The following is a 72,089-nucleotide window of genomic DNA, read 5'->3' on the forward strand; positions in this document are numbered from 1 at the left end:
TGGCTCGCTGTTTGTTTGGTTCATAAAACATCCTTTTTTTCGGCCATTTCCTCTTTCCTTCCTCTGATCTTGTTTTGTTTGGGATACAGCTTGCTATTTCCATGTGCCAAATAACTAATGTAGTAAAAGCCAGGATATTTAGCTTGGCAAAGATTTGAATATTAAAATTAAAAGGCTGTACTTATTTCTTGTACCAAAAAAGAAAAAATAAACTGAAAAGGCTATCAACTACCATATGAATCTTAGTAAACACCGAAACTGCACTTTTGCTAGTTTTCCTTGCACATTGATGGGATAATATTAGTCTTTTATTGGATTGAATAGTCCAACTAGTCAATTTGGATCCAAAAAAAGACTATACTGCACGTAAGAGCAAATCCAACGGAACGGAGGAGTCAAATCTCCATAGATTGACCACCAGTGATCATATATGGCATCAGGGCGCTTCTTTAATCTTGCTGTTAGACATAAAGCCAAATCCTACGTGAAATTGTCAGGGATCAATTGTCTTCACATCTCATGATAAACGCCAAATACAAAAGTAACTCAAAAATTAGTTTTTTTTTTTTAGTTTATATCTAGATCCTGAGAGGTCCATTTACTTCAAATTTCTCGCCATGGTTGGAGAGAAAGGATTTTGTTGCCAAAATGCCACATTAGTTTTTTAATTAAAAAATTTAGCATCTCTAAATTTGAAGTCAATCTGGAAGAGAATTTACCAAAGTTGATTACGATTGCACAGAAAATGATAGGCACAAATTCATCGACCACACATTTCTCACATATGTGTGGAGGCCTCTATCCTGTGTGGGTCTCACAATCACATACATGGGGCTCACACATATTTTCGAGATGTGCGGTTGAATGTACACATATTCGAGAGAGGTGTGGTTGATCAATTGAGAGATGGTGTTATGCAGTGGTATGTGCAGCACCGTGTTACGCACCTCCGAGCCGTCGATCGTGCATTTGACGGCTCGGATCTCATCTCGGCAATGAACGCTTCTCGATCGTTGGTTGCCAAGATAAGATCCGAGCCGTCAAATGTACGATTCGATAGCTCGGAGGTGTGCAACAAGGATCTCACTACACAACATCAACGCAAAGTCCGTGGTTGACGGGTGTATACGTAGCATTCCTGCACGTGGAATTAGTTGTAATGCATCAATCAACCTACATACATAAGACCCCCAAAGGCAAAACCGCGTTCATAAACAGGAAACAACACCCACCACCAACCTTAATTTGGTCTGCTAGGTGCTCCATATTCAAAGTGCAACACTTGTTCGCGGTCATGATTTGAAAACGTGGGACCAAATACCAACTATGAATTTTTAATTCAAAGAAAATGTACAGATGATGAACTCTCATTGGTCCGCTGCTGCAGTACTACTGGAAGCTGTAACGCACACAAGCCCCTCCACCGCCTAAAAAGATCATCTCGTCTATCCAAATTCCAAACATGGATTGTTTGGCCCCACCAGCTCACATTGAAACTACTTAGAACCTCCCTCCATCCATACCTCGTCACTTTCATGTTTGTCAATGACTTTTACGACTCCTGCCCAGCGACTTTTACAAGTCCTCTCTGATGAATAAAAGATTGTCCGGTATACAAAATAAGAAAATTAAAAGTAATAAATTTTTTCGAGAAACTTCAAATTCTTTCTCGAATTAAAAAAAAAAAACATTGATATCTAGTACTCCTAATTTGTGAATTATTTTTTTTTGAAAGAAGATACATGTATATATTTTTTTATGAACGCAAGTTGTTCTAATAGTAGAGAGAGAACTCAAGTTAAGTCACTCTTGTTTTGGTGAAATTACACAATTGTTCTGAAGTATCGCCACGTGATACTCCGGACCGCTTTACAATCACGCATTTCTGTGGAGTTACTAAGTGTATAGACCCTATAGAAACGTGTGGTTGTAAAGTGATCCAGAGTATCACATGACGATATTCCCAGACTATTGAATAATTACAATTTGTTTTGAAGCTATATGGACTTGTTCCACACCCAAGAGAGCTCCTGAAAAAGTAAACAAACAGAAGAAAACCAGACACTATGGCTCCGTTTGTTTCGAAGTAAAATATTTTACAACAAAAAATATTTTCATGAAAAATCTTTTACTTGTAAAATAATTTTTGAACTTCTATTTGTTAGTGTTTGGTACATTCTTAAAAACAGTGCTTTGAACTTTTGTAAACAAACATTCCCATATATACTGGTGATCGGTTTTGGAAGAATGAAATGTGAAATGTTAGAAATTGGGTTTTGCTGGATGTGGAGATCATGTCTCCGCAATAAATTTGGATACGAATCTTTTATACTGACAGATACATGTAAACATATACAATACATAGGAGAGAGAGAGAGAGAGAGGTGTGCCTGGGATAGCTAATAGGTGTATCTAGAGAGAGAATGAAACTAAAAGTTCCAATTCTTGGCAAGTGACTGTTGATTTAGTGGAAGAGAGGGTCATGAGTAGCAATGGTAAAATAACTTACGGAGATTTCAGTGGTAAGTTAATTTACGCTGATTTGGTGTAAAATATTTTGCTTGTAAAAAGTTTCCCCAACTTTTGTGCTACCAAACACCAAAAATTAGGAAAATATTTTTGCGGAAAACATTTTCACCCCAAACAAACAGAGCCTATATGCGTTTGCTCCTCCTCACTATTTGCGTTTGGTGTCCCCACACGTAGTGTGAACGCCATCCTTCTACTATTTATGATAGAGATGGTAACAATATTATACTGTATCAGACACTATATATAGTCATGCACAGGTGATGAAACTTTGATCACCTCCTTGACTAGTCTTTGCCTCGATCACTTTTCAAAAACCTGCATACATATTATATACCTATCACCTACATTCATATATGGAAGAGACAAGTAACAATGGTACTGGGGATGCAAGTTTGAATGACAATGGTACTGGGGATGCAAGTTTGAATTACAGGGGAGTCCGTAGGCGAAAATGGGGGAAATGGGTGTCGGAGATACGGGAGCCCGGGAAGAAAACTCGGATTTGGCTAGGAAGTTTTGAGACTCCTGAAATGGCAGCGGCGGCGTACGACGTAGCCACATTGCACCTAAGGGGTCAAGGGGCCCGACTAAACTTCCCTGAGCTGGCTCACAATCTTCCTCGTCCGGTAAGCTCCACTGGTGAGGACATACGCTCGGCTGCTCAGGAGGCTGCTCTACTCTTCAAAAAGCTACCCGGAGGAGAGCCCGAGCCAGGCAGCTCGAGCTCTAATCCGGCTCCTGTAACTATTGGACTCTCCCCGAGCCAAATCCAGGCCATTAACGACGCCCCGTTGGATTCACCGAAGACGTGGATAGAGTTGAATGGCACGCTAATGCTGGAAGAGCGTGCTATTTTTTCGAATGATGTTGAGTTGGGTGAAATACCTGAGTATTCTCTTTGGGACACAAAATTTTGATCAAAAAACCACATTTTTTGTTACTGATGCACGGAATCGACACCATATGACCAGTTCTTACTTTTGTATTCTTAAAACTCATACGGCGTCCAAAACATAGTCACGAAATGATCTGTTAGAGCATCTCCAGCAAGCAGCAATTCATAGCCATTTTTGGCTAGGAAATATGCCAGATTTTAGTTTAGCTAGCTACCAATTGTTTAAGTCTCCCAACAGACTAGACATTAGGCTATGCAAAGGGAAGAATAGTAACGGCTAGCTTGATGGAGGAAAAAAAAAAAAGGATTTCCCACTTCCAACAATATCTCACTTTTCTATCAACTAATTTTTTTTCCCTTCATCTATAAATAAGTTCATATTTTACATTTCCACAACCATCTCAATTTAATTTTTTCCTTTATCCTTGATTCTTTTCCATATTTCCTCTCATTTTTCACCAGTAAAGATATTGGTACCGACCACCAACATCCCGAAATCGTACCGACGGCCTCGCCGGGCCCACTCCGGCCACTGGACGTAAATATATATGCGAAAATGGGATGTTTCGATCGAGCACCCTACACGCATCGGATGCCGTTGATTCCCGCGGGTTTTTTTTTTACAATTTTTGGACTGCTCGGATTGGCCGTCCAGTGGCCGGAGTGGGCCCGGTGAGGTCGTCGGTACGATTTCGGGATGGTGGTGGTCAGTACGTATAGCACTACTCCATTTTCACAGCCATCTCAATGTTAATTTTGTCGATAAGTCATTCCTTCGGCCTATGGCTGGGGCCTGGTGTTTGTTTTTGGTTTCTTTGGCTTGCCAAAAACAAGACTCCCAAAAAACAGAACGCCCCATTATAAAAGTAGCAGCAGCAGTTTTATTATGAAAAGCCCACAACAATACAGGAGTTAATACTAATGTTGACATTATCCCCCTGTGAAGAAACTAATGTAGCAGCAGAAAATTCTTGGTTATTGGTCTTTTATTCTTGGGTTGGGCTGGGAAGCACGCTGGGTGGTTGTTCTGGGGTTGGTTTTTGAGCTTGGGGTGATTATCAGATGGCTTTTTGGGGTCTGTTGTCTCCCTCTTTTTTGGGGTCTGGCTGGGTTTGGGATTCAGTCTGTACCTGCACCTTGTTGGGTGGTCTGCTGCATTTCGGTATTGTTGCTGTCATGATGCCTATACTCTGGGTTCATTTCAGCTTTTTGAGCTGTTTCTTTCATGGTTGAGGCTCATTTCTGGGCCTTTCAGATATTCCAGCTCCACTTATGAGGGAATTCACCTTGGTCTTGAAATGCATTTGGGATCTGATGCTGCCTTTTCTTGGAGGAAACACAGTCATTTGGCCTCCTTTTCCTGGAATTCTGCTGCTTCCAGTTTTTGCTGCTTCATTTGAAGGAATACCAGCCACCTTCTTTTCCTGGTTCACATCTTCTCAGAGGAATTGGATGCTGATGGTTGATAAATGCAGAGCTTTCAGTTTTGGAGCCACAAATCACCTATGTAATCACAGTTATGCACCTGTGCAATTATTCTGTTGTTGTCTTGTATTGGTGTTTTGATCTGTAATGGTGTAACTAATTTCCCTTGTAATCTGTTGTGATGTATGATCTATACGGTTGGAACCTTGCCAACCGTATATGGGTGTATATTCTTTTGGGTGTTGGGTTGGCATATGATTGTCAATCGTATGGGGTGCCAACATAGTTGGGATGTCACTCGCTCGTTGTGAAGACGCTTTCCCTCTCCCATTTTTGTACTGTTCTTTGGGTATTAATAAAATTTGCTTTTTGCAGTTTAAAAAAAAAAAAAAAGGCCAAGGCACAAAATTGGCCATGGACAAAAGTAGCCTACTTTTGATATTGAAACACCTCCGTTGCAGCATTAAAAGGTAGAAATTCACTCCTATAAATGCACATCCATAATAGCAACAGCAGTAGAAATTCTATTCTCTTCCAAGTTGAGAAGAGAAATCCCCATCCCCATCATCTGCTGCAAATGCATACCATAGAAACAAGGTGTGCAACTTGAAAGAAGGAAAACTCCCCATCATTTACAGCACAAACCAATAGAAACAACCCATAGTTATTTTAAAAAAAAACAGAAGAAGAAGGTTCTCAGTAATAAACCAAATATTACAAGAACACCAAGCCACGAACTAATATTTACCATTTCACACCCAATCCTTTGAAAGATGATCTTCAAGGATCGCACCATCCTGTAAAAGATTTGTGAAATAGGCATTTTGTCTCGCATCCATCCCCACAAGAACAAGAAGGTATCAAAGAAGAACCATAAAGAAGGGCAGAGCAGGTCACTTACAGTGAGGGACACCAATAAAAGCATCTCTCAAGCAAAAATAGCACACATCAACAAAAAAGAATGTCGAGTGGGGGGTTTACTTCTATGTCTTAACCTGTGTACCACAAGAGCTGAAACATTCTCAAGATGAATTTTTTTGCTATTAATCTCATGTGATGCACCCCTTACCTGCAGGAGGGATAATGAACTGAAACAAGAATCTAACACTCGCCTCTACAACTCTACCTTATTTCCACTTTCTTATTTCTATATGCATCCAAAATGTGACTCTGTACGGTTATACTTGTTTTTTTGGCCTTGCTACAATCTATTGGAACTAACAACATAGGCAGTACGAATACATAACCTACCAATGCTAATGGATCATGGTTAATTTGGAGCTCACACCTTGTGAGGTCCCAACTAACAGTATTGTTTCCGTTTTTTTCCTTGAAGCACTTCTGATATCATGCTTATAACTGATTTTTAGGAATGCAGATCAATAAAGAGAAGTGGATAAATACAAATAGGAAAAAATATGGGACCTTGAATATACCTCAGAATCCACCTCTCTTTCTGTTTCCAATTCAGACTTGTTTGCCACCAAAGCCAATATCAAATTTGGATTTCCTAGAATGAATTACAAGATAATACTTGAATGCGTCATGCAATCTCAGAGTCATTGACCAGCACCTCTAGTAACAGAGTCGTGATAATGCTAATACCATTCACACTCTTATTTAGATAGCTAATTGATATGGAAACATGAGAGCATGAAGGCGAAGAATTTGTTTTAGTGGATAATGCATAGAGCTCTGAAATGGGGAAAGAAATAGAATGCATATTGTAAGGAAGACTCTGCAATTAAAAGTTTGATCACTAATTGCACTAATAGGAAATGAGTCCAGCAATGTATATCGAACACTCCCCTCAATGTGATGAAGAGATGTAAGTGAATACCAAATCATTTCAATATCTATTCGATAAAGCAATTTTTATCGGAACATAAGCATAGCCACAAAAAGAAATGCATTGACCATTCCTTTCCTAGCTTAGTAGACCGTTTTGTTTTTTTCTAACTTATTGTGGACCGTAATGGATCGTATTTTCATCAAAGAAAGGGACCCAAAAAAAATTCAATTTTTTCTAACTGATTGTGGACACTTGGTTTCAACATATCTTCTAGTTGGCTGCATGATTCGTATCGTATCTAACTGAGTTAATGATAGTTTCATACAACATTTCTCAGAAAATTTTCAGAATCATCCTAGTATTTTCTACAAAGAGAAGATCCTTCACAGAAAAAGGACTTATGGCTTAGATTGTCCCTATACATCACCAGAGCAATGACCGATTGCTCAAGTTCTCAAGTTCAATGCACAATGACCAGAATACCTTCTTTTCACGATGACATTGATGATCTCAACTGAGCATATCTTTGAGCTTCCTCAATGCGACCCACACGGTTGAGCAGTCCGATGATGCTTGAGTAATGATCTTCAGATGGTTTAACATCATATCTTCGAGTCATTAACTTGAAGATGTGGCAAGCTTCATCTGCAAATCCAGCTCTCTCACAAATGCATAGAAGTGCTTTGAAAGTATGATGATTCGGAGAGAAACCACCGGACCTCATCGCTTTAAAAACACTCATTGCCTCTTCGAAACGGTAGTTATATCCATAAGCCTCTATAAGGGATGTCCATGTCATTACTCCCTTGACAGGGATTGCATCAAAAAACAATTTTGCTTTGTCATTTGCTCCACAAACACCATACATCTTCACAATTTCAGAAGACACAAATGGGATTGAGCCTAAATCTTTCTTCAACACCTGTCCATGAATTTCCTTCCCTAGTTTCATTACTCTAAGTTTCCCACAAACACTCAACATCCTTGAGATTGCAACAGAGTCAGGGCGGTGCTTTGACAACTGCATAGACCGAAACACATTGAGTGCTTCCTCCGGGTGCCCACTTTCTACATGGGAATCGATCATGGCCGTCCAGGCAATCACGTTTTTCTTCTCCGTGCCTTGAAATAGTCTAGAAGAATATTCCAAGACACCGCATTTTGAGTACATCATCATAAGGGAAGTAACCACGGATATGTAGGGGAGAAAACCATTCTTCAAAACAAAACTATGAATCTCCTTCCCTTGCCTCAAAGCCTTCAATTTTGCACAAACAGGAAGTACAGTCGCAAATGTGACAATATCAGGCTTGAATCCTTCTTGCTGCATCCAGACAATGGACCTTAAAGCCTGTTCAAGCCTCCCATTTGAGGCGTAACCGGCCATCAATGCAGTCCATGAAACAGCATTCCTCTCCATTGAGCCATAGAAAACCTGCCTCCCCGAAACCAAGTCCCCACACTTGCAGTACATGTCAATCAAAGCAGATTGAATAAACAACTGCTTTGAATAGCTCTTAGTCTTGAGAACATAAGCATGAACTTCCCTGCCAAGTTCCCAAGCCCCCACTTCCCCAATCACGGGAAGAATTGTAGTCAGTATAACCGAATTCGGATCCAACCCTTCCAGACACATCCACCTCACGTACTCTATCGCTTCCCTCTGCAGCCTATTATGAGCGAAACCCGCAATCATTGTCCCCCACACAACAATATCCCTCTCCACAATCTCCTCAAACATGCGCCGCGCAAGCTTTATCTTCCCACACTTAAAGTACACATCAATCAAACACGTCTGAAGGATGGAACTCTCCAACAACCCATTCTTTACCAAAAGGGCATGAGCCTTTAAACCTTGCCCAACTGCGGAAGCACCTGCGAAACTCTTCATCAAACAAGAAAAGCTATACACATTCAACTCAATACCCAACTTCCGCATCTTCGAAAACGTATGCAGTACCTCACCATACTGCTTCTTCCCATGAACCACATTACCCCTAAGCAACGCATTCCATGGGTACACGCTCGAGCTAGGCATTTCATCGAACACCTTGTTCGCATCCTCAACAGACCCACAAGACGTGTACATGTTAACAAGCTTGGTGCATAAAAACTCGTTCTTTTCAAGCCCGTTAATCCTGATATACGTGTGAATCATTCTACCAAAGGTTAAAGACTTGGAACGGACAGAAGCGGCGATGAGGGAAGAGAACGTGGTGGGGTTAACGGGCACGCCTTTACTGTCCAAGTATTTCAAGATTGACAGGGCGTCATTCAGCTTGTTTTCCTCTGCTAGTCTTTTAAGGTCTCTGTAAATGGCAGTTGGGTTTCTGGCGTGGAGTGGTAGGGACGATGGGAATGCATCTGATTCCTTGAATGTGGGTTTGTTTTCTCTTATGGGTGGAAACTTGTACTGTTTTCCATTGTTGTTGTAATGGTATTTGTTGGGTATTTGGGGAGAATGTGTGGGGAAGGAGTGAAGATGGAGGAGAGGTGGAGGGGGTTTGAAGCGAGTTTTAGCAGGAAGGGGAGTGAAACTGGTTAGCCCATCCATTGGGTTTTCGTCAATTAAGTTGCAAAGGGAAATACAAGTGATGCAACAATTGTGAAAGTTTCAAGCAAGAATTTTCCACCCTTCTCATAGATCAGAGAAGGATTGTCGCCCCTTCTCAATTTTTCACCCATACAAGATAGTCAATGACAGTCAAGTAAGCCCATGCATTCTTATTCATGCGCTAAAAATCAAGAAAGAAAACAGAACCACTTAAACAGGCATGGAACAAGCAACAAAATAGAGCCAAGTAGTATAATACAAAACACTACTCAAAACTTCATTTTGGCATACGTGCAGTAAGAACATACGAGCTGTCTTCTTCTTGGAGAATAAACAGAATGATCATTCTTGTCGGGTGCTATTTTCTCGAAGTATTCAAGTCTTTTCCAATTTGCCCTTTCAACCTTCTAACGTCTTAGCCGAGGAAAAAAAACTTACCTTGAGAGATAAACTAGAGTTTCTGAATGGGTTGAAAGATGAGATGATAGAGGTGACTGAGTGTGGTGGCGGTGGGTAGTGCAGATGGAGGTCGGTGGTGTGGATGGCGATGGAGGTCGTTGGTGGGGAGAGTGGAGAATGAAGGAGATAGAGTTTGGGGATAAGATTTCAAAAGGATGCTGCTAAATAGAATTTATTAAATGTAGCCAATTTATAAAAAGAAATTTTTGGATTCCCTTTTATAAATTGGCTACATGTAGTAAATTCGCAGTTGTATTTAGCCGGGTCCTTTCAAAATTTGGGAATTATTCTATGGTTCAAGTTGCGCCAGTCGTTACGCATGAATACGAATTACTGTATAAACATCATCGTTACACATGTTATTGTAGTCGATCTGAACTTTAACGCTGCGTTTGGATAAGTTTAAATTTTTTATGAGAGTAATGATTGAAAGTATGAGTAATGAGTAGAGAGAGATAGGGAGATAAATGAAAATAATGATTGGAGATATAAGTAATGAGTTGAGGCCATGTTTGATAAGTGTGTTAGGTATATAGGTAATGAGTTGAGGCCATGTTTGATAAGTGTGTTAGGTCTTGGGATAGGATTGCTAATCCTAAGGGTTTCTTAACTCTTTGTTTGATTGCCAAAAAAAAATGGAGGGGATTAACAAGAAGAGGATGGGATTGGTAATCCCCTTATTTTGTAGGATTACTAATGGTGGCCGCTATTTGCAGCGTACTTCTTGCTACTCATAGCCGATTAAAACTTTTATCAATTACGGACAAAAATGCCCTCATGCAGTTTGACCATTATACCCCTAAAACATCATGTTATTTGACCATTTTACCCTTTAAAAATATCACATAACTTATTACATACAACCACAAAAAATCATCTCCCTAATTTCCCACCCTCCCACCCACCCACCCACCCAACCAAAATGTCTCCTCCCTCCTCCATTCAAACTCCTCCATTTTCATCCCCAGCTGCCATCACCCACCACCAAGCCCCTCCCAAAATGTCTCCTCCCTCCCCCATTCAAACTCCTCCATTTTCATCCCCAGCTGCCATCACCCACCACCAAGCCCCTCCCACCAGCAGCCAAGTCCGCCTATCTTCCTCCTCTCCTTTTCCTCCTACATTGTCGATGGAAACCTCGATTGCTTCCTCTCCCTCCATTGATAAACAAGAAATAGTTGACCCATCAATACACCACGATTTGGAGTCGGAAGATCACATAATAGATGTTGAGAAACATGTCACAGATGTTGTAGTGACAGAGCAAAAATCGCAGCAAGAGGTAAGCCCGCCCTCCATTTTCAATTTCAGTTTTGGCCCGACACAGTTGAACACGTAGTGCCAAAACTTTACTAACTTTTTAGATTCTAATATCTGAATTATGTACGACTATTCGGATATTAATATCCGAATATTGTCAACATTGTTGAACTATTAGATCCGAATTTAGTGCCAGTTTTCAGATATTAATATCTGAATGAAACTGCAAAGAATCCTGCACTTACAGTTGGATACACAGTGCCAAAAACTTGACTAACTTTTCGGACTCTAATGTCTAAGTTATGTACGACTATTTGGATATTAATATCCGAATATTGTCAACATTGTTGAACTCTAATATCCGAATTTAGTGCCAATTTCAGATATTAATATCTGAATAAAACTGCAGAGAATCCTACACTTACCTGGTTTGTCTTTGGGTGTTACAGGGTGACACTTCAACACTTGGTAGTTATGTAGGGCCATCGACTATACCTACTTCGACTTGTCGTCCATACGATTATACGGAGCATTTTACAACGAAAACGGTGAGTGTTTTTTTGATAGAGTATTTATCTTGTGCAGTCTTATATTACGGGCTATAATTTTTTGTTATGTGTGTGTAGGTTTTTCCAACCGATGAAGCGTTGGTAGATTGGATAAGATGCACTGGTAAATAACATGGGTTTATCATTGTGATTAAGGGTTCTAAGAAATGTATTAAGAATCGCACACCTAGGATGAGATTTTCATGTGAAAGGAGCGGTAAGTATAGGCCGTTTGTGAAGAAAGTTGATGGGAAGGAGGTAGCTGTGAAGAAGAGAGTGTGGTCCACGGGCACCAAAAAATGTGAATGCCCATTTGAATTGAAAGTTGTAAAGGGCAATGATGATTGGACTGTCTCTGTCCACAATGGCACCCACAACCATCCTCCAGCGGTGTACTTGGAGGGCCATTCCTATGCCGGGAGGTTGTCAGCAGAGCAGACTAGCACGGTGGTTGATTTGTCAGTCGCTTTGGTGAAACCCAAAGAAATCATAACCCATTTGAAGGTTCAAGATCCTGAAAACGTATCGTCTATCAAAACTGTGTACAATGTACGACAAAAGTATCGAGTGATAGAGAAAGCTAAGAAATCTCAAATGCAACATTTGTTGGATCGGCTAGAAAAGTACCACTACGTTCATTGGACCCGTGGGAACGAGACTGAGAATGTCACGGAGTTGTTTTGGTCTCCCCCATCTGTTGGGCAGATGTTACGTGTTTTTCCCCCATCTGCTGACAGGACTATTAAATGACACCCGAGATTTTGTCAAATAAGACAACGGATTTTGTGTAGAAATTTTTCCGACATGACTATTCAATGAAATTTCAAATTCTCTACAATAATTGCAACGGGTTATTTGGAGTACAAAATGGGTTTTTGGAGCAAAATTCTTTATCGTCAAACGTGATGACAAGAGTATTCAATGATACTTCAGATTCTTTCGCGGATGGATGGGATACACAATATTCAAACAAGATCGAAGAGTTTAAAAACATAATGGGGAACGATGTGGCAATGACGGACATAATCGAACTAGACTAGGTTGGCTCGAAGGACTTTTATATAAAATTTTAGTTCATGGAATCTTATTCACTACAACATGAGAGGCTTGTAGCGAGGATTTAGTTTCCTCGCTAAAAAGCTGATTTCCTCGCTAAAAAGATGATTTGCGAGGAAATTTTTCCTCGCCCGTTTTCCTCGCAAAAAGAATTTGCGAGGAAAAAAATTTCCTCGCTTATTCTGACCCAATTAGCGAGGAATTTTTTCCTCGCTATAGTTTTTCCTCACTAGACTAATACAATGTTTACGGAATAGGCGAGGAAATTTTTCCTCGCTAGACTAATTTTTTCCTCGCCAATTATAGTTTAGGCGAGGAAATTTTTCCTCGCTAAAACTCTTGAAACTAAAAATAGATAGTTCTCCAACTCATTTGCTTCCGCGCGAATTCGAACCGTGGCCTCCTATATGGAGGCATTCACTCCATCCATCACACCAATTTCCTTTCCAGTTCAAACCTTTGCCTTTTTTATATATAAACCTTTTGTACATCCTTTCACCTTTCTAAATTTATTTCTTTAAACATTTCTCTCTAATTTTAGTCAATTCGTAGTGTTTCTTTAAACTTGTTTTTTTAAATTATTAACATTATTCGCTTTTATTGAATTTTTTTATAATTTAATATTTTGTTATATATCTTTAATAAATCTTTATACCTTTCTAAATTTGTTAATTTTATACTTCGTTTTAATTCTCTCAAAGTTTAGTAACCTTTTGTAGTGCCTAAATTAGTTTGAGCCCTTTAAATTTCTGCAAATACGATATTTTTTTTGGTGGGTTAATCTGTTCTTACTGTGTATATGCGCCCATAACAATTTTAACTCAACTACAATATTACAATAGTAATAATTTGTTATGTTTCTTTTTAAATGGGGTTAACCTTACATATTTTGAAAATAGATTAGTGATATTTTGAAAATACATTTCGCAATTATTAAGTACTTTATCTTTTGTTTAGCTTTTCATTAATTTTTTTTGTATGAATTAATAATCAGTTATCTCTACGAAAAGCAATCCATATATCCCATGCATTCTTTTTCTGAAAAGCACATCATTCATCCACAAACTTATAATCCCTATGTCCAATCATTTTTTTGGGTTTATAACAGTCAAAAGAACAATACGATAGAATTGATGAATGCACTCTGTTACCTAGAGTGCTCTATTCCTTGGGTATTTATATACAAATACGGTTACAAGTGATAAGCTTTACAAAAGATATTGCAAGATAAAATATAACCACTGAAATGGCTAACATTATTAGGACTTCTTTTCTTGATCAATTGATTTGCACTGATTGGTTGACATCCCCCCGCAAGCTGATGGTCGAGGCATGACCTTCAGATTGAAACGCAGTGTCCGATGCGGGAAGACGCAAGTCCTTTTGTGTAAAAATATTGGCAATTTGATCCCTGGTGCTAATATATTGGACGGTTAAATCACCTCGAGCGACTTAAAAATCTTTGTATTCAAACAATAAATTTTAGTAGAATTTGAACATACTGACATTGTTAACAATTAATTTCAGTTGGGGAAAAGTGAATTCATATAATTCGTGTGAAACATATTTTTTATTTCATCAATTCAATGCGATTGGCGAGGAAACTATTTTTTTCCATTTATCACTTTTTTATTTTAATAAATTTGCTAATGATATTGAACTATGTAGTTGATTATCCCTTACCATCGTGATATTAAAGATACATGAACATAATTAATAATGACTTACATATAAAAAATTTAATGAGTCCTAAAAAAGGTGACAAAATATTTTTCGCCAAAAGGTTACATTTAGCAAGGAAAACAGATTTCCTTGCAAAAGGGTTACATTTAGCGTGGAAATAATAATTTCCACGCTAAATATAACCCTTTTGCGAGGAAATTATTATTTCCTCGCTAAATGTAACTTTTTAGCGACAAAATTGAATTTCCTTGCAGATTGTGTACTTTTAGCGACGAAATCTCTTTTCCTCGCCATATTTCCTCGCAATAGGCTTTCCGTGTTGTAGTGATTGTAAAACATGAAATTTATGCAAACCCTTGTTTTTGGTAGTGTTCTATGTTTGTCTAGAGCATTGTCGGTTCGTACGGCACTCCTCATTTAAATCTAAATTTTAACATACGAATATTGTGTAGCGAATTATTTGTGCCTAGGAAAGTATCAAGAATGATTCAACCATAAAATTTACGTTTTGGTGCCCTATTTAGCATTCATATTTTAACGATATTCAATTATTACAAATATCCTAATAGTTACCCGCAATACAACAAAAGTCATTCCACCACGAAAAGTAGTCCATAAACCATGGCCATAAAGTCTCCAAAATAAATACAGGGTCATAAAGTCCATCAAGATCAAGCCATAAAGTCCATAAAAAACAAGTCAGAGAACACCAAGTCTCAAGTACGATCATGGCGCCGGCACCTAGTGTAACGACTCGAGTAACGATCCACACTAGGGCTTGCTATGCTCGCTCAGCCTTCCTTTTCCTAGCAAAAACGGTAGGAGGGACTCGTTTCATTTCCTATACATTGCAAACAATACCTTAGAACCGTAGTTGTCCAAATCGTACAATTCACACAAAAATGATACGAATCTATACAAGAATCAAAGTTTATGCAAACATTATTGCATTTGACTAATATGAAACCACATGCAAAACTTTATTATGTTATATAAGCTTTCATTTTTATAACAAATCCTTAACATTTACATGCACATATCAATTATACTATAGTATTTATTTTCCTACTTGGTACTAGAGTCTACCTCACGATGTTGCTCAACCACCACATCCTCCTCAGCCCCAACCTCTTGTCTCTGCCTTCGTCCTCATGTTTTGCCTCGTTTACTTTCTGAAGCTAAAGCTTGCTCAGCCTTCCTCTTCCTTGCAGAAATAGTTGGAGGAACTCATTTCATTTTCTGTACATTTGAACCATAATTGTCAAAATCGTACGATTCACACAACGATATGAATCTATACACGAATCAAGGTTTATCACATTGTTGCATTTGACTAATATGAAACCACATGAATGAGCTAACAATTCAACTTTTATAATTGGGAAAAAGGTCAATCCAATTCTCAATTCGATTCAATATTTGACAACTATGGTTAGAACACATAAATTAAAGATAGGAGGATCGGATACTAATTTCTGAATACAGATAAGTAAATCAAATTCTAATAACCGAAATAGAGGGGACTAATCGAACAGTAATGTTCGAATGGGTTATAAAGATTTGGATATTAAAATCCGAATGAGGCAATAAATTTTGGATATTAAATTCTGAATGAGTTAACAATTCATGCATGGTGATTAATAGATGAACAGAAGAATCCTTAGGCATATAAACAATTCGACACACTGATGGCTACATTTTACAAATAATAAAGACAAAACAGGATTAACATAGGATTTCTTGTTATGCTATGCATGTTGCAAATGGATCTCTTTCTCTGACTCTTTATCCTATGTCCACAAAAAACTATATGACAACTATTGATGTGACAAAGTAGTTGTTTGCCTTTCATGTTTGTGTTTACGGGTCATGTGCTGTTTTGTTTGATGGTTGACATGTCAAATATTTCAAGATACTCTGGCATTGGTAACCTATGCCATGTTGGTGGATACTACTTAAGACAAATATCAGAAACTTTCCGCCTGAAGACAAATACAGGAAACATTATAGAATTCACCTTCTCTTTCCCACTCTTATTCTACACATTGTTGACTTTCTTCATTCCAAAAGGAAAAGTTTCAGTTCTATTTGGAACTATAAGTTCTTTTGATGAAGTTGGTATTCTAGAGTCTCTTTACATGCAGGTGGTGGAACATTACAACTTAAAAACAACATGCATGTGAAAAATTCAATTCGGACACTTGATACAAAAAGGACATCTTCAGAACGGTCTAGAATTAGTTGGAAAATGTCCAATTACGAGCTTACTACTGCACTGTACAACACTTAGTTTGAAGATGAATTTCTATCATGTTGTTCATGCTAAAATATGCAACAATCAAAATTGATGGCTCATTTTCCCAAAATGAAGTTACGGAAGGTTTCTGAAAGTCTGTTGTATTGCGCTAATGAAGGTGTGCTTCTCTTGGTTTTAGTATACCAAGTTACCAATTGACTACATTAACATCTTTTAGTGACTCATTTCAGAAGAACATAGCCAATTGGACTTTGGTATCAAAACTGAAGGTAATTAATTATTTCAGAAAGGGGTTTTCTTCACATTTGTGTTAATGGTACTATTTCTAGGAGTGTAATCAAAATAGACTTTTCACTAGGTTATTGTGTTACAAATTGGAAGTGTTTCTACGTGTCATGACATTGTGAGTTATAGTTGTGAAGCCATATCGCGTCTCTATAAGCATAATAAAAGAGCTACATCTGGTGTGTTGAGCACTGTTCATGCATATTGCATCTTACAAATTTATTAACATGTGTACAAACTACAAAGCTCATTGATTTGGCTTGCTTTAACATTTAGACATTCAAAAATTGGTTGAAAGAAAAGTTACAGCTTTGGTTACATCCAAGGGGTACTAATCGAAATAGAGAGGATTAATCGGACTGTAATGTCCGAATGGGGTATAAAGATTTGGATATTAAAATCTGAATGAGACAATAAATTTTGGATATTAAATTATGAATGATCTAACAATTCAACTTTTATAATATTCGACTAGGGGGCCATTCGGAAATTAAAATCCGAATAGGGGCAAACAATCATCTATCCGAAATTGTAAAAAACAATCAGATTCTAATATCCGATTAAATTTTAAATACACAAAATAACGTACTGTGGGTTTCTCTGGAAAAAAAAAAAATCAAACGGAAAAAAAAAACCGCGTAATAACAAGATTCAAAATTTTACCGATGTTCCACTTCGAAATCGTTGGTGATGCCGGCGTGGTGTGCTTTCTTCTCACACCTCCTTCGTCTCAAAGTTGCGCTACTGTGGTGGTGTGGTGGAAGTGGTGTTGTGGTGGGGATTGTACAGAAGAAGAAACAGGGAAGAGAGAGAGAGACGAGAAAGACAGACGGGGTGGGGAGGCGGGGATAGAGAGACGGGGTGGCGGTAATGGTAGACATGTGGCGGCACCGTGGGGTGGGGAGGCGGGGATCTCCTGCAGAACGAGAGAAAAGAAAGAGAAGAAAGAGAAAAGAAAGGACCGGGGAAGAGAATGATAGAGGTGTTGGGTTGGGTTGTATGTATAATGTATACAAGGGCAAAAAGGGGACTTCATGGATATTCTTTTGACTGCAAGTAGCAAATCCTTATAAGGTGGTGGTTTGTAGATAGCAATTGGCTGCGCGTAGCAGAAACTACGCTGCAAATAGCGGCCACCTTACTAATACCATGGGGTACTAGGTATTAGGAATCCTTTCCCAAGCTCTCTCTTGTAGAATGACCACCTTGCCCATGATATTTTAACTTAATACTAATAATACCCTCCATTACACATGGTTGTAATGCGCCAAAACTATCATTTTGGGGTGCAAGGGTAGTAAAAAAAGGCTGCAAGTAGAGGTGGCAAATGGACGGGTTTGGGCCAAAATGGATAAGTTGCAAGTGGATTGGGTATTTAATGGGTCATTGACCCATTTAGAACCCATTAATTATTAGTTCAATTACCCATACTCAATCCGACCCATTTATTTGAAATAAAACCCAACCCGCCCATTAACCCAAGTACATACTATATACTAAAATTTAAAATGACTAAAATACCAATTTACACTAAAATGACCATATTACCCTTGTAAATCTAAATGACTAAAATACCCCTATATAACAATAATTGGTCTAATTACAAAGAAAGAAAGCTTCACTTCCCCTTTTCATTGGTTGGGTTTAGGGTTAGGTTTGTGTTGAATTGTATTGATCTGGTTTTTAGGCCTTTTTAGGTGTGTGTTTGTCCCAATGGGTGCATTTCTAATTTAGGCTCAGCCTGTTGAGCCTATTTTAGTTCCTCCGTGTGGTTTGGAGAAGAGGGTCTTGGATGGTCAGCCCGGTGTATCCAAGCCCCTATTATCTTTGTAACTTTGTGTTTATGAGTTAATGAAATTATTTTTTGCTGATCATAAAAAAAACTGTGTTGTCTTCGTTTATATAATGCGAAAAATTAATTATGTTGTCACACCAAAAAAGTTCTAGACAATAAATACACAAAAAAATTAGTTCCAATTTTCAATGTGCTTCATCAATCTTCACTTAAGCTGCACATTTTCTCAGTATTATGAATTTCAAGAGGTGATTGTTTTTTGAAGATGAAAAGATGAAATTTACAATTCAAAAAAAAAATGACGATGAGAAATTGGGAAGAAAAGAGAAAAAAGGGACAGACGGTTTTGAGATTCAAAGAGAGAGAGAGAGAGAGAGAGAGAGAGAGAGAGAGAGAGAGAGAGAGAGATTAAAGTAGGAGAGAGAAGACACAAAGAGACAGAAGTAAATTTAGAAAATTAGAAGCCGGTCCCCTTTTTTAGGTTTGGTTTGAACCTAACCCTGAAATATTTTCCTGAACCTAATAGGCTTGGTTATGTGCATGATGGACTATTTTGCCCCAAAATCACTGCTCGTGCTCCTTTCCTACAACCCGCGGACAACAACGACGACTACAACCACCACTCAGATCAAGCTGGTGCGGAATCACCACCTCTGTCATCTTTCTCTCTCCGACCATCCTCCTCCTCCGACGAGCTCCACCTCGGTCTACTGTCTCTCTGTCCAGATCTCTTGCTGCACACCTAACGGCCATGGAAGCCCTCTCTGTAACTCCGCTGGATCCGCCTCCATGGAGGACCACCTTATCGACATCGACAGCCCTGCCTCTCCGCCGTGCACGGTGGCCATGTCGTTGATGTAAGAGGCGCACAGGAAGGAGACAGCCCAGCTTGAAACGGTTTACGAGGCGTTAACTCCATTGAAAGTGATTGTGTTGAGAGTCAACCACGTAGCGGATGCTGTGTTCTTTCTAGCCTCTGATGAATCTGCATTTCTGACCGGGCATGACCTCGTGGTCGACGGTGCATACGTAAGTTGATCTTCAGCGTCCAAAAATCAAATTGATCTTTTGTGGATACTGTATTACATTGTGTAATTGTTGATTTTTTTTTGTTGGATCCGCTGTAATTGTTGATATTCATTTCACTTTTTTTACAAATAACTATATTTGATTATTTTGATTATTTTTTTTTCAATTTTTGTTTGTGTATATTTTCTATGAGAATTATATATTTTTCTATGAGAACTGTGTATTTTTCTATGAGAACTGTGTATTTTCTATGAGTATATATATAGAGAGATTGAGAGAGAGCAAATATTTTTTCCCAAAGTTACTTGAGCAATTGAATTGTAATTGTAAGGCTTTGGCGCACATAAAGCTAACTAAAAATTCAATTCTAAATCAATTTATTACCTTTGTGAACTATTAATTTTTTACTTTGATTACTTTTTTAAGACATGGCGGTGAGAACATATATAACTATATTTAATTTTGATTACCTTTTTTGTTTTTGTTCAATTTTTATTTATATTTATATTTTCTATAAGAACTATGTATTTTTCTACGAGAACTATGTGTTGTTCATGAGAACTATCTATGAGAATTGCGTATTTTTCTATGAGAACTGTATATTATCCATGAGAACTGTCTATTAGAACCGTGTATTTTCTATGAGAACTATATATATTTTATGAGAATTGTGTATTTTAATGTGTGGTAAGATTACGTGAACTATTATTTTTCAGTTCACATAGTCCAGTTCTCATAAGTTGTTTACAAAGCAAGTTTCTCTATGAGAACAGTCACTTCTCATAGTCAATTCTCATAGAACTGATTATAAAAACTAACAGTTCTCATAGAATTGACTATGAAAATTGGCAGTTCACATGGCCAGTTCTCATAACTCAGTTCACATAGCCAGTTCTCTATGAGAACTGACTATGAGACTTGGCAGTTAAAATTCAATTTTAAATCAATTTATTTTCTATGAGAAGTATTATTTTGGGAAAAAAATTGTAATAGTCCTTGTAGTTAAGTGTTCGTGTCAATTTGGTCCCTGTAGTTATAATTGGCTCGATTTACACTATGTACTTTCCATTTTGTTTCAATTCGGTCCAATTACTAACTCTCGTTAGTCCGCCGTTAGTCCTTTAAATTGCAAAATCATATGGCCCCCTTTTTTGGGGTTAAAACAGACCCGTTCAACTAAATAAGCCAACTTCCTTATTTTTTGTCCTTATTCAAAAAAAAAATCGTATTTGTTAGTTTTTCGTCAATTTTTTGGGGGTTATTGTATCGTCATGACGAGAAGAATCTAAAAAGTAAAAAATTATTATCGAAATTCAATTTTTTTTAATAAAGACGAAAAAATTGGCTTAGGTTTATTTTTCAACATTCCTAGTCAGGAATCAGTACATTTGTACATGGGCCAAGTGTAGGAAAATGAATGGAATGACAAGGCACTATTTTTTGTAACCACTTGGGCTGTTAAGTTAGGTTATTGTAACCTAGTTGAGTGGTTTGTTATGTCTATGTATTAGGTTATGACATGGTAAATTTGGAACTGAGTTTATATAATATTCTAACTTTTGGACATGGTTATTTATCATGTTGTGACTTTTGGACATGGTTCTATGTGCATTTTCAGTACTATGCAAAAAAAATAAGGTATCTCAGTATTTGTCCACAAGTTAAACATGTAGACAATATCAGTGGTTATGATGCCTCATGGCTGATCATGAAAATGCTGAATTCGATAGCAACTTTTTGTAGAAAATTATAACCAAATTTCTTCCCAAGTGCCTTCTTATCAATGGAGAATGGAAGAATCAGCTGTGTTTTGGTTCAGAGGTATATTAGGGCAAGAGGGGAATGAGTAACCCTATTCAGCTAAATAAGCCAACTGGTTTATTTTTTTGTCCTTATTCAATTTTTTTTCGTATTTGTTAGTTTTGCGTCATTTTTTTTGAAAATTATTGCATCGTCATAACGAGAGGAGTTTAAAAAGTAAAAAATTACGATCGAAATCTAATTTTTTTGAATAAAGACAAAAATAAGTCAATAAGCCAATTTTTTGGTCTCTATTCAAAAAAATTGGATTTCGATCATAATTTTTTACTTTTTAGATTTCTCTCGTTAGACGATGCAATAACCCCAAAAAAAATTGACGAAAAACTAACAAATATGGAAAAAATTTCAATAAGGATAAAAATAAGCCAGTTGACTTATTTAGCCTAACTAGTCTATTTTAACCCCAAAAAAGGGGACCATATGATTTTGTTGTTTAAAGGACTAACGGCGGACTAACGGAAGTTAGTAATTGGACCAAATTGAAACAAAATGAAAAGTACAAAGTGTAAATCGAGCTAATTACAACTACAAGGACCAAATTGACACAAATACTTAACTACGGGAACTATTTCAATTTTTTTCCCTATTATTTTTTTACTTTGATTACTTTTTTAAGATATAGCAATGAGAACATTTATAAATATATTTGATTTTGATTACCTTTTCTGTTTTTGTTCAATTTTTGTTTGTGTGTGTATTTTTTATGAGAAATGTGTGTTGTTCATGAGAATTGTCTATGAGAACTGTGTATTTTTCAATGAGAATTGTATATTATCCATGAAAACTCTATTAGAACCGTGTATTTTCTATGAGAACTATATATTTTTTATGAGAACTGTGTATTTTAATGTGTGGTAAGACTATGTGACCTATGTATTTTTCAATTCACATATTCCAGTTCTCATAACCAATTTACAAAGTTAGTTCTCTATGAGAACAGTCACTTCTCATATCCAATTCTCATAAAATTAACTATGAAAGCTGGCAGTTCGCATAGCTCAATTCACATAGCCAGTTCTTCTATGAGAATTGAGCAGTTCTCATAGAACTGACTATAAGACTAGGCAGTTCTCATAACTAGTTTACATAGCTAAGGGTATTTTTGTTCAAAATAATATGATTCAGGAATTGATTCGAAAAATATAGCTTTCATAGTCTCAGTTCTTATAACCATAGTTCAGGTGTATTTTTGTCTAAAATAATATATTAACTCGAGCTATGTGAGCTGACGGGGATATTTTTGTCTGAAATATTATGTTAGCTGGCTATGAGAATTGACAGTTCTCATAGCCAAGGGTATTTTTGTCCGAAATAATATGGGTCAGAAGTTGATTTTAAAAATATAAATTTTACTGAAAATAGGCATGTACACAAAAAGTTAAGAAGTAAGGGAAAAATAGTAAAAATGCATGATAAGTCAAGAAAATGGACCGAAACAAAGAAGGAATATTTTTGTCAGGACTAAATTAAGTCCGAACCAACTTTTTGGGGTTGACCTCTAAATTCCCCAAGTAAATTTGACGAAAAGCGCGGATAAATTTTTTTTTTTTTTTGATGAAAAACAATCTGCCATTTTATGTTGGAGGTTTTTTTATTATTTTTTATGGGTTATATTAGTGACTTATGAGGTTATTTAAGTAGGCCCATTAAGACTCAATTAAGACCCAATTAATAAATGGGTTGGACCAATTCTAACCCAACTAATAAATGGGTTGGATTGGGTTTATTTTTTAATGGATGTGTGTGGGTTCAATTTGCCACCCCTAGCTGCAAGGCCCTGTTTGGTGAAAAGCCAAAGAAAAAAAATTAAGTGCTTTAATTTTTAATTCCTTTGAACCAATGCAATGATCTTATTTTTCTAATAATTTTATTTTAAAGAGTCATAATTAATTTTTGACTCTAAGGCTCTCGTTAGTTAGCCCTAAGAAAGTCGTAGAACCAAATCTCTCTTAGGGTTAACTAACGAGAGCCCTATAATCAAAATTTAATAATGACCCTTTAAAATAAAATAATCAGATAAATAAGATCTTCGCACCAGTTCAAACTGATTGAAATTTGAAGCACTTAACTTTTTAACCATATCTTTTAGGAGTAATATATAAATTGTCTAAACATGGTTGAAAAATTAAGTGTTCTAATTTTCAATCCGTTTGAACCAATGCGAAGATCTCTTCTTTTTTTTTTTTTCATTTTATCCTAAATGGTCATAATTAATTTTTGACTCTAGGGCTTTTGATAATTAGCCCTAAGAGATATTTGGTTTTACAATTTTCTTAGGGCTAACTAAAAAGAGCCCTAGAGTCAAAAATTAAATATGACCCTTTACTATAAAATGATCAGAAAAGTAAGATCTTCGCATTGAGTCAACCGGATTGAAAATTAGAGTATTTAATTTTTTCCTTAACTTTCCACCAAATTTGGAATTGATTGGATGAAAAAAAATTCCAATTGTCTAAAAATTGCAAATTCATGAGTGGGTCTTCCATGCGAGAAATTTTGGGTGTCGGGATGGTACCACATCACCCGGATGACGTGGTGCCGAGAACCCACATTTGGGCCGTCTAAAAGTGTGTTGGACGGTCCAGATTAAAACACACTCTCTCCTCCCACCCTATTACTCTCTCTCCAAATCTGAGCCATCCAAAACGGAAATAGATGGCCCGGATGCACTGAATGGGCACCACGTGATACCCACTCGGCACTTAAAAATTTCTCCTTCCATGCATACATAGACCAGGTTTTCATCCATGGGTATAAATGGAAAATACAATTTGTTGAGCGGTACTACAGTTCTCGATCCCAAAGGGATCCCGACCCCGCGCCAAGTCCACTTCGGCCACCGGACGGCCGATCCGAGCGGTCCAAAAATTTAAAAAAAAAAAAATGAGTGAGCCCGCGGGAGAATCAACGACATCCGATGTGTGTAGGTGTTCGATCCAAACACTTCATGTATATACACTACATATATATACAAAAACATGAAGTGTTCGGATCGAGCACCTACACACATCGGATACCATTGATTCTCACGCAAGCCCACTCGGTTTTTTTTTTTAGAATTTTTGGACGGCTCGGATCGACTGTCCGGTGGCCGGAGTGAGCCCGACAGGGTGTCGGGATCCCTTGGTCGGGAACCGTAGACTTTTCGCAATTTGTTATCCTCTCCCTTGGTATTCCAATCAAACAAGGGATTGAGATTGGTAATCACAATCTCATGATTTAATCCTTATACAATCAAACACCTATTTGGGATTACATTCGGGATTACTAATCCCATCTTCTTACCAATATTCACATCTCCTTACCAATCTCATTTAATCCAACACACTTATTAAACATGGCCATCTAATGATTGAAAGTAAGGATAATAAGTATTTTTTTGAGTTAGAATTTTTTTTTCAAATAGGAAAACAAACAAGGCATTAATTTCACTAATTTCACGCTTTACCATTTTCACTATAGAGATCATGGGATATTAAATGATCTACTAATCAAAAGACATTTAATGCATCGAGAGAAATTAAAGTAGTGCACCACCTGATTCTCGTGTGAGGTTTATTTTTTTATTTTTGCAATCGGAACCTTCTATCTTTTACAAGTAAGGGATTTAATCATTCCTGCCAAAACTATAATCTGTAAGGCAATGAAGAATATGATTTTAATATAGCAATGGTTTTTCTAATTTTATTCCGCATCACTTTTCTTGCTTTTGTTTTTGTAAGTAATTCATCTATCAGTGGGTTTTTTTTTTTTGGTACACCAAAAAATAAAAATAAAAACAACAAAATTCTCTCGAAAGTCACTCCTCTCATGTCCTCCTCCAAGAGTGGGATTAAGTCATCGGACAGGATGATGTGCGACACCATTCTATCTTTTTGATCAACTCTCATGTAACCAAGTCTATCCGCGACTTTTTTGTCTATTAGTGGTTGTCATTATTAAAAAGTGGAAACTCGATTTGAAATTCCATTTGATTATGCATTTTTTTCTTGCTATTGCCATTAGTATTTGTTCAATGAAGAATTCATTAAATGTATTCTCGAGATAAGATAGTTTTGAATTGATTGGTTGTTAATTGTTAATTCTATAATTTGTTTCCTAAATTTGTTACGTGAACTCTTTCTGAAGCTCATACGATTTTTTCTAGAGAAGTTGAATTGTTTGTTTTTTGTTTTTTACCAATATCGTATACATCACCGGGGTTAGTGGGGTGTTAGTATGTTAGTCAACAGAGGGTTCAAAGATTGACTTAGGAATGAAAACGGGGCGGGCCGAATTTTGGCATAAATTGACCCCAACCCGAAAATTATGGCACGACGCCACCCCAACCAAGTTATTTGTGGGTGTCCCCGCTTGGGAGTCAAGTCTACTTGCCCTGCCCGCCCCGTGAATGTGAAGAAATTATTCAAAAATAAGGCAAAAAAGAATAAAATAGTTATATCTATATAATAAAACAACTCAGTATTTGAATCCTATGTACATAAATCTAATGGGCCAAGCTTATCGCTTATAAATCCTACGGCTGAGAAGAGTTCTAGGATTGAAAAATCATATTTTCAATATTCTCTAACCCTTCCTATTCCAACTCTTTTGTTATGGAAAGATAGAAAGCAATAAAACTTCATTGCTAAAAAAAAGAGCCGGATTTTAAAATAAGAAAGGGAAGTAATATTTGAAACCTTAGCACACTCTCTCTTCGAAGCAAGGCGAAATCTTCTCTAACTTTTTCCTATCCCAACTCTCTTTTGTTATGTGAAGATAGAAAGTAATAAAATTTCATGTATAAAATTAGTGCAAGGCAAATCGTAAACTAAACAAAAGGGTAAGAAATATTTTTGTTTATCAGTTTATCAATTTCAATTTTTTTGGTGTGTGTTTTTTTTGTAAACTAAACAAAAGGGTAAGAAAAAAAATCTGTTTGATCCTAATTTAAGAATTTTTTTTTTGTATAAATCAGTTTCGTTGGCTGGTGGTCAATAGTTTCGCAATTCATTTTAGTTGTGTTCAAAATGCGTTGCGTACTCTAGTATATAACGTGTTATAAAACTATAATGATGAAATATAAAGGAAATACAAATTATTGAGAAAAATACTGGGGTATGAATACAAATTTTTAAGTTTAATGATAAAAATATTGAACAAAAAATATAATTTTTTTTAAATATTTCAGGATAGGTTCGGGGCGGGGTAACATCAATCCGAACCCTACCCCGACCTGATCGGGATTTTTTATTTTTATATATATATTTCCCCCTGAACCCACTCTGGTACCCAAAAATTTAATGAAATCCTCCGCCATTCGGAGTGGGGTAAGGTAGGGGCGGGGTGAATTACCATCTCGTCCCTCATAGGGCTCAAACTCCGGCCTCCACTAAGAGGGAATTTGTTTGTTGGGTATGGTGCAAAATGCGTTTCATTCGTACATGCAGACAATTGAAATGTACGCAAGTGTTCCACCTATGATGGATCGCAATATTTGTGCTTGAAGTGAGAATGCTATGGCTGTGCTGGAACCTCACCACTATGTTTTATTTTGCTTTCTCTTTTGTTTCTTTGGTTTGGTAGTTGTTAGGCAAGCAATACGTTACATGGGTGTGATATGAGCACCGGTGATCGGCCGCTCCCAAAAAACAGAAATTAAAGTTTGATAAGAAGCCCCATCTGATTATACATTCATATTATTTCAATAGTTCAATAATTGGTACTATTTGACCCCTCTTTAAAAGGCACTTTTGGAACATACTAACAAGAATTTTTCTTACTTCTAATAAAAAATAGAAAAATAGATCAAATTAGACAGCTTTAAGTTCATTGGTGGTTGTATTTTTCAAAAAATCACTTGTTAAAAACTAATTAAAAATTAAGACCCTATTTAAAACTTTTTATTTATTTGTAAAAAAGAAGGCTTTTTAGAGAGAAGTCGAGCTCATTGTGGGGTCGTTAAAAATAGTGAAGCTTAAAAGCTAGAGAACTCACACCCTCTCTCCAACCAAATCACACACAAACACACACACACACACACACACACACACACACACACTCTCTCTCTCTCATCAAACCCTGGCCATTGAACTCCTTCTTCTTCTCCCCCCACCCACTTTTTTTTTTTTTTTGTGGGGGGGAGGATGGGGTCCCCTTCTTCCCTCTTCTTCCCTCTTCCTCTCTCCATCTTCTCTTTCTTTCCCCTCTCCCTCTTCCCTCTTTTTCTATTCATCTTCTCTTTATTTCCCTCTTCCTCTCTCCATCTTCTCTTTCTTTCCCCTCTCCCTCTCTCTCTTGCCGTCATTCCCTTTCTCCACGTTGTTTTCCCTTTTTGTCTTTGGACCCTATTGTTTCGCCGTGATCTCCCATCGATCTCTTCTGTTGGGTCGGATCAGTTTTGGGGCCTAACGACTAAGTGGAGTGCAGCGGCTGGTGGTAGCTCTGATTCGGGTGATGGGTCCTCGCTAGTTATCTTTTAGGGATTTTCGATTTGTGCTTAACGGCTTTGGGTACCCATCGCGACTATTTTGTTGGCGTGTCCATAGTTTTTAGTCAAATTTGGCATCGTCTGGGCTCTGGTTAGTGGATGTTTCTGATGGTGGGGTTGTTTGGTTGGGCTTCAGACGGTGTTCTGATGGTGATTGGTTTTGTGGGCTGTCGTTTCGCTGACCTTGGGGCAACTGTGGAGGTTGGATCGGCATGGCAGGGGTTTAGGGTTAGATTTTTTGTTTTTGTTTTTGGTATTGTCACGCCCTCGATTTTTAACATAAATAATAATTATTTACAATAAATAGAATCTCTAATGAAGTACCAATAATACCCAAATGACATTCTTTTCCTTGTTCATGAATTTAAATTTAAAAGATACAAGCTTGGCTTAAAGCCCCAAGTTATACAAAATACCAAAATAATAATGCATTTTACTTTAATCATTCTTTCAAATACTAATTTCAAACAAATGCCAATTTGTCGCCTCTCTTGTACCTTCGAAACCCATGATCAACAAGCACGCGATACACACTATGCCAACTTCCTTGTTTAGTACCTGAAAATGATAGGTTGAGCTATACTAGCCCAGTAGAGAAATCTATACTCTAGTTATAAGAAAATGCGATAAAGCATGAAACTAGAGTGAATGAATTTCAACAAACAAATGTGAGATACAAGAGCTACCACTACAAACAGACAGACTAAGACTAGAGAATTCTGGACGTCCTACCGATGTCCTTAGCTATTCATACGTCAACTAGAAGCAACATTTAAACTCATACCGTTCACCATAGAGCCTCATTTCATAAAACTTTACTTTTTTGATTTCCAAAAAAATTTAGAAAAAACGCAAGACCATTACAGATCAAACTCCGTTGATTCGAGCTTGAATACCGAAGTCCGTTGATTTGTGCCCAAATACCAGATTCGTTGATTCGCTCAAGAATACCGAAGGATTTTTGATAAAAATCCTCTTTTGAAAATTCAAATTTCTTTCTTTTATAAAACCTTGATAAAACCAACATTTCATTCTCTTTTTCGACAACCACAATCTCAAGCAACAAACAATCCAAACACCAACATAGACTTCTGAAGTCAATCAAAATTCTCTTCATTATGCGAGACATTCAACTGTGTTACCACCCCTTGCATCACGTTGAATTCTCTCCACCTGGATTTTCGCATTACCACACCTTGCGTTGCGGGCCCTTTAGAGTCTCCGCATTACCACACCTTGCATTGCAAGACCCTCAATTCAAAATTCACAACTCACATAAACACAAATGCATTATCAATCCGTATATAAGCAGACATCACTTCCCAAGTTTACATTCGTTCTTACATCATTAACAATGTATACAAACTCAGAAGCACACCCCATTGCACTTTGATAAATACTTTAAGTACCACATTATTCCTCTAAGTCTATCATGACACCCTACGTCACATATCGAACCCACAATGACTCCACGACACATAATCGGCGAGGTTCTAAACGAGAATCTTATAGAACGATTGCCAAGGAAACCTAGGAAGCTCAACAAGATGAGGCACGAGGATACGAGTCATTAGGACACGAGCAATCATGCTCGAGAGTGACTTAAATATGTTCTAATTATTTAGGGAGTCATAACACGGAACGAAAACAACTTAGGAATAGCCAGCAAACCTTGGCAGATCGATACACCTCCACTCAAATGGTCATAACCTTTTTTGTAAACTCAAACCGTTTATGTACACCACGGACATATTTGAAATTTTTTGCCAACATTCATCGAATCAAACTCCGATTGCTATCAACACTTCCACACGTCATCTTAACACCAAAACTCTCAAAGTTCAACTATTCTCCGTACGTCCCATACACAACGACACATCAATCTGTGTGATCACATCAATTAAATAACCAAAGTAAATCAAAGCACAATTTTTCTAAAAAGAGATTTTTTTTTAACACGGGTCTTCACAGGTATTTTTCTTTTCAGGTGGCTGTGCTAGTGGATGTTGACAGCAACTTGGGTTTCTTTGGGCGGGGGCATTCTTGGTGGCAAGGTGATGCGGTGGTGATGTCGGACGTGGCTTCTGGCGCTCTCCGGGACAACAACAAGGGTGGGTTTCCCGGGTTTCGGAGGCAGCTACAATGCGGTTGCAGTGCAGAGGCATCTATGCCGCCCTTGGCACCAACAGGGGCTAGTTCCCCGGGCTCCGGTGGTGGCATAAATGCATTTTCTGGGGAGGCAGCGGTTTGGCTGATGGATTTCATTTTACTTTTTTAGGGTTTGGGCAAGGCCCAACTGGATGTTTTTTGTTGATCTCTTGCCAACGCCTAGGTCTCGGGTAGCTTTTGGAGATTATTGTAACTATTAAGCTTCGGTTGCTCTTATTCCTTTTAATCTTTGTATGTTATCGCAAATTAATAAAATTTCTTTGCCGATAAAAAAAGTGAAGCTGAGTTCATTGTAGTTCTATTAAGAAATATGCTGCATCATGCCTTGAGGCATGGGAACAGTCGTTAGATATATGGTTAATCTTTTAACCGAGTATGATTGGTAAGTGTTCTGGGACGGACAATAAGCTAGATATACTCTGTCTGAACCTTATTTCAAAAACACTTCTCGGAAAAACTTAGCTTCGTTGGCGGGAGTGGTCAATAGTAGAGAATGATAATGTAACAACCCTGATTTTTGGTAAATAAAAATTTTGTTAAATATTTAAATTTTATTTTAATTACTTGGATTTGCTACTAAAAAATTTCTTCTTAATTTTAATAATCCGTCATAATTAGATTTAAGACTTATAAAATTATATAAAATTTCGATGATGCCCCAGTGTGGTATTGGGGCATCATGCCCCCATTTAATATAGACCACTAGATTAGGTTTTAGGTTAATCTGGACCCTTGGATCAAAACTACCTCCTATAAATAAGGTGGTTTTGCGTTTTTTCAACCATTATACTTACCATGAACACTGGCTCTTCTTACCATACTTTATGCTGATACTTACCACAAAATAAGGCACACTTACCACAACTAAAGACTGTACTTTAACGTTTTTAGGTGTTTTCAAAATAATTTTAGGAGGGAGGGGGATGGATCCAAGGGTTACTAGGAGAGAGGGGCATGAATCCAAGGGTTGAGATCGAAAGAAGAGATCCAAAAGTGTTTTAAAAAAAACGGGGGCATGATGCCCCAATACCGCTTTGGGGCATGGTAGCCGGTGCCAAAATTATATCTTTCACGCCGAGCAATCTAGTCGTTTTTCTAAAGACAAGTATACTTATAAAAGCATTTGTATATTTTCCTAACGAGTTAGATAAAATCTTTAAATCATATTTCTTGGCTAGAAATCCTACTTGGCAAGTAGAGTTAGTTTCCAACCGATTAGTTGGAGGAACCAAACCACCGATTCACCTAATTACAATACCCTAACCCTAATTGGACCTTTTAGACCATCTTTGAGCCTTATGAACCCCTCCAAACCCTATAGGACCATTAGACCATAGGAGTAATCATTTTTACTCCCATGACAAGTCATTTCAAACCCTAATTATTACCAATATTCCTTTACCCCTTGGTCCATAATTGTTAGGGGAATTTTTATCCCTTGGTTAATAGATCTTTGACTTACCAATAAGCATGACAAGACAAGTCATACATGGAATCGCATCATTTTGCTTCCTTTAAAGGAAGCAAGGCTAGCTTTGCCATGCATGCACACCTATGTCCTAGCCTTAAGCCTAACTATCTTAGGTTTTACTTTCCTAGATGAATATATACATGTACTTATATACTTATATATGTCTATACATAGACCAAGAGAGAGAGAGAGAGAGAGGAGAGGCCGAATGGGGAGAGAGAGGGAGAGTGTGTGTGTGCAAATTTTGGACACTTACACAAGCTACCTATTGTACACTCAACCTAAATTCTACTTGACAACCCATGACTAGACCACTTTAAGTATAATCCTAGCCAACGATGTTATTCTTTCTTACAAGCCAACCCATTCTAGGATTTGACAAGCCATAAAACCTTCATTATAACCTAGGATTTGGCCTACAAATGGAAGTGACAAGTCATGGAAGGCATGGCATGATTGAAAGGCATGAAATGACAACTCAATGGAGCAAATCCATGGGAGAACAACTCAATGGAGCAAATCCATGGGAGAAAGGAGAGGGGGGGGGGGGGGGGGGGGGCGGGGGCGGGCATAGAGGAGGGAGGAGGAGCTCAAGTGTTGGCTATAAATAGCACCCCATGCCTTCCATTCAACTCACACCTTCACTCATTTGCCATTTCCATTTTCCAGACAGCTTACTGCCCTTCGCAAATCTTCATTTTTCTCCTGCTTAATGTAGTGTTTAGAGCCAACTCCCTTCAAGAAAGTTGTAGAGCACTTCGAGACCTTCAAGTTAGACCCAAGAACCACCCCAATCGGTGAAGAAATGACAAAGATATTGGCATCCGAAGTTCAGTAAAAATCTCGGATTTCCATTTTCTGACAGCACACTGTCTCTTCTTTTATCACCATTTTTCTCCTACCTAAAGTAGTTTCTAGGATCAACTTCCTTCACGAAAGTTGTAGAGCATTTCTAGAGCTTCAATTTCGACCCAAGAACGATCATATTCGGCCAAATATTGACCGAGTTACTGCCATCCAAAGTTTGGTCCAGATTTGCGAGTTTCACCGCCCGTAAAAATCTTTCAACTAGCTTATTCGGCCCCGACTAGTTTCGGATCAAGGTAGATAAATCTCTACTCATTCTCCCTAGTATAACTTTAGTTATTTTTGCTTATGAGATAAGGCAAGTTAAAGTATTAGGAATAATTAGCAAGCTCGTTTTACAAAATCTTGAAATAACATTACGATCATGTAGATTAATCTTACTCACTATCTCTATGTATAACGTAGGATCATCTTAACTCCTATCTCTAAGCATAAGCAGAATATTCTTGAGTATTTCCTTAAGTAGATAAGGTTATCTATTGCTTTAAATGCTACGTGTGATACTTGTATGCATGAGGAACTTAAAAAGAGCTTTCTTTAAAAAGATGAAAAGGAAGGGGAGTATGTTATATTGACTTTATTTTCCGAATAAACATATGTTGCTTAGAATTTCTCAAAAGAAAGAAAGAACGGTTTTCGAAAGATAGAATTTGACACTTGAATAGAAGTATTTGTATTTTGATCTTTAGGATGGTTATGAGCATGATTATTAATATAGAATTGGATGATCTTGTTAGTTCAGTTTCAAGATTTCAATGATTGATTTATGTTTGCGAATGTGAAAAATCCTACCGCGGAGTCTATGCATAAAAACGAGACACGGAAATCAAGAAAATAGAAACATAACACCTAGGGTGTGGATAATGATGAGATGTGTTTTAAAACCGCAGTGTGGCCGGACTTGGTAGCCTATTGTGTGTATGAAAATCCGCGATGAGGCCGGACATGGTAGCCCATCGTGTGGATTGTGAAAACCGCAACATGGCCGGACTTGGTAGCCCATTGTGTGAATGAAAACCCACAATGTGGCCGGACTTGGTAGCCCATTGCGTGGATTTGTGAAAACCTCAATGTGGCTGGACTTGGTAGCCCATTGTGAAGATTGCCAATGGGGCCGGACGTGGTAGCCTCATTGGTAATGTGGCTTGGTTATCCGCGGAGATGAGCCAATGCAAGTTTTGTGTGCCAATGGGAACCCGGTGCGGCGGAACCATTGTGAGGATACTCGGGAACCTGGAACGGCAGAACCGAGGTTGGGTGTGTTGAAAATGTTTTTGGAATTGATATATGAAAAATGGTGACATGGTCTACAATGAGTCGCGTAGGAGAAACTCAGAAAATCATGGACACCAACGATAGTTTGAATAGCGAATGTGGATGTGTGATTGTTACTATTTGTCGTATATGATTTACTAGTTGTAAGTTATGGGTTAGTGGGTACGGTTTATTCTATTGAGCTCCAGTAGCTCATGGTGTTACCTTTGGTGACCCTGACATATTATATTGGTGGCGATGCCGGTATAATGTGTCAGACCTTGTAGATAAACAGGGAGAACTCTACATCTTGGAGGCTTTCAGAGCCGAGGAGCTGGCTGGAATGGAGGAGCAGGCGGAGCTGTAGTTAGGGACCCTAGTTTCCCTCCCTTGTGTAATAAAAGTACTCTTGTGAGAGTTATGATGTAATAAAGAGCCAGACTCTATTTTGAAGTTTCAATAAAATTGTCCCTTTAAAGTACCCAAAATTGGGGGCGTTACAGATAATTCATTTTAGTTGTTTCCAAAATGCATTGCATCGTGCCTTCAAGCACGGGCAATTTCTAGTGTTATAATGTACTCGATCTGAACCTTAAGAATTTCACTCCTCACCAATTCCACCATCGTCACAAAAAACAGAGATCATGGGATATTAAATAATCTAATAATTGAAAGATATTTAATGTGTCTCGAAAAATTAAAGTCTTATAGTGCACCACTTGAGCCCTATGTGAGTTTTTTTTTTTTTGGCGATCGAAACCTTCTAAATATCTTTTACATATGAGGGATTAGATTATTCCTGCCAAAAATAAAATCTATCGAGTATTGATATACATATTGATAAGACGTAAAATAACATTCTAATAATGAATTTATGTCCCGATGAAGGAGTTTCATAAACCCAATAGACCCAAAAAAGGAATGTGAGAATGATTAGAACAACAAGCACAACAAAAGAAATGGTCTCGATTGTCGTGATTGTGTGACAGTCATGTGACTACTGTACATTACACTAAAGCACAAAACCTTAGTTTAGAGACTATGAGGTTGAATGTTAGATTTAAAGATAGTTGCTGAGTCATTTTTTCTAATGATCGATCTGAACCATTAAGATTTCACATCTTTTCAATTCTATAAATGTCGCCATAATCGGTGACAATCGGATGTCAACAACTACATGATCGGAACTCATTTGATGCTTCCAAGGGTATTTAAATCTTATAGTGCACCACTTGAGCCCCGCATTAGGTATTCTTTTGGAATTGGAACCATTTACCTTTTGCATAATATCAATAACATCATTCTGACCAAGAATGACGTCTACTACGTATCGATAGACACTCGATCGGATTAAAATATCATTCTAATAACAAATGATGAATGGGCTTCCTAAACCCAATAAACGCAAAAAAAATTACGAGAATGATTAGAATAGCAAGAACAAGAAAATGAACGGTCTTGATCGTCATGATTGTTTTGCGGTCATGTGACTACCGTACATTACACTAAAGCACAAGACCTTAATTCAAAGACAATGAGGTTGAATGTTAGATTTTAAAGGTAGTTGCCGAGTCATTTTTTCTAATGACTGATTTGAACCGTTAAGATTTCTCAACTTACCGAGTTTATAATTGTTGCCAAAATCGGTGATAATCGGATGTCGACAACCACATGATTGGAACCCATTCGATTCTTTCAGAAACATTTAAGTCTTATAGTGCACCAAGCTTGAGGATTTTTTTTTGCAATTGAAACTGTCTACCTTTTGCATAATATCAATAACGTCATTCTAATCAAGAATGAAGTCTATTGCATATCGCTAGACACTTGATCAGATGTAAAATAACATTCTAATAATGAATTTGCGTCCTGATGAAGGGGCTTTCTAAACCCAATAGATCCAAAAAAAAAATTACAAGGATGATTAGAACGCAAGCACAATAAAATGATCGGTCACGATCGTCTTGATTATTTTGTGGTCGTGTAACTACCATACATATCAGTAAAGCAAACGAGCTTAGTTCAAAGACAATGAGGTTGAACGTTAGATTTTAAAGGTAGTTGTCGAGTCAGTTTTTCTAATGATTGATCTAAACCAACAAGATTTCACATCTTATTGATTCTATAATTGCCGCCAAAATCTGTAATAATCTTATGTCGTCAATCACATGATCAGAACCCATTTGATTCTTTTAGAGGCATTTAAGTCTTATAGTGCAATGCCCCACCTAAGGGTTTTTTTTTTTTTTTTGTAGTCGAAACCATCTACCTTTTTCATAATATCAATAACATCATCCCGGCCAAAATGAAGTCTATTGAGTATCGTTAGACACTTGATTAAACATTAAATAACATTCTAATAATGTGTCTACATCCCGATGAAGGACTTTCCTAAACCTAATTGTCACGCCCTCAATTTTTAACATAAATAACAACACTAATTTAAATACAAATCCTCGCAATAGTACATACGAGACCCAAATTACAATACAATTCCTGAATCTCACAAATCTGTCAAACTGATACAGTATTCCAAACTAGAAAAAATAGTACAATGCAGTTTGATTTACGAAGAAAGACAAGTACTTTAGAAAATAACTTTAGTCTGTGATGTCTGCATGCACTCCATACTCTCCATGACTGTGCTCCTGTGGTGTACCTAAAAATGATAGGTTGAGCTGCACTAGCCCAGTAGAGAAATCTATACTTAAGCTATGTGAAAATGTGAAAGAACATGCACCAAGAGTGAGTGAAGTTCAATAAGCGAACACAAGAAAACAAGGTTTACCAAAACAAACAAGTGGGCTACGACCATAGGGTTCTAGATGTCTTATAAATATTCCTAACTGTTCACACATCAAACTAGCAACATTAATAAACTCGCATCTGTATACCTCAACCAATAATCAATCATCAATCATCTCATCGTTTCTCGTATGATACCACAATCTTTCTCGCTTCCACCTCATTCATCATCAAACCCTTTCACCATGAAACTTTCCCTTCTGATTTAAAAAAAAAGTAAAGTATTACAAAACCAAATCAAGCTTCGTTGATTCGAGCTTGAATACCGGAGTCCGTTGATTTATGCCCAAATACCGGAAACCGTTGATTCGCTCAAGAATATCGGAGGATTTTTTTTATCAAAATCCTTTTCCTTTTAAAAAATGATTAAAAGCCAATCTTTCATCATTTTTCCAATAATCACACATTATTCCACATTTCATCATTTACGGTCTTCGCATGTATCACTCGTAGTCCGGTCATACCAAATAGTGATACCTGTTCATTTGCATGGTCCGGTCATATCACCAATTGGTCATGGTGATACATGTTCATTTGCATTGTCCACAATATCAAACAATCATTCATTTTCCCATTTTCATTACAAACAAAGTACCATATCGTACATCGACAAATCCACACATCCACACCATACTTCTGGATATGTTCCCGCATCCTACACAACGTATTAACCACAAATAGTCTCTACTAAACCCAGTCTGCTAGTTCCTACGCTTAAATCCCATAGAACGAATACTCAAGAAATTTAGAGAAACCAATGAGACGAATTGCGAGGATATGAAATGACAAGCCAAAAATGAAACAATCATCTAGTTCACCATCACATTCAAAGTGTCCCGTGTTTCATAGTTAATAAGTCTTTTGTTCCAAGTGCACATTCCGGGTATTTAGGACCCCGTTCATCCTCTGCCGGTCATCGCACAAATAGGTGGACCCGTTCCTTCCTTGCCGGTCATCGCACAAATAGGTGGACCCGTTCATTCCAGGTATTTGGGACCCCGTTCATCCCCTGCCGGTCACCACGCCAATTGACGGGCCCATTCAAATTTCCTTAAACCGTTTCATTACTAATGTCATCGATTCTTATTACATCACCAAGTCACAAAGTTCACAACTTGCATTCGGTTTTCGTGTGCTCCATTTCAATCTTATTCCTCACATAAAGTGTCTTAAGTTCTCAGTTCGACATTCAGCAATCATATACGTCAAGCTATCATCATGCTTCTCGTTAAATGTAAATTAACATCATTGAACTCATAAAGATAGATATCACTACTCATGGGAACGAACCACGACATTTGAATATGAGAACAAGAGTTTTCACAAAATCTGCAGTGGCTACGGGTAGGACCGGAAATGGACTACAGGTAGCAGAACGAATGTTCAGTTTCTGATCAGTGACTATGGGTAGGACCGGAAATGGACTACGGGTAGTGCTTGGAAATTTCAGCGCGATACATAGATTTCAAAGGCCAACAATACATTTCAAAACAACAATCAGACACGAGATTTAGGTACAAATTCAACTCATCGGCACATAGAACAAGTAAGAAATCTCTACCTCAAGGGTTTTGAGCAAAACCCGACCTTTTGACCAAGTAAACTGAGCTCCCACAAGGTCCGATCATGAATTTTCTTGGATATTCGGAAAGCCCGTGCTTTGTATAGCAACTTTAATTCTCGGACCTTGTCCGGAATCACACCCTAGGTAGATGAAATCGAAAAGAGAAGAGAGGAGGGAGTTTTCCGGAGGAGAGGAGGGGAGAGAGAGAAAGCCAAGAGTGAGAAAGAGAGAGAATGGGAATATTTATCCTCCTGAAGAAATAATAAAGGTGGGGGAGTAATCCCCTACTTCTCACACCACACACTCACACGTGCACCTTTCGCACAATCACCCTTATATCCTTCCACGAATACGCCACACTAAATATTTGTACCATCTATCTCGACGTGCTGTATGTTTACAAAAGAAAAATACAACCTCAAAAATACGGGTCTCTACACTAATAGACTCAAAAAAATTATGGCAACGATTAAACAAGCACATCAAAATAAATGGTCTTGATCATCATGATTGTAATGCGGTCATGTGACAAGACCTTAGTTTAGAGACAATGAGGTTGAACATATAGGTTTTAAAGGAAGTTGCTGAGTCATTTTTTTCTATTGATTGATCTGAACTTACATCTTATCGGATTCTATAAATGTCGCCAAATCGATGATAACCAGATGTCAGCAACCACATGATTAGAACAAATTCAATGCTTCTAGAGGCAATTAAGTCTTATATTGCACCACTCGAGCCCCGCTTGAGGTATTCTTTTGCAATCGGAATCGTGTACCTTTTGCATAATATCAATAACATCATTTTGACCAAGAAATGGTCTATCGCGTATCGATAGACACTTGATCGAATGTAAAATAATATTACAATAATGAATTTGTGTCCCAATGAAGGATAATCCTATCCTCGATAGACCCAAAAAAATTAATTGTGATTAAATCAACAATCACAACAATATCTATTAGTGTTATCAGCAATTTTCGGATACTAACAAACCATTAGAGTCTGTATTTCTTTTTTGGGTTTGGGAGGTGGAGTGTAGTTTGTTGAGTCTAGATACTCCGCCCAGTAGTTCAAGATTCGTTGATAAAGTCTTCGCCATGCAAATCTTCTTAAGTCCATCTCGAAAAGGTACAAGCATTTGCATTTCATGTTATATCTAGACTAATATTTTTCCATGCATAATATGATTTTTAATGTCTTATCATTTGGAAATTAATCTTTATTTAGGATGCTAGGATGCTTAGACATTAGTCTTTTAGCTTGCCTTTGAGAGTAGTAGGAGAATTTTTTTGAAGGCATGACAATGCATTGGTTGGCCCTTGTGTGAAAGTGGAAATTTTTCTAAGCCAAAAGTGTCCAGTAGCCTAGCGTATCAAAGGTGCTTGCAAAGGGAGCCAATGCATGGACACGCGCTTGCATCAGGATCAAGCTCTCTCCAAGCGCCATTCAAAGTGTTCTTGAATTTAGAATTAATTTTAAGTATCTGGTTGAATGGTGCTCACAAGGCGAGATCTAGCCCCAACACATGCCTGCAAAATGACCGAGCGCTTGCCTTTCCAACCTTCCTATTGGCTGGGCTTAGGTCAACGTACTTGCAGCTATAAATACATATTTTTCTCCCATATATGATAGAACTTTGCATAAACCCACTTAGAGAGAGAGAGAGAGAGAGAGAGAGAGAGAGAGAGAGAGAGAGAGAGAGAGCGAGCGCTTTCCTCATATATACATGTGGTTCCTTATGCATTTGAGATGATTTTAGTTCATTGTTTGATCATCTTTTTGTTAATTTAGGGCTATACTTTAATATCTAATGTATATGTTCTAAATTGATTCTTTGTCCTAAATCTTCATCCCACTCTCATATCATACGTACACTTGGGCTTTTATTACACTTTGATGATTAAAATCTTGTACTTGAGCATCTTTTGTCAATCTAGAAAAATACTCTAAGTAATAATGTATTCTCTCTGGTTTGAAAGCTTACTTAGGAGATTTACTCTATCATCTCATATCTCATGTAAATTATATTTTGGAAGATGAAAATATAACTTTAATTGTAAATCTTCTGACTTTGGCGAATGTGATGGATTTTATAACTTTCTCTTTTGCATTACTACGAAATGTCGGGTTGTAATTGAGTGGACTATTAGTTCGAAATATGTTGGCTTTTGTAAATGACATGGCCGGGCATGACAATTATGGGTAATTATATAAGAAGATGTTGACATTTTAATTATGAGAAAGTTATTATTTTTATGTTTAAAATTGAGAGCATGACAACAAAGGGCTTGTGGGAGTGGGAGATTAGATTTCTAAAAAATCATACTTGGTTAACATGTATATGAAAATATCAGTATAATTATAGAAAGACAAGACATGTATATTATTAGGGCTCATTACAATTTTTTTTTTTAAATCAAAACCAATTGAATATATATATTGGAATTTTTTTTTACTATATTTAGGCATACTATTTTACTTTAAAATTAATATAGACTTATTCTATAGTTGTTGGTGCTTTTGTATTATTTTAGCTGAAAGTCGTACAAAATTATGTAATTTTGAGACCTATGCCTAGTTGTGACTTAAGACAATACTTTTCAATATAATGATTTGGCTAGTTTTATAGTTTCTATGATTGTGATGGTATTAAAAATGTCTTCAATTTTTGTTATTGAATTAAATAATTAGTTCATTTAAAACATTGGAAAGTATATAATTTTATGTAAATATTAAAAAAAATAAAAGTGTTAACCCGAACCTAGCATGATTTTAAGCAAGTTGGGTTAATGTCAAGATATTTGACATGTTAATATTAACAGATGTTTCTAATATGAACTCGAAAAGATACAAAATCCAAAATGACATGACATGAACACAACATGATGCCCATCCCTAACCAAAACAATAGGTTACACCACTAGTATATACAAAAAAATGAAATGACATGACACGATTTTAGAGGTGTTAGAGCAATTTCAACCTGTGCCGAAAGTGATGTGGATGGAAAACAATCCATTTTGGCAACAACTTTTAGCCCAACCCAGCTGCCTTTTATCATGCCAAAACTTACATGGCTTTGAAGTTCCAAGCCTGCCAATTTTGACAATCACCTCCTCCCATGCCAAATATCAAAATTGACAGTTAGGATTTTGAAATGTGCCTGTTCGAATTTTTTCCTTTAAAAGTTTGAGCTCTATTTTTTTTCCCTATAAATGTAGATTTGAATAAAAAATATTTTCTCATTGACACCATAGATTCTGCATACTCTCAACTTCCTTTCTTTTCTACGCAACAATCTCAATATCCTAGTGAGATATCACAATCCCAATATTCTATTGAGATATCACAACTTGAAAGTGATGAAACTCCAATTACGAAACCTACTACGGTTCGAGGTACCTGCTTTACTTTGGAAGAGGACCCGTCTTCTCATGAGTGCGGGCTTAACGCAAGTGTGAATGCCATTTATGGAAATGAGCAAAAAAGTGGATCTTTTTTGAAAACTGGGAGAATTCTACCACCAGAATAAAAATGACATTTAGAGCGATCGTTCCGAAAAAATGTTGGGTCAACGATGGCAAAAAATCCAAAAATCTGTCAACAAATTCTGTGGATGTCTTGCTACCATTAATCCAAGAAGCGAAAGTGGCGGCGAAACTGAACAAACTAAGGTAATATTAAATACATACGGTAAACATATAGATACACTATATTTATTAATTCTTTGATTTTTTTTACATGTTTATATTTTCAGATTGGGGACGGGAAAGAATTTTACAAACGGACGTATGGCCCAGCCTTTAAACTAGATCACGGTTGGTTATTGTTGTGAGATCAACCAAAAATGGGTGGAAACAGTAGCGGAGCCAAAAAATGGGGAGATAATGCCCGGCCAGTCCTACTTTTTTAGTTTATGAATGGACAGATCCTTGACAAATAAGTGCATGTTCTCCCTAGGTCCCTTGCGAAAACCTCCCATGCGCCTGCCCTTTTTCCCTCTCTTTTCTCTCCCTACCATGTGCCCACTACGCACAAGTATTGCCAACTCTCTCTCTCTCTCTCATGCGTCATCTCCATTCCCACACACACACACACACTCTCTCTCTCTCTCTCTCTCTCTCTCTCATTATAATCCTATAATATTTGTAACTTTTTTTTGTAATATCTATTTTTATAAAATTTATATATTTGAAATCTTCTCGGCAATATGTATCAAATAAGACTAATATTGAGTGTGAAATTATGTGTAAAAAAATAATTTTTAAGTGTAGGTTCTTTTTTTTTTTTTGGTGTTCTACACTATGGATTGTTAATTGAGAATTTACACCGTTTTTTTTTTTATAGGCAAAAGTAACTTTTATTAAGGGAAAAGGGGAGGGGAATCCAACAAAAAGTTGGACAAATACAGCCAAATGGGACAAGCCCAACCTCAAAGGGACACAGCCCAGAACACCAGAAGGCCTAGAAGCCCAGATAAAACAATACAAGCACAACCCCAAATGGGACCAAAACACCCAGATCTAAACAATTAAGCCCAAAATCAAGAAAACCCTAAACCTAACTCACTCATCTGTGCACATCCAGCAACCCCACCCGCCGCCGCCCGCAGCATTAGACAGCAACCACCATCCAAACCGATCATTGCCCACGCTCCACCACACCGCCACCGGTAAACCAATGGACAGATCCGTGACCCCTCCCACTGCCGTGGAAGCATCACAACCGTGAAGCAAGAACCACACCACCCAACAGTGATATGGCGGACGCACAACGCCATCCATCAACATCACCGCATGCCCACCCAAGCCGTTAGGCGCACTCTGGAGAACCGAGCAGAAAACCGAAGGGGAGAGCAAACAAGCAGCTTGACGAACGAGATCAAGGGAAACAAAGGGTAAACAAGAGTCGGATGCACACAAACCAGCAAACTAGGGGGTCGAAAAAATAGAGGGAGAAAGAGAGAGACGAAGAGAACCAGAGATCTTTACCGTTGCCGCCCTCGACGCCAACCAAAAGCCCTCGAAAACGACCGCTGAGTGGCCGCCGATTCGGTACCCACAAACGATCAGAAGGAAAATGGATGTCGAGAGCCATAACCCCAGCCAAAACCACCAGCGCTGCCGCCTCACGCCATCTCTGTTACAGATGCCTACCGGTTTTGTGAATAAAAGAGAAAGCCCAGATCAGAAATTGAAGGGTGGAGGGGAGGAGAGATGGACAGAGAAAGACCAGAAAGGGAGAGAGAAAAGAGAAGGGAAATGGAGGGGGGAGGAGGAGGCACAACGCCGACAAGGGCGGCGCCCCCCCCCCCCGGACTAAACCAAGATGGGGTGACTGGTTCTAGAGAGAGGACAGAGAAAAGTTAGAGAGAGAGCAATTTTCAATATGGCCTATTTTTAATTGTTTAAGAATTTACACCGTTAGTTGCAAATTTACGCTATTAATTATTAATTGAACATTATCAACTGTTAATTATCATTTTTTTGACTTTAAACATTATTACCTATTAATTACCATTGTTAATTGAACATTATTAACTGTTAATTATCATTTTTTTGAATAAAACTTTATTAATTGTCAATTACCATTCTTAATTGAACATAATTAATAGTTAATTACCATTGTTAACTTTAAATTTAAACTGTTAATTAGAAATTTAGACAAAAAAATGAACATCAAAAAAATTAAAAAAAAATTACATTTTTATAATTTTATATCCAATATTTTAGATCTCTACGAGTAAATTTTAAGCTTTAAAATTAGAGGAGGACTAAAGGAGAGAGTAGAAAGAGAGAGTGAGAGATGGAAGAGAGAGGAGAGAGTGGGTCAAACGGGAAAAGAGAGTGTGAGGAGAAAAATAATGCGGTAAAGTGGTGCGCGCACAGGAGCGGAGAGAGAGTGGAAGATTGGGCACGTGCAATAGGACTCTATGGGAAAAATACTTGTGCGAATTTGTGCACAAGGACCTGATGGGACATAATCCACTCCCATAGGACCGGCCTAGAAGAACCCCAAAAATGGGGACAGGAGGGGCACTATTAATCATAGGCTTGAAAATATTTCTTCCCACTCAAGCACGAAATTAATTCAAATCCAAATTTTAGAGGCTTTAGAGATGAGTTTTCTGACAAATATTAAAAATAAAAAATTTTACATGATATCTTCAAATTTGTAAAATTTGAAGATATCATAACTATACAATGAAAAGCCTAGCAATCAAATTAGAAATCAACGATTGACCATAGATCCATGACCGGGACAAAGAGTTATTTTTTATATAGAGTTGAGCACATATTTATTAAGGGGTTATTTTCTTAGTTTTTGAGTGTGATAGATTTGATAATTTCTACATGTCAATAGGTCATTAGTGTAATTTTTGAGGGGTTATGAAACCTATCATTGATAGGTAAGGGTATAATTGCAAGATTGGAAAAGTCAGGGGGGTCACGTGACCTTTGTGGGCCTAACGTGGATCTGCCTCTGGGTGGAAATGCAAGAAAATGCTTCTACCAAAACATGTGCAAAGAACTCCAAAACTTTAGTTGGCTACTCGTCTTCTACTCCAAGCTCCTCCATAAAATATCGATGAAGAAGACCTTAACAATAATGTATAGAATCAAACAATAAGACCACTAGGGAGAAAGGCTGAGAAGAGAAAGTTGAAACAAGACAGCATTGAAGAAAGCACACCTATTGCAAATTTGTATCAAAAAATTATAGACGAAAAAAGGCAAAAAGATGAATAGAAAATGGAGCTTTTGAGGCAAAAAATAGAGCAAAATGAAAGGAAGGAACAACTGAAAAGAATAGGGATGTAGATGAAAATCATGAGTGTAGATATGTCTAACATGGAGTATGAGCAAAGGCTATATTATTCCCATAAAAGAATGTAAATTTTGGGAGGAGGACTAAGTAGTAGTGGTAATTGAATTGTATTTTTTTCCTTTTTTAACTACTCAATTGCATTAGGTAGTAGTAGTAATCTTGAGAGGAGGACTAGGTAGTTGTGCTGATTATGTTCAATGGAAATCATATTTTGTTTATTAATTAATGTTTGATGTAGTGAGATTCTATTTTTTAGGTAATAAAAAAATTATTTTAGCAATTCTTTTATTTTAAATTTTTTTACATAAAACACTTGCATAATGGTTAAGTTTGCATGTACAATATATACACACACACACAAAACTTCTAATAAGGGCACCATTACCGTATTACGGTAAGAACGTCCCTTTCCCGACCAATTTGCAATGATCCGAGCCGTTCAATGTGTTCAGAACATGATTGGAGAGGGATAGTTTGATATCAAATAAATAGAATTTGGCATAAGGGTTAGAGAGGAGGCTTTAATGTAAAATTGGAGATGCCGAAATGCCTCATAAGCCTTCAAAAAAAATTGGCACCTCCAATTTGAAGTCAAGAGCTTGAGATGCTCTTACATACTATAATATTTAGTATTGTCAAATGCGGGCGAATGATTGTGGTTCGAAGCTCGTCGGCATACAGTGGTGGTGGTGGTGGTTGCGATCGTGGAGGCATCTTCTTCGTCGGTGTCGTCAGCAGTGGTGGTGGTCGTTGGCGGTGGGTTGGGTGTGGTGTCCCCTTCTTCTCTCTCTCTCTTTGTTCTTCGATAACGGCTGAAGCGTGGGGGGAAATCGGGATGATTTGGAGATTTTTTTTTAGACTGCCCCAAAACAACGTTGTTTTGGGGATGTAGTGACATTCTGTAGTGTGCGTAGCATTATTATTTTTGGTATGCTCTAAAGTGTCAACACTTTTAAGTAATGCGCTACACTCATAGGTTGGCACCTACCTGGCATTCCCATCAAAGCTCGGAATATGGCGCATTTGTAAAATGCGACATATAGCACATTTTTTTAAAAGCATTTTAAGTTACTTTTGGGTTTAATTTCAAAATCGGGCTATTGTTATAAAAATGAAGAACAATAGAACACAGTATATATGAAAAGATGCTTCAGAAACTATAGAGTGGGAGGAATTAGTCTTCACAACTAGCAGAATATTATTGAAATATTTCTTACAACCTTACTAGGAACTGAAGCCCCTATTTATAGATGAAGACCCAAGAACTAATTTGTAATATATAAAAGTTAGAAGGACTAAAGTGTGATGTGCAATTAAATGCACCGCCTCAATATTTCGGCAATTCCACCGGCCATACATGCCCATACATTGCTTCATTTTTAAGGTAAGGATTTTAAATAACATTGCGATGTTGAATATTTCAACCAATTACAACGGCCATTATTCCGTAGTATTTATGATATGAAATTATTGAAACAGTTGACCTGAATGAGAGAGAGCGTAAATATATAGTCTCCATTAACCTCGCTTCCATGTCGTCTTCTTTTTTTCACGGCTCGCTTCCATGTCGACCACCACAAAAAATGGTACTCAGTAGGCCCCGTTCCACATTCCAAAATAAGTACTTAAAAAATAAGGACTTATTTTTTAGCTTAAAAATAATAAGTTTACGAAAATAATTTTTCAATTTTTTTGTAGGGTTTGATAAATCTCATCGAAATCTATCAAACAAGATCAAATTACAAATAAAAACTTATTTTTTAAAAGCGGTAAACTGGAACCCAACCTAAAAAGAAATAAAAAAGAGAAAATTACCGGCAGGAAGTGTGGACCGACCTTAATCACCAACTGGTGGTGACATGAGGGAAAATATTCACCAAGACATGGTATGCCAAGTTGAATTGACAATTATACCCTCCTTATATATATATATATATATATCAGTAAAAAAGCCCTAATACCTCATTCCCTCTCAAATCTGTCCACATTTGCTCTCATCCACTCTCAACTCTCTCTTTCTACCTCTCTGCACGTACAAGCTAGGGCCTCTACACAACTGGTATCTATCTATCTATCTCTCTCTCTCTCTCTCTCTCTCTCTCTGTCCTCCATGCGTGTTTGTGCTGTGTGTGCATTTCCTCTAAAAATCGAAGAAAACCTCACTCCAAACCCTCTCTCTCACACACACACACACACACAGTTGTAGTATCCGGCCATTGAGACAAATTATTGGTTGTTTTACACAAATTTTGGCCCACATTGTTGTGTGAACCTTGATTGAAGGTTTGATAGAAACTACTTTGGTGAGTTTGCTGTATTATGTCCATATTTAGGTCATTGTGTTTGGTTTTGTTATTTCGTACTCTCTATTTAGTTCATGTTGTTGTTTGACATGTGGGTTTGTACTGATACAGAGATGGTGTCACCTAAGTGTTTTGATCTGAACAGAGTTTATGGTTTCCATGGTCAGTATAGAGTTTTGATCTTTATGATTAGGTAACTTTGTCTTTACAGAACATGTATGTGGTTGCACATTTGACCTGCAACCAAAAAACCTGGTAGATATTTGATTAACTTTGGCAAACTTGTAGGTTATTTGGGTATATTTAGTTATTACTGTTACTCTATCGAAGGAACAAGCCATGTTTACTGACTTTACCTGCATAGTTTAACTCTTATAATAATATTAAAGATGAATTGGAATATTGTTTGGAACTCCAAGAATTAGATTATTCTCACGTTTAGTCATTTTTTATGGTAGGGAGTCATGGCATTTAGTTCAAATAGTGGTACTCCAAGTCCTTTGAGGATACGACTTTGCGACCACGACAAGAAAGCGGTAGTGCACACCTCCTAGATGGATTTGAATTCAGGTAGGAGGTTCTTCGGGTGCCCTTACTGGGTTCCTGGTGCGCCAAAGAGGAATGGTCCACACTGCAACTACTTCGAGTTGTTGGATGGTCCCATAGGTGAACAAGAGAAAGTGGTTCGCCGAGCCCAAAGGGACACGAAGATCACTTTATAAGCGTATTGAGGAATATGAGAGCTAGATGGAGGAAAATGAAATTAAGTGTAAAGAACAAGAGACCAAATGTGAGGAGTATGAGAGAAAGATAAAAGAATTTGAGACAGATTAATGATTTAAAGGCGAAGGTGTGGAAAACCATTGGAATGATGTGGGGAGCGTGGGTTGCATGTTCCATTTTTGTTGTGATCCTTTTTGCTATCATGTGAACTGGTCGTGGGTTTGAAAAAAAAAAATTGGGATTGCCTAGTTGAAGGAGCAGTCGTATGCTTTGGTTTTTGAAGTCTGGAAAGCGAAACTAGTAGGTGGTTCCTTTTTGTAAGAAGAACATATAATCAAAACTAATGCTTTGAGTTGAATATAATCAACATTCAGATGGTTTTTATATGTAATATGTGAAGACAATTTTAAGTACTCCAATGTATTCTGTTTATGACATCTTATATTTGCAGACAATATGTAACTAAGTTTAATGTTTTATTGTTGTGGTATCCAGGAAGTATTATGTCAGTGGTATATGAACATTAAATATGTGTGTGGACATGAGTTTTCTCAACATGTATCTATTAGTATTGAAGTGCAAAATTTGCATTTAGTTATCCTTTAATGAGGTATATTTTTGTCAAATTAACATTCCGTCCATAAATAACCGTGTATCATTATATTGACTATCAATTGTTTACTAGTTATATATGAAATCAAAAATATGGTTGTGCAGCCTTGTCGACAACTCTTGATGTGCTTTTGTTATTCTGGTGATGAGTGCATGGTGAATGTGGATGGTGTGTTAGGAAAATATTTGGGTGATGTTTCTGAAGCCATGGTCATCAAAGAGTGCATATCGTTTGACGAATTAGTTAAAAAAGTTTGCTCTCATATGGATATTAGCCATGATGGGAAGACATTATTTTATAGTACTTCTAGGGACAAATCTAAGCATTTGCGTATTAGGGATGAAGATGGTATTGCTATGTTGTTCCATTTAAAGTATTAGGGATGAAGATGGTGTTGCTATGTTGTTCCATTTAAAGTATTAGGGATGAAGACGGTGTTGCTATGTTGTTCCATTTAAAGTATTAGGGATGAAGATAGTGTCGCTATATTGTTCCATTTAAATGACGATGAGATTGACGTTTATGTAGAAGAAGAGACTGTTGTTAACCATTTGCCTTGCAACATAAACAGCAGGTATGTATGCTATAAATTTCATAAGTATATAGAGATATAGTAGGATTTTCGCATATGTATTTTTGTCTTTCATTGAGAGGTGTTTCATTTGCTTTCCTTGTGTAGGGAGTCCAACTTATTAAGTAGCAGCCCCTCCACAGCTGGTGGAGGAATTAGTTCGCCTAGTCAAAGTAGCCTGAGTGTTTGCCACGAAATGGGTTTGGTGTCGTACTCCCAACAGCAAATTGTTTGGGACGGGAATTGTTTGACAACCTTAGCCTGTTTAAGAAGGCTGTTACCCTATTTTCTGCGTTGAACAACTTCACATTCAAGTATTTGGACAATAGTCATTCATATTATAGGTTGGTTTGCATGGTTGATGGCCAGCCATTCAATGACAGACCATCTAGGCACTGCCTCCTTTAGGAAACCAAACCAACTTGTGCCACCAGAACACCTTAGGAGCAGGATTCCTAAAACCCTGCCAAGCAAATTTAATTGAAAATTTGCCAATTGCAGTTAAGGACCAAAAAAGTGAATCGTCTTTCCCTCAAACCTGACTTACCTCAGAGAAGGATGATTTAGGTGCAACATAGAAGTCAGAAAATATGATCTTCCGTAAAAACAAAGTCATAAATCGACATAAATTCAAATAGAGAACAAAGGTAGCATTGTCAACATCAAAAACCATTGCCAAATAGTCAGATTTCAAAGTCATGCCCAGTGAGCACTACTTCTCGTTCAGATTTTAAAGTGACCAAAACCAATAATATTATGAATTGACATGTTGTGTGCAGCGCCAATGCATTCCCATGATATGCACTTCTTCTGAGTTAATACTACTACAATTTATCAAATACAGTTCGATCTTTCTTAAAAAATCATTCCGAAACTTCATGACGAATGCAAGGGTACCCCGTAGTTTTTATCTACACTTCTGTAGTACATCATCCTGCTTATTGTTGTACGGGGATAATATAAACCGCACTAGTAGCCTCTTTCGCATATCAATACCCACTTTAGCCTGCACAGTACAACATGTGTAAATCTCTTAGACAAATTTTTGTTGTGCATATGGTTGATAAATAAGTGTTCGGGTAGTATTTACCTCTAATACACGTGCATTCTTCTTTCCTCCAGTCTAATGCTCCATAAACCTTAAGGTATAAAATCCACAATCGTGTCTGCACCCACGCAAGTGTGTCCCGTTCATAATCATGCAAACATTCCATGGAAAATAAAGATGATAGAAGCACTCGCATGTTACTTTGCTGTGGGACATCTGGGTGATGGATAATCCAATTCTTCCATAGGTAAGACAGTGGCTGTAACAACCCGAATTTTTGCCCTATTTTTTTTTAAATACAAATTTAAAATGTTAAATACTAATTCAATAATTAGTTAGATTAATTAACTAAAATACATTATTGTGTGGATAATTGATATTACTGAAAATCGTATATGAAATATATTATACTTTAGAGATATACATTCATCCATACTCATCCGTTATCATCTCTAACCAAAATTCTATCAAAACAAATCATTCACCTCCCTCCTACACTCCATCACCTCCACCCTTATCCTCCCACACTCCCACCTCTCTATGTTACTCCCCTGAAAGAAATCAAAGCCTCTCCTCATTCCCATAATTTTTTTTCAGCAGAGAACAAGTGGTGTGTGTGTGTGTGTGAGAGAGAGAGAGAGAGAGAGAGAGAGTGGTCATCACCATCATCCTCCACTATTTTCTTCTTCTTTTTTATTTTGTCGAGAGAGAGAGAGGTTGCTGGAGGAAGAGGATAAAGAAGAAGGAAAAAGAAAAAAGGAGAAGGGAGAGAAGAAGAAGCAGGACACCATTTCCGTCAACCTCCTCCGCTTTCGAAATCACCATTTTCATTTGTCCTAGCTAGAACTCCAAGGATCAAGGTAGATTTTTCTTTACCCCTTAACTCTAAGTATATTAGATATGTTCATAATATAATCGTTCTTCAAAACGAACCCCGCAACAAACTATAAACCTGGAGAAAATGTTTCGAACTAGATAATACCTCATGAATGTGACCATATGTTTTTGTCCTTCAAACTCGTTTCTGAAATCGAATCCCAAACCTCATTGAAAATGAATATTGAACTGTTATGGGTTAGATTTTGGGTTGTCAATAACTGTGAACCATCGCTATGTAATGCTAGTCCAAATGATGTTGTATAGATTAATGCATCTTGTATATAACTTCTGTATATTAAGATATATATGTAGATCTAAAAAGGTGATAGATATTTCACTAAGTATAAAAGCAGTAGATTGTAGTACTGGTAAAATTATAACTCAATAGAAGTATAAGTTTGTAACAAATTTTATAAAATGTAGAAGAACAAATTTTTGTTTAAGCATGATGTGGTTTAAATAGAAAAATAAATCTTCTAAGGGAAAAGAGCTAGTATTTCCATAAATTATAAAGTTCAATGAACTGAGATACTAAATTTTGAACTCTGGAGTAAGATAATATTTTCTTAATACTATGTTTGTAGAATTTGTAATCGATCAGCTAAGATTTTCAAAGGTAAACAATACATATGGTCAAAGCTAGTTATTTAAGTCAGAGTATGTTAAAGTATTATATACTCTAATAGATGAGATAGACAAATCATTTTATCATTAATAAGTGTTAGTAGTAAGAACCCTTAACTTAATAACTATCAGAAAAGTAACCCAAGGTTTACGAAATAACTATTCCCTCACCAAATAATAGAATTTACTAAAAAGAACTTATGTGCGAAATCCTAATGAAACCCAAAAGTCACAAAGATAAATCCGAATATTTCATGTGAAATTCTTTTGCCTTTTGAACTGCCAATAATGTTATGCTTCAGTAATTTTTTTATGATATGTTGTTATTGCTAATCAACTTGCAATTTCTTTGGCATCGAAACATATTGAAATTGTTGTGAGGTTAGTTTGGATTTAAGCTCACTGGATGTGGGTGTGCGGCAATTCAGTTATCCTGTTTCTGTAGTTATATTATGATCTGTTTACTCATTATTTGAAATGATTGCTTTGTCGATTGAGCCGAGAACGTAAAAGGGACATTGGGGACATTGGATGAATTGTGGACTTGTAGAAATTATGTAGACGTTACTATGGTTAACAGAAAAAGGAAACAGATGGAAAGTTGTGGGCTTAGCAGGACCTCGAGGGTAACCTGACTGGACCTTGCGTGATCAGGGGTAGCCTGGTAGGACCTTGAGGGCAGCCTGAAAGCCTTGTGTAGCTAGGGTGGCCAAGCAGGACTTCAAGTATTGAGGGTAGCTTAGCAGGACCTTGAGGGTAGCCTGAAGGACCTAGAATTGTGAGAGTAACCTACTAGAACCTCTGGATGTTGAGGGTAGCCTAGTAGGACATGTAAAGTATGTCTAGTGAAATTCTGAGTTTGGAATGTGGTGAATACTGCGGTGTTGGAATGATTATAGAAGTTGAGATTTTGGAATTTATTTAAGTTGATGGTTATATAATGAAATAAGTTTTGTGCTCTTCGATTCTTACCTCCTTTTATTATAAATGTGATTGTTTGTAGAGTAAGGGTTAATGGGTAAGATTTATCTACTGAGTTTCAAAACTCATTATAGTGTCATTGGGCTGGCGTTTCATGCCAGGTAATCAGGAGATCGATGAACATAATCCTCTACAAGATGATCAGTACCAGGGTGAGGACCTCCCAACTGAGGAAGGAGAGTTTGTCGAGCTTTGGATGCCTTACCCTTTGAAGCTCTGTTAATTTTGAGTAATGTTATTTAAATTTCCAATAGTATTATCATATTTGTCAAACCCTGTTTTATTTTTGTTGAGTTGTAAGACAATTAAGTAGTTTTGAATTTAGTATTTGAGATTTTCGTTACTAAACTCTGTTTTAATAAAATTTTACTTCTTAAATCAGTTTTATGAATTATTAAATCAATTAAAAATAATTTAATTAACGTGTCCGAAAACCGGGACGTTATAGTGGTCTTGTCCGTTTCAAAATATTAAACAACGCCGATACCTGACCCTAACAAAATAAATACATTACAAAGTGACAATTAAACTCAGATGTCTGCACAAAGGATAAAATCATTGCACGACAAACAATAAATATGGTTACCACATTCGCAATAGCTGACATCTTTTCTTTACATTTTAAGTTCATCGAATCAAGGACGTCAATACGCTTGTCAACCAGGTTTATAATTACACAAAATCAATGGTCAAATCCGGGCAACAAAATCGATAGAAACAACTACATCCACAATTATTTTGAAATCACATCAGGTCCCCAACCATACAAAAATACATTAGAAATTTATTAAAATAAATAAAATGTAAGACTTACCAAATTACACATCGCCACATCATATCCCAAAATGTTTGGATCAACTTGGTCGTTCAAGACATTCTACATCTGTATTTTTTTAATCTTTAGTAAATTTTCCTACAACGGACAGAAACATAATATAAATTTCCACAAAATTAAAGTCAATGAACAAGTTTGAAACTTCGATCTAAGGTATCTGTTTTAAAATACCACAAATGTGCACGTGAACATGTGCCGTGTCGGAATGGGGACTTCATAATTTTTTGGAGCCTTTCGCTTTTTCCTCTTTCATCAACCAATGAATCATGCTTTCTATGACCTGATAAAGAATGCGAACAAAGCCAAAATGGGACATGAATACATGTAATGAAGACTAAATGTGTAAAAAAAAGTTTGATTGATATTGCATGCAATTTCAATCAAACTTTGTGACCCCTTTTGAAGTATACAATTTTAAAAGTATTATAGTGCAAATTACCAAATTCAACATTCAACCCCTTTCTTTGAACACATTGTGTAAATTAGTCCGCAATGGGTTGAACCTCATGCCATCTATATTAACAAGACCCACCCTGCAAGTCTCAAAATGCACCAAGTTATTTAATTAAACCTTTATAACCGAATAGAAAAACACGGGAGACTACTTTTACAATGTACAAGTTAGTGGTCATACATATCTTTCGATTTTTGTGTTGGTTTCATAACATATGCAATCACTTGACTTTTTTCTTTTGTGTACTTTGATTCTTTCAGCTCCAGTTCTGCCACGTACGATGTCCTTCTAGCTTTACTTGCTTTCATTGTCCTATTACCCCATTTCTTCGATGGTCGAGTCGAAGAGGGTTCTTTTACAACAACTTCTTTATCCACCTCTACCTCAACTTTAACTTGCTCACCTTCTACTTGTTGTTCACCTCCTACTTGAACATGCTTTTCTAGAATGACTTTTTCTTCCACCTCTACTTCTTCCCTCATGTTAACTTTGTGTTCGTCAATTGGCACATCCCTCTGATTTCCATAATTTTGCATAATGGAGGTGTATACAACATCCTCCATCATGTGCTCTAGAGTGTACAACGGCATGTCACAGGTATTCCCAACATAATGAAAACCACTAATCATGTCCTCATTCATTTCATCCATGACAACCCCTTTCCCAACCTTCTTCGAAGTCGAAGTGGAGGTTGAAGGAATTTTGTCACCATTCTCTTCATCGGACGAACACGCATTATCGTCCTTTGGACTCACTATCTCATTCACATCCTTCCCCTTTGAGGGATTTCGGGTTGATGTTTCAAGAACATCACCCATCAAGCTAGCGTCCATGACGATGAGATATTGCACTTGTTGAAGAAACGTTTTCTTTATATCATGTTAACATTTTAGTTGGACGTAACAAGATTAAGTTTTCTCACCGAATGCCGTAAACGAGGCTCAGGGAATTGTCTTGAAATAGGATCTACCAAGTCCAAATTCTCCTCTTTTGCAATTCGTTCGATTATAAGTTTCATTGTCCAAGACTGAATCAATAGAACACCAACATTGCCAACATTCATTCCCATTGGCTTTTTGTCAAAGTATATAAGCTGCAAAGAAAATATTACTTCATAATACAAATAGATTTTAGAACGCTTATACAAATTTATTTTGAAGAAGAATATAGCATGTAGATTACCATTATGAGGAACACATAGCCAGACACACCTAGGCCATCCTTCTTATTATCAACAACCTTCGCATCTCTCTTGTTAAACTGGGTTATTTCCTTTACCAACCAATCCAACACAAATTGTGGCCATGCATATGACGGAGTTTTCGATAAATGATACACCGCTCGGTAAAACTTGGTGGAGGTCACATCCTTTGTGGTTGGACACAATAAGCAAGGCACACGAACAGGACATACGAAGTCTGAAACTTTGCATCCGCTACCCCCGAATGAAAAACTTCTTGCATCATTGCAAATGTCACCCCCCCTCTTTGATTCTTCATCCCCTTCTGCAAACATGTTCCTAATGTGTTTAAAGTGGAAGTCTTCACACTCTGTTGGACTTGGTACAGTTCCAAGGGGTAGCCCTAATACCCTTTCAACATCATTTGGAGTGATTGTATAAACTCTGATCCTCCCGAATTCCAAGGACTTCTTCACAGGGTTAAAGTAGTTAACCAATCAAGATATGAATTCACGGTTCAACAATTTACATTGTAGTGTAAGCATTGAATTGAAACCAAGTGTTTGAACATCAATTTTTTGATCTTTGGTTAAGGACGCATTTTGTTTCACCAATTTCTTGGGTGAACACCTAGTCCAAAATACCGACTGCACATGTGAATAATAAAACCATACATAAAGGGTTGGATATTGAATACGACCATGATTCGGACAAAAATAACATTTTGAACGTAATCATTAACTGTATGAGCAACAAGTGCGAAGCCATACCAACGCAATCGTCCTTTTCTTGTTGGGGACATTCTTCTTAATGCGGGTCTTTGTTTGGTTGGCCACGTCCATGAATGGCGCTTTCTCAGCATCATACATATTATTCCATGCTTCTGCAGCTACTTTGCTATGCTACATAGTTCACACAAAGATTGAGACCCAAAAAGTGAAATAAATATTCCTACTTTTATAATATCAAGCGCTGAAGTTTAAATATCATAAAGTATACAAGTTAGAACTGCATTAACTCTAACCTTTGATACAAAAAACCTCGGACTAGTTTTTGCCTTTCTGTCTTTTTTGATATAGTCGTCACTGCATTTGGAAACGTAGAAAATGCAACATTTTGATAAGGTCAATACAAGGTAGAATTGAACACATCATCCACTTAACTATATCGGTGGTAAACATACGTACAGGAATAACAGATAAGGATTGGTGTTGGTACTTTCTATTGGTGCCTTCGTCCCTTTTCCAGTTCGCGATCGCTTCTGTCCTCTTTTCATCCTTCATTTACAAAAATTTAAACAAACTTTAACCAATTAAGGACCGCATACATTTTTTTTGCTGACAAAATGTGGGGTCATACAATTGTGTGTGTGGTAAATCAATTGTGGGTAGGAATGGCAATGGGGTGGGGTGGGTTTTGATGTACCCCAACCCTAAAATTCCCGAACTCCCCTGATCCCGTCCCGATACCTGACTGGGTAATAAACATTTCCCCCGCCCCTGCCCTTATCGAGTAATGGGTTTACCCACCCCGCCTCGTCCTTTTTTTTTTGGGTCAATTTTTCATCAAAAAATGCAACAATGAAACAATTCATCTGAGGAAAAAAAAACTACAAGAAGTTCAATCCCAAATTTTCTCAACATAACAACAAACATCTCAAAGTCTTTCACTCTGTATTTTTTCGAACTGTGGAACAGAAGCAGTCAATCACTACTATCACTACTATATATTTGTAGGTGGACAAATTCAAGTAATGCTTTGAACAGCACTGGAATGCTGCGGCTTCACGTGCCTCTTGAACGTAACCTTAATTTGTCAATGAAACCCCTGTCCTGCAAAACAGACAAGGAGTGAGTGCACCTTTGCTTCTCGTGGCAAAGGCCCTCCGATGCCTTTGTTAGTATCACGTACTAGCAATCAAACCCTAATTATCAGTAGGAAAGCAAATAGAATGCAGTGTATTGCGTACCTCTCACCTCTAGGTTTACCTCATATTTATAGATTTATGGATGCTTGCTGTCCAAGCATCCATGTTGCCATAGGATTCCTAACTCGTATAGGAAACCCAGGATATCAAGGAGTCTCGTTTCCTTTATCAGTTTATGGAAAAGAGTCCTTTTAGGATTCTTTTCCTTTAAGAGCCGAACATCCCATATTCGTTGGGTATCTTTCTTAGATCCTATATTCTTGGGATCTTTATCCCTTTATGGGACATGACTACTCTGGAACCTTCCAGAATGTTCCCTCAAATAGTACTTCTCTCCTTGTTCGGCCATCTCATGGCCGAACAGATGGCCTGGACCAATTACCTCACGTGTTACTGGTCCTAAGGAAACAATTTGAACCACATCCTTTGTAAGGAGCTCTCCTCCTGTTCGGCTCTCTCTTGCCGAACAAGTTTCTATGAACAGTGGCATCTCATGTCATTTTCCTTGTATTTGGTCCTAATAACGTCTCATGTTATTGCACCGAGAATCGTACAACCTCTCTGGACCATTGACTTCTCATATCACTGGTCCACAGTGCGTTGACCCTTTTTTTGACCGTGCTCGAGCTCATTTTGCACCTGTTCGGGAATACCTCCCTACAATTGCTCCCCAGCTTTGCTTGTTTATATTTTACTCAGATGACGAGTAAAGCTCTTTTACCGAGCGAATTCATTTTGTTCCTGCAATGTTTCATCACGTTGCTAAGAAAAAATCATCTTTTCTTGTGGCCGTCACAGGCTTTTTAGCCCTAATCTTTACACGTGTCGACCATCGTATTGCTTTTACATTAAATACGAACGGACGTGTTTATTGGAAAACGGAATGTTCAAACGGCGTCTGGGGTGACGTTTCACGTACATCACCAACCTTTAGGGTATTTTTGGGTTTTCGTCCCATTTTCAAAAAATCTCAATCTTTCTCTTAGACTCCCTTAGCAGAAAGAGGCGATTTCAAGGTTTACCCGCCATTGAAGCTCTGTTCATCATTTCAAGACCTCCTTCTCTCTGCTCTTAGGGATTCAATCGACTATTTTTCGTAAGTCATCATTCCTCTCCTTACTGCTCTTTTTCTCTTGGTGGATTGTTCACAATCTTTCGTTAGGGTTTCATCGTCCCCTTTCTTTATACTTCAAAGAACCCCAAAAGATTTTCTGGTGATGGGGAGATTTCGTAGACATTGTAATACTCCTCAAACCATGGCTAGTTTCAGATCTCGATATGGGATTCCTGACAATGTAGCTACTGTTTTGGCTCCTGAGGATGCCATTCGTGAAAGCTTCGATTTTGACACCCTTCACATTCCAGTAGTAGCCGTCGTTGAAGGCGGAGTTAGGTTTCCCTTAGCCCCTCTGCTCCGCCAAGTCTTAGCGTATTACAGGCTTTCGCCAATGCAGGTTTCTGCTAATTTCTTCCGAGTAGTTATGGGCATAAATACCCTAAACCAAATGTTAGGGACTTCTCTAGGCCTGTACGATATTCACCATCTATACAGTATTTCCAGAACTGGGGACGCCCTCACTTATTATCTAAAAAGTAGGGATTCTAGAAAAAAGCTAGTCCTTGAACTCCCTGACTCTGCTCGAGGGGATGATGACGACTTTCTGATCGTTACGGGCAACTTCGAACCCAGAGACGAGGACGACCAAGTGATTGGTTTTCATGCCCCTCATATATTCGGGAGCCCACGTTAGTGCTCTCCCTTAATTTCATTTGTTTTGTCCTTTTTCATAGGAAAAGCTTTTTCGTGCTTCTAATTGCTTATGCTTTGCTTTGTTTCAGCATCAACTATTAACCGTGGTTATAACATCATAACCCCACAAGTTCACGTAGCTGATATCAAACGAGCACTTGCATTCAACGGCGAAGGGACATACCTTGCAGGCCGAGCAAGAGCAGCTCAAGTACTTCTCAGCTACAAAGCTTGGTACGGTGGGTTTATTGATCGGAGAACCCGAGCAGCTGACATCCCTGCAATAGCTGGTCCTTCAAGACCAATCCCCGAACAAGAAGAGAGGCGTTCCCAGACTCCTCCAATCTCTGACGAACCTATCCCTCTTGCTGAGGAAGCTTCCAGTTCCACATCCAACTCGTCTTCCAGCGGCCGTACCTTCTCAACTTCAGAGATGAACCGGCCGATTGACTTGGGCAGCCTCCTCACCATTCCTGGTCGAGGTCGTGGTCGGGGCCAAAGTGTTCAAGGTCGTGGTCGTCGCCCCCAGACTCAAACAGATGCTCCCCCAGGATTTTCCCTTGAAGAGATTGAAGCCCTTCACCGTGAAAAACGTCAACGAGTGGAGGAAACTCAAGAAAGACCCCCAACATCCTCTTCATCACCTGCTCCCATCTGGGCTCCTCCATTCTCGCACGGGAGCCGAGCTATCACTGCTCGGGACAGTGTCGAGTCAGAAGGCACTGCCCTTGCCCTGTCTCAAGCGTTTCTGCTGCCAGGAGATATGCAGAAGGAGGTGGCAAGCTCGCCTGACAACCTTCTAAGCTCGTTTATGTCTCACAATGCCAAGGTAAAATCTCGCTTTGTAAACCATAGCATTCCAGAGCGTTTGGTATCCATGTTTAACTGTTTTGAACGTTCCAGGTGATGCAAAAAATGGTGGCCATGGCTCAAAAGCTTAGCCAGTCTGAGCCTCAACGTGTCAAGCTTGTAAGTGAGAACACCAAGCTCCAACGCACCATCATCAGGCTCGAGAAAGAAAGGAACCAAGCCTTGGGAGTGGCAGATGGTTTAAAGGGGCAACTGAAGGGGGCGGAGGACAGTCTTGCACAAACTTTGAAGGAGCTTGAGACGACCCAGACTGAAGCCAAAGCTGCTTTTGAGAAAGGATATAATGAAGGAATCAAGGTTGCCACGGAAAGCTACACAAGCCAAATGCCTGGGATACAAGACCAAGTCTGGGTGGCCTCTTGGACAGCTTGCCTTGCCAAAGCTGAGATTCCTGAATCATCTCCTCTCTGGACCAACATTGAGTTACCCAGTGCTGCTAGTCAAGAGGAGGATATTGCAGAGGAGATAAATGATGAGCAGGTGGTGAACGTGTCTGCTGAGCTACCTGTTTCTGAAGTGGAGCCTCAATTTGATATGACCAATCCTGGCCAAAAGGAAGTCAGTGATGGTCAACTTGGAGATGAAAATACCACAGATGATGTGATTGCACCAGTAGCTCCTGTAATTGCTCCTACAACTGTGCAAGATCTCACTGAAGATGAATGAGCTCTGTCTCTCTTTACATCTATTTTTGAATTATTCCTGTCAAGATACCTTTTCCACATGTTTCTGTCATGGGTGTTTTGAAATGTTTAAGTATTTTGTACTTAAATCGTTTAAAGTTTTAAAGTTTCACGTACTTTTATGCATATATTCGTATGCTTCCAAGTTTGTGCATATTTTCGTATGCTGTGGACTGTTGGTGCATATACTCGTATGCTTTTATGCATGTATTCGTATGCACCGTAAGGGATCTCGTACCTTGAATATCTCGTGGCTAACATATACTTGTTTAAAGTTTATGCATGTCTGTCCAAGTTTCTCGTACTTCAATTTCATACAATTGTTTCTCGTACTTAGAACAATTCTCAAGTATTTCGTACTTGCGTTCTCACAAGTGTCACGTACTTTAAAGTTTCACGTACTTAGAACAATTCTCAAGTATTTCGTACTTGTTTGAAGTTCACACAAGTGTTTCGAACTTGTGTTCAAGTGTCACGTACTTAAATGGATATCCTATACCCTGCTCCCCAATACGAATGAGGGAAACCAATGTCGTGATTCGTATTTAAAACAAATACCAAGAAAACAGCAGTCTAGACAAAAAACATAACTTCATTCATAAACTGTAAAACCCAAGAGGGCGTTACTCGTATCCCTTGTAAAAATAACAAAACTAGAACACAATAGAGTTTTATTCGTAACTCCCACACAATCACGATGTGCATAAAGAAAAATTATATAAAAAACTTTCTTAGATTATGGACATTCCAAGGTCTTGGCACTGGGTTCCCATCCAAGTCTGCCAATCGATAAGCCCCAATGCCTGCGATTTCTGTAACTCGATATGGGCCTTCCCAATTTGCCCCTAGCTTTCCCTCATTAGCCACTTTAGTATTGCCGAGCACTTTTCGTAGCACAAGGTCTCCAACACCAAACTCTCGTGGGTGTACATTCTTGTTATAACTTTTGATGAGCTGCTCTTGGTATGAGGCCAAGTGCACCAAGGCCCGTTCTCGTCGTTCCTCGGCTAAGTCTAACTCAATCTCCAAGGCTCTGTCATTTCCTCCACTTTCAACCAAAGTGGTCCTGTTGGTCGGCAGACCTATTTCTAATGGAATAACAGCCTCTGTTCCATATGCTAATGAATAGGGGGTCTCTCCCGTAGACCTCCTAGGCGTTGTTCGGTATGCCCATAGAACCAATGGCAATTCATCGGGCCATTTCCCCTTTGCTTTATCCAAACGTTTCTTAATCCCATCAAGGATTGTTTTGTTTGAAGCCTCTGCTTGTCCGTTGCTTTGAGGGTAAGCTTGAGTCGAATAATAATTTCTTATCCCATACTGGGCACAGAAAGTTTTGAATTTCTTCTGAAATTGCGACCCATTGTCTGTAATCAACGAATAAGGTACCCCAAAGCGAGTTATGATGCTTTTCCACACGAACCTTTCTATCATAGGTTCAGTGATCTTGGCCAATGGCTCAGCCTCAATCCACTTAGTGAAGTAATCTGTTGCAACTAATAGGAATTTTCGATTCCCAGTTGCCTTGTGTAGTGGACCCACTATGTCCATTCCCCACTGAGCAAACGGCCAGGGACTTGTCAGTGGCACCAGGTCCTCGGCTGGTGTTCGAATCATTGGTGAAAATTTCTGACACTTCTTACAAATTTTTACGTACACCTTAGCATCTTCTTGCATGTACGGCCACCAATACCCTTGGGTGATTGCTCGGTGGGCTATGGACCGACCACCAGCATGGCTTCCACAAGTCCCCTCGTGAATTTCGTGGAGGAATTTTTGCACCATCTCAGGATGCACACAAAGCAAGTAGGGTCCTGTAAAAGACTTCCTATATAGTTTTCCCTCTGGGGATAACCAGAACCGAGCAGATTTGGTCCTGATTTTATGTGCCTCCTTTTTGTCCAAAGGGAGTATTTCATCTCGTAAAAACTCCACTATTGGGTCCATCCAACTTGGTCCTTGGTTCACGTCCAAGACCATCTCCACACTTTTCCCAATGCTCGGCTCAGTCAGATACTCCACGGCTATTTTTCTTTTAAACTCAGATGGCACAGCTGCGGCTAACCATGCCAGTGAATCTGCATGAGCATTCTTTCCAGAACTTATCTGCTCAATATACACCCTTTCGAAGGTATCGAGCAGATCTCTGGTCACCTGTACATATGCCGCCATCTTCTCGCTCCGGGTTTCATATTGTCCGGACAGTTGATGGACTACAAGCTGTGAATCACAATATACCCTAACATGTTCGGCTTTTAGGGTTTTTGCACTTCTCAAACCAGCTAAAATTGCCTCGTACTCCGCCACGTTATTGGATGCATTGAACCCAATGCGAACTGATAATTCCAACATTGATCCTTCAGGGGGATAAAGTACTACCCCTATTCCTGAACCGGTGTTGCAAGCTGACCCATCAACGAACAGCTTCCATTCCAGGGGATCTTGTTCGGCTAATGCCTGTTTCTTCGTTACAGGAGACTTTGCTTCACACTCCTTTCTTGTAGGAGGCAGAGGTGCAACCGCAGGTGAGAATTCTGCCACAAAATCTGCCAACACCTGGCCTTTGATTGCTGTGCGCGGCTGATAGTCGATGTCATATTGGCTCAACTCAACGGACCAAGTTGAGATCCTTCCCGAGAAATCTGCCTTTCGAAGCAATGATTTTAATGGGAACTCAGTGTAAACCACAACTTTATGGCTCTGGAAATAATGTGGCAATTTTCTAGTTGCTGTCCTTAGTGCTAGGACCAATTTCTCGAGGGGCAAATACCTTGTTTCGGCATCTAACAAAGTTTTGCTCACATAATAGACTGGGATTTGCTCGGATCCCTTATCTCTTAAAAGTACTGCACTTACGGCATGCTCAGAAACAGCTAAGTATAAAATTAGAGACTCACCTGTTTCTGGAGTCGAAAGAAGGGGAGGAGAGGCCAAGTATCCCTTTAGATCTTGAAAGGCTTGTTCACATTCTACTCCCCATTCGAACCCTTCCCTTTTCTTTAACAGCTGAAAGAAAGGTCTGCACTTGTCACTTGATCGGCTAATAAATCGATTAAGAGCTGCTGCCATCCCAGTTAATCGTTGGACTTCTTTCGTTGTCCGAGGACTTTCCAGATTTTGTAAGGCCTTTATCTGGTCGGGATTTGCCTCTATTCCCCTTAGAGTTACAAGATGGCCCAAAAACTTTCCAGAGCCGACTCCAAACGCACACTTCGAGGCGTTGAGTTTCAACTTGTATTTCCTCAAAATCTCGAAAGCTTCTCTCAAATCTGCAATATGGCCTTGCCCAGATTTACTTTTTACCACCATGTCATCTATGTAAACCTCCATAGTTTTGCCGAGCAATTTTCTGAACATGATGGTCGCCAGTCTCTGATACGTTGCCCCTGCATTCTTCAATCCAAAAGGCATGACATTATAACAGTACAACCCTCGTGGTGTAATAAAAGACGTCTTCTCCTGATCTGGCCCAAACATTGCAATTTGATGGTATCCTCGATATGCATCGAGAAAACTCATCCGTCCATATCCAGCTGTTGCATCAACCAACTGGTCAATCCTTGGAAGAGGAAAACTATCCTTAGGGCACGCCTTGTTTAAATCTGTGAAGTCAACACATACGCGCCATTTTCCGTTCTTTTTCTTGACGACAACAGTATTTGATAGCCACTCTGGATAATAAACTTCCCTTATTGCCTTGGCCTCCAGCAAATGATCCACTTCTTCAATTACAGCGTCAACGTGCTGTACGGCTGCCCTTCGTTTCTTTTGAATGACCGGTTTATGCTGTGGATCTAAATTCAAATGATGGCAAATAACATCTGCATTCACCCCAGGCATCTCCTCTGGTGTCCAAGCAAATACATCGACATAAGTTTTCAACAAACTAATTAGTTCGTTTTCTTCCTCTTCTGGCAGTGATTCCCCAATTAGAAAATACCTATCTGGATCAGTCTTTTTGATCAGTGTTTTCTTCAAATCCTCAACTACCCTCTCGGTTGGGTCTTTTCCAATATCCTCAATGGTCGGCAGATCCGGAATTTCCACAGTATTAACATGGTGGGCATTATGGACTCTTTTTATGATGGATACCAAACATTGTTGAGCTATCTTTTGGTTTCCTTTGATGTGCTCAATCCCATTAGACCCTGGGAACTTCACCATCTGATGGAAAGTTGAAGAGACTGCCCTCATCTTGTGCAACCATGTCCTCCCTATAATCACGTTATAGGAAGACGGTACATCTACCACCAAGAAGTCGGTTCGTAGCACCACTGTCCCAGCCCGAACAGGCAGAGTTACCTTGCCTAATGGCCAAACTGCTCCTGCTCCAAATCCGACCAATGGAGTTACTGATTGTACCAAATCTTCTTGTGTGAGCCCCAGTTTCTTAAATGCATCATAGTATAGCACTTCGGTGCAACTCCCTGAATCCACCAGGATTCTTTCCATATCATATTCCCCAACTCGTAGGATTATGACCAAAGCATCATTGTGAGGTACATGGACTCCTCCCATATCTTCATCCGTAAAAACTATGCCCTCGTTACTTGCCCTTTCGTTGCGCCCTCTTTTCTTCCCCAACTGCATTACATGTTGGTCATGTTTCACTTGTCTCTGAAGCAACCTCACCTCATTTCTCGTATAAGGTTCGGCTAATCCATGTATCATATGGATTACCCCTTTTGGAATCTGTTCGTAATCCAATTCCATTGCCTTGTCTTTATCCTTGGAATCTTCTTGGATAAATTCTTTAAGGTAACCTCGTGAGACCAAATCATCAAGATGTCGTTTAAACATCTCACAGTCCTCTGTCATGTGACCCCAATCCTTATGGTAACTGCAGTGCTGATTCGTAGCACGTTTTGCATCTTTATTCCCACCAAGAGTTGGGGGCCATTTGAAATATGGTTGATTCTTTATTCGATAAAGAATCCTGTAAATGGGCTCTTTCCAAACCGTGTTTATTGAAAAGAATGACTTGGGATCCGGGGCTTGTTTATCCTTGTACTGCTCTTTCTTCGCCTGCCCATAATCTTTTCTTTCACGATAAGTTTTGGGCTCTGGCTTGTCAGCTTTCTTTATAGGCCCCTTTACTTGCTCGGCGGCCAACTTTCCATCCTCTCGTAGGATGTCATCCTCGTTCCTGGCGTGCTGCTCAATCCTCTCCATTAATTTTGCCAATGTCTGCACGGGACTCATGTTTAGAGACTTACGCAGTTCCCCCCGAACAGGTAAACCTGTTTTGAACGTGGCTATTGCGTATTCTTCACTACATCCTTCAATTTCGTTGAAGGTTTCCCAGTACTTCTTTGCATAAATCCTGATCGGCTCGTCCTCTCCTTGTTTCATAAAAGAAAGACTCTCAAAGGTTTTGGGAGCTTTCCTGCTCGTCAAAAACCGTGCAGTGAATTCCTCGGCCAATTGCACCCATGTTCGGATGGAGCGTGAGCCCAATTTGTGGAACCAGGACAGAGCAACCTTCCCCAAACTCGACGGGAACATCTTGCACATGATTGCATCATCCCCTTCATGCATAAACATTGCTTGCTGGTAATGCTGTATATGGGCCACGGGATCAGCATCTGTCTCGTAGAGGATGAATGTCCCGTGCTTTACCCTATTCGGCAATCTAGCCTCCTGTAACTTTTTTGCAAAAGGGGAGGATGCTATATTCTGCAGTGCTTTCTATGCTGCTTCCCGTGCAGTCATGGCTTCATCCTCCGGTCCTTTCTTGGATCTAATTCGTTCCCAATCGGAATCAGGTCTCTCGTACCTGTCCCTATGATGTTTTCTACTCCCTTCTTCTTCGGGGGTAGAACTCCGACCTCTGCTTTTCCTCTTTCTTGGAGATACCCTCCTTCGCTCAGGTGTTCGGATCTTGCTCCTCCCTTTTCGTGGAGAAGTTTTATGTCGCCTCGGGGTCAGACTTCTGCTTCTGCTCCTCCTTCCTCGTGAAGGAGCCTTTTGATACTGTACCAAAGCGTATTCACTGCCTCTAGAATTTCTTCGAGATAGTCCAGAGTCCTCCGGATGTTCTCTGATTCTCTCTAGTTCTCTGATTTCATGTTCTCGTTTTTTTATCAAACGAGCATACTCCTCAATTTCTTGCCTCTTCTTATCAAGAACGTCTTCGCTACGGTATACACTTCTGGAGTGTGCAATCGATTCATCCCCTCGATGGGATTTAGTCCTACTCGTGGACTTCGATGCCGTCTCTCCATCTCTATTTTTGGAGTTGCCGTGGATAGTAAGGGGGTGGCCCTTACTCGTGGTCCTTTTGTGTCCTCCTTCGGGCTTTCTCGGAGCCCCGGGTGGAGACTTATCCCCTCCTCCAATTAACACATCCTTTGGGTCGTGTGGCGTTGCTGGCTCTACTTCCACCATGGTCGTATTTCAAAGGAAACTCTTTCGTTTCCCACAGACGGCGCCAATTGTAGGTGGACAAATTCAAGTAATGCTTTGAACAGCACTGGAATGCTGCGACTTCACGTGCCTCTTGAACGTAACCTTAATTTGTCAATGAAACCCCTGTCCTGCAAAACAGACAAGGAGTGAGTGCACCTTTGCCTCTCGTGGCAAAGGCCCTCCGATGCCTTTGTTAGTATCACGTACTAGCAATCAAACCCTAATTATCAGTAGGAAAGCAAATAGAATGCAGTGTATTGCGTACCTCTCACCTCTAGGTTTACCTCATATTTATAGATTTATGGATGCTTGCTGTCCAAGCATCCATGTTGCCATAGGATTCCTAACTCGTATAGGAAACCCAGGATATCAAGGAGTCTCGTTTCCTTTATCAGTTTATGGAAAAGAGTCCTTTTAGGATTCTTTTCCTTTAAGAGCCGAACATCCCATATTCGTTGGGTATCTTTCTCAGATCCTATATTCTTGGGATCTTTATCCCTTTATGGGACATGACTACTCTGGAACCTTCCAAAATGTTCCCTCAAATAGTACTTCTCTCCCTGTTCGGCCATCTCATGGCCGAACAGATGGCCTGGACCAATTACCTCACGTGTTACTGGTCCTAAGGAAACAATTTGAACCACATCCTTTGTAAGGAGCTCTCCTCCTGTTCGGCTCTCTCTTGCCGAACAAGTTTCTATGAACAGTGGCATCTCATGTCATTTTCCTTGTGTTTGGTCCTAATAACGTCTCATGTTATTGCACCGAGAATCGTACAACCTCTCTGGACCATTGACTTCTCATATCACTGGTCCACAGTGCGTTGACCCTTTTTTTGACCGTGCTCGGGCTCATTTTGCACCTGTTCGGGAATACCTCCCTACAATATTACTCTGTACACTAATATATAAAGAGAAATCTCAAATCCATTACACAAGCAGTCAATCAAGTGAACAGTGTATAGAAACCAAAATGCAACTAAGTCCTACACATGCAAAATGTATTCACGTTCAATACATCGAAATAATACCCCCCAAAAAGAGAGAGAACGCCAACCTGATCTGGTGACTAGCGAGACGGAATCCAATGACCGGCATTTCATTGCGAGAGCTAACTCAGCCAAGAGGCTTAATGGTGGTTTCACCAGTTTTTAACTACGTAATCACCGCACTTGAGACTCTCAAGAGAAAAGAGAGCAGACGAACGACAGCGGTAGTGAACACTAGGGTAAAAGGTTTGTAAGTTTACTAATTAGGGCTAATTACTTTGATCTCTGTTGGGCTAATGAGGCATGGGCTATGTAAAAAAATGGGTTATTTACCTAAACATCCCTTAACGTTTACTCGTTTTTCACGGACACCCGCTCCACAAATTCTCGCTACGGCCAGACCCCCTCATTTTTCATTTGGGGGACCTAACGCCGTTGGACGGAATGGTTGAAAAGACCAATTTACCCTCTCTTATATATAGTCAATACTTATTCTTTTTCTTCCCACACCCCATTCTTTCCACCACACACGACAACTTTTTTTCTCTCTCTCTTTACCATAGCCAACCTGTAACCCCAAAAACCCTAATCCCCCATCGTATTCCCATAGTCCCTAATGTTGTAATCTCAGCAAAACCATTAGCATCCTACGCGATCAATCGACACTAGAAGAAAACCAACGTATTAGGGTTTGATTTCGATTTGATTTCAGTACGACTTTGAAGACAAATTTGACAGCGATTTTGTGGACGATTCTGAAGCAGATGAGGTAAATACATACGTATTCTCTTCGTATATTGTAACTTAGGGTTTTACTAGAGTTTAAGAAGTTGATGCTGAAATTTAGGGTTTTTCATAATTTAAAAATGGGTTTTGGATCTAACGAGGAATATAAAATAGGTAATGAATTAAAAAATGGGTTTTCTATGTTGGTTCTGCATGCTCTCTCTCTCTCTCTCTGCAATGTCAATAAAATTAGGATTTTTTCATGTATATAATCATGTGGATTTGTGGCCCCTATAAAGAGAATTTTTTTTAACTTTTTTGACATATTTTGGATTTGTGGTCCCCCTATAATATTGTTATGGATATATGGATTTGTGGTCCAAAAAATTAGGGTATACAATTCATTTTGTCGTGTGGGTTTGTGGCCCCTGTAAAGGGAATTTTTTTTAAATGTTTTGTTAAATTATTTTTGACATGTTCTGGATTTGTGGTCCCCTGCAATATTGTTATGGATTTATGGATTTGTGATATCCATGCTTGTTATTGTTTATGTACAGCCATATAGGGCACTGATTTTGTTTTTTTTTTTTCTTTTTCTTATTGGGCTTATTGCATTTAATAATTGAAGATGGGGGATGGAAGGATTCAATTAAATATTAAATTTGGTGGGAAATTTGAAGGAAATCCATTCCACAGCTACATTGATGGGGATATATGTTATTCAAGAGTGATACCTTATGAGTTTTCATATGCTGACTCAGTGACTGTAATGCAAGAAATAGGGTTTTATCCATGGTGCTCATTTTTTTATTTAAAACTAGGTCATGGTATAGAGAATGGGTTATCTGAGATTACTAGTGATGTAGCTATGACGGAAATGTTTATTCTCTATGAGGGTGAGGATAAGGATATTGAGTGTTTTGTTACCCATCTTGATGTTGAAGAGGATGATGAGGAGTTGTTGGGGTGGGAAGGAGAAGAAGTTGGTCTTCAGGACTTGGGGAATCAAGGGGGGACATCCTGGTGCTAAAAATGCTGATGAGGAGGAGGAGGAGATAGGGAGGGAGGGGGGCAATGTGTTACTGACAGTGGTAATGGTGGGGACAATCATATTGATAGTGATAGTGATTTTACCTGAAGTGGATTAAGGGATTCATCGTCGTCTGATAGTGATGACATAGAATATGTAGAGAATGAGGGTGTGGATGGTGATGAAGAAGGGTGTCTGCCAGTTAGGAATTTGCAAGAAGACTTGGGAAAAAGTGTTATAATTACCGAGGTTGAGGAAAGTGACAGTAGTGATGAAAATGTTAGTGTGGTTAGCTCATCAGATGATGAAAATCTAAAGAAAAAGAAGATGAAATGCCCAGAGTTCAATGAAGAAAGAGATATGGAAAATCTCAAACTGGTGGAAGGGATGTTGTTTCCCAATGTTAGGTTTTTTAGGGCTTTCCTGAAAGAGTTTCATCTTAGACATGGTTGTCAATACAAGTACCTAAAAAATGAATCTAGGAGGGTAACTGTGAAGTGCAAAGATGAAGAAGCGGAACCTCCTTGTCAATGGAGACGTCATGCATCTAGGGTAGGTGACACAACAACTTACCAAATTAAAAGACTTAGAGGAGAACATACTATTACAACAAAAAAACGCTTTTAATAGCGTGCAAAAAACGCTATAGTAGGTAATAAATAGCGTTCCGGAGAACGCCTTATTAGTCCATGCAATTAAAAGTCTTAACTTTGTATAGCGTTCATTGACCGTTATTAAAAACTTTGTATAGCGTTCATTGCCCGCTGTTAAAAAACTTTCTATAGCGTTCATTCCCCGCTGTAGTATTTTGTACCTTTGTTAGCGTTTTTTGCCTGTTATCTTATTTCTTTTTATAGCATGCAATGAATGCTATTAAATATAAACAATAGCGTTTTTTGAACGTTATCTTAGCCTATTTTTGCTTCTTCTTTTTTTAAATACTACAAATGCCAATATACTAGCATTTTCATACAGAAAATCTGCATTCCATTCAATACCAAAGTACATCCAAACACGATACAATTTCAATGTAAGATAAATAATTCAACCGAAGATTCATTACAATAGCTTGAAGAATAATTTTCCAGCACAAACTACATTTAAGAGTCAAACTAATTACACTCACAAAAGAAACACTTATGTAATCTCTTTCCAGAAAATGTAATCCTAAACTAGGCAGCCATCTCATTCAAGTACCCCAATTCTTTGCCCACGGAGATGTTCTTTATTTGAAGCTTAATTTTTTGCCGAGTTTATACCCTTTTGCTCCCAACGGCGAACACATACCTGTAAATATAGAACTATTCAAATTAAGTAACCCAATAGATATAGTAAAAATTATTAACAAGAAAAACAACTTTAAACCAACATAATGTTTGCAGTTAGAAAAAGAAGCATATGATGGATAATTGTCAGCAAGAACCAAGAACAATCTCAGAAGCAGCCATACCATGACCAATTGGCGAACGACATATACCAATCCGTACGCGATACATAACTATTCATATGAGAAAACTATGTAAAAAGATGGAACTTCAACCACACGCATTAAACTACCAGCCGGGCCACTTGGCTATTCAAACACATACATTATTGATCAATGGTGGCAGACAGTGAGCATAGTGCTCCTGCAAAATATAAATGACACCGGTATCACTAATCATCCCCATTAACCAAATGGGTTAGAGTTTTGTGCACTTGTCGACATACACAAAGTGGGCGAGAGCAGTTCACATTAACCTATTGGGATATAGTCATTCACTGTCATCAATGTTTAGATCCACATTACGCCAGTACCCTCTAAGTTGCATTTGAACTACCAATTTATCAAGGAATAGGTGTTCATGGGCAAAAACATGTAAAATCAAATCAAGTATATACCAGAGATCACCTTTCCATATAGGCTAATCATCATTGTATAAGTTTTAGTAGATGGTTCACAGTGATCTCTCTTCATCCTTTTAAAGATCTCTACTACTTTTTGTGAGTTTGTTCCCTTCAGTAACCCATTCATGTAAGCATTATATACAACTGTACTCGCATACAAATAAGCATTGTGAAAAAAAAAAGAAGCATGTCAAAAAACAATTGTCAAAAGCTGATTGTGAATGTGCAGTACCTCTCAATAAACAATCCACTTATGACCTTTTACACTTCTTGTGGCCACAAAGGCAATTAGTATGACAATAATAATAGCATACGTGGGTTTCGGGTAAGGAGGCAATTTATTGGAGACTGAGTAATTACAATGCTTACTGAGAAGTATTTCAGAAGCAAATGCATCCAGATACAAATAACCCATAAAGAACTATAAACTGAGTAATAAGGGCGTGTTACTGGATTTTGGGTTCTGACATCTTGAAAGCTGTGCTAGTTCATTTGGCAATGGTTTTGCTCTTTCTTTTAGACTTAAAAAAAACTTTTCACACTGCTTGAAAGCTGATTCTGAAAAGCTTCAATTCTGAAGGTTGTCGATAATGAACAGATATAGTTAAGTAAGGACTTCCACAATTGAAGAAAGTTATCCTTTCGAGAAAACTTTCAGAGTAGGATTGTTAGCCATAACAGTTGGATTAAATGTGAGGGCATAAAAGACGAGAACATACTTGGGGGGTGGCCATTTTTTCTCATCTCAACAAAGACAGCTTCAGCCTTAGCTAGCAGGCCAGATATGC

General features: G+C 38.3%; 5 protein-coding genes and 1 long non-coding RNA gene across 9 annotated transcripts in view; 3 read left to right on the forward strand and 3 right to left on the reverse strand.

The window, feature by feature from the left end:
* The first annotated feature begins 2,819 nt into the window (after positions 1-2,819).
* LOC131316171 (ethylene-responsive transcription factor ERF022) lies at positions 2,820-4,071 on the forward strand. Its single transcript, XM_058345452.1, has one exon. The coding sequence runs from the start codon at positions 2,886-2,888 to the stop codon at positions 3,447-3,449; it is 564 nt and encodes a 187-aa protein (XP_058201435.1). The 5' UTR covers positions 2,820-2,885; the 3' UTR covers positions 3,450-4,071.
* Positions 4,072-4,226: 155 nt separating this feature from the next.
* LOC131316170 (pentatricopeptide repeat-containing protein At1g71460, chloroplastic) lies at positions 4,227-9,794 on the reverse strand. 2 transcript variants are annotated; one of them, XM_058345451.1, is made up of 2 exons: positions 6,289-9,794; positions 4,227-5,863 (listed from the first exon to the last, which is right to left on the reverse strand). In XM_058345451.1, the coding sequence occupies exon 1, from the start codon at positions 9,196-9,198 to the stop codon at positions 7,135-7,137; it is 2,064 nt and encodes a 687-aa protein (XP_058201434.1). In that variant the 5' UTR covers positions 9,199-9,794; the 3' UTR covers positions 4,227-5,863; positions 6,289-7,134. The 2 variants fall into 2 exon arrangements, with proteins under 2 accessions (XP_058201434.1, XP_058201433.1); XM_058345450.1 differs by having other exon boundaries at positions 4,227-5,921.
* A 912-nt stretch (positions 9,795-10,706) lies between these two features.
* LOC131316172 (uncharacterized) lies at positions 10,707-11,925 on the forward strand. Its single transcript, XM_058345453.1, has 2 exons — positions 10,707-10,939; positions 11,367-11,925. Exons 1-2 carry the CDS (start codon positions 10,787-10,789, stop codon positions 11,520-11,522), a joined length of 309 nt encoding a protein of 102 aa, XP_058201436.1. The 5' UTR covers positions 10,707-10,786; the 3' UTR covers positions 11,523-11,925.
* LOC131317476 (uncharacterized) lies at positions 11,658-12,215 on the forward strand. Its single transcript, XM_058347024.1, has one exon. It carries the CDS (start codon positions 11,658-11,660, stop codon positions 12,213-12,215), a length of 558 nt encoding a protein of 185 aa, XP_058203007.1.
* A 43,248-nt stretch (positions 12,216-55,463) lies between these two features.
* LOC131316175 (uncharacterized) lies at positions 55,464-56,378 on the reverse strand. The gene is made up of 4 exons (XM_058345457.1): positions 56,220-56,378; positions 56,057-56,117; positions 55,803-55,934; positions 55,464-55,679 (listed from the first exon to the last, which is right to left on the reverse strand). Exons 1-4 carry the CDS (start codon positions 56,306-56,308, stop codon positions 55,530-55,532), a joined length of 432 nt encoding a protein of 143 aa, XP_058201440.1. The 5' UTR covers positions 56,309-56,378; the 3' UTR covers positions 55,464-55,529.
* Positions 56,379-70,365: 13,987 nt separating this feature from the next.
* LOC131316176 (uncharacterized) overlaps positions 70,366-72,089 on the reverse strand; it is a 15,861-nt gene continuing 14,137 nt past the window's right edge. Inside the window, exons 3-5 of one of the 3 annotated variants that reach the window (XR_009197025.1) lie at positions 71,306-72,089; positions 70,865-71,042; positions 70,366-70,701 (exon numbers count right to left, since the gene is read on the reverse strand). The exon at positions 71,306-72,089 is cut by the window's right edge and continues 99 nt beyond it. This is a non-coding gene — a long non-coding RNA (uncharacterized LOC131316176). The other 2 variants (XR_009197023.1, XR_009197024.1) reach the window with 2 other exon arrangements.

Source organism: Rhododendron vialii, chromosome 2a (assembly GCF_030253575.1).
Source record: "Rhododendron vialii isolate Sample 1 chromosome 2a, ASM3025357v1".
NCBI classification, from domain to species: domain Eukaryota; kingdom Viridiplantae; phylum Streptophyta; class Magnoliopsida; order Ericales; family Ericaceae; genus Rhododendron; species Rhododendron vialii.

Bases quoted from the DNA above. Each gene is read 5' to 3' on its own strand.
- LOC131316170 (XM_058345451.1), bottom strand. From the start codon at position 9,198: ATGGATGGGCTAACCAGTTTCACTCCCCTTCCTGCTAAAACTCGCTTC.
- LOC131316172 (XM_058345453.1), top strand. From the start codon at position 10,787: ATGGAAACCTCGATTGCTTCCTCTCCCTCCATTGATAAACAAGAAATA. The intron at 10,940-11,366 runs GTAAGCCCGCCC...TGGGTGTTACAG, and splicing joins AGCAAAAATCGCAGCAAGAG to GGTGACACTTCAACACTTGG.
- LOC131316175 (XM_058345457.1), bottom strand. From the start codon at position 56,308: ATGAAAAGAGGACAGAAGCGATCGCGAACTGGAAAAGGGACGAAGGCA. The intron at 56,118-56,219 runs GTACGTATGTTT...TTCCAAATGCAG, and splicing joins AATCCTTATCTGTTATTCCT to TGACGACTATATCAAAAAAG. The intron at 55,935-56,056 runs GTTAGAGTTAAT...TGAACTATGTAG, and splicing joins CGAGGTTTTTTGTATCAAAG to CATAGCAAAGTAGCTGCAGA.
- LOC131316171 (XM_058345452.1), top strand. From the start codon at position 2,886: ATGGAAGAGACAAGTAACAATGGTACTGGGGATGCAAGTTTGAATGAC.
- LOC131317476 (XM_058347024.1), top strand. From the start codon at position 11,658: ATGAGATTTTCATGTGAAAGGAGCGGTAAGTATAGGCCGTTTGTGAAG.